We start from the raw sequence: 72,089 nt of genomic DNA, 5'->3' as shown, positions 1-72,089 counted from the left end.
TAAAACTGTTCTCCCCCTTCTTCCCCACCACCCTCCCCAAGACAGCACACAATCTGAAATAGACTATAAATATACATTCTTATTAAACATATTTTCAGATTAGTGATGTTGTAAGTAAAAATCAGAACCAATAGGAGGAACAACCAGAAAGAGGAAACAAAACTCAACAGAAGAGAAAAAAATAGCAAATAGTATGCTTCGATCTGCATTCAAATTCCATAGTTCTTTCTTTGAATGTGGATAGCATTTTCCATCAAGAGGCCTTTGGAGATGTCTTCGATCCTTGTATTGCTGGGAAGGGTTAAGTTTATCAATATTAGTCATCGCACAATGTGGCTGTTATTGTATACAAAGTACTCTTGGTTCTGTTCACTTCACTCAGCATCAGACCATATAAGTCTTTCCAGGTTTTTCTGAAGTCAACCTGTTCATCATTTCTTATAGCACAAAAAGTATTCCATTACATTCATATGCCACAACTTATTCAGCCATTCCCCAATTGAGAGGCATCCTCTCAATTTCCAATTCTTTGCCAGCACAAAAAGAGCTGCGATGAATATTTTTGTACATGTGGATCCTTTTCCCATTTGTATGAGCTCTTTGGGATATAGCCCTAGAAGTGCTATTGCTGGGTTAAAGGGTATGCACATTTTTTATAGCCCTTCAGATATAGCTCCAAATTTCTGTCCAAAATGGTTGGATCATTTCACAACTCCACCAACAATGCATTATTTGTTTCAATTTTCCCACATCTTCTCCAACATTTATCATTTTCCTGTTTTGTCATGTTGGCCAATCTGATAGGTGTGATGTGGTACCTCAGAGTTATTTTGATTTGCATTTCTCTAACAAATAATGATTTAGAGCATGTTTTCATATGACTATAGATGGCTTTAATTTCTTCATCTGAGAACTGTCTGTTCATATCCTTTGACCATTTATCAATTGGGGAATGGCTTGTAGTTCTTATAAATTTGTCTCAATTCTCTATATATTTTAGAAATGAGGCCCTTATCAGAGAGACTGGTTGTAAAAATTCTTTCCCAATTTTCTACCTTCCTTCTAATCTTAGTTACATTGGCTTTGTTAGTGCAAAAACTTTTCAATTTAATGTAATTAAAGTTATCCATTTTGCTTTTTGTAATGTTCTCCATATCCTGTTTGGTCATGAGTTCTTCTGTTCTCCATAGATCTGATAGGTAAACTATTTCCTGTTCTCCCAGTTTGCTTATAGTATCAGCCTTTATATCTAAATCATGAACCCATTTTGACTTTATTTTGGTATATGGTGTGAGAATTTGGTCTATGCCTAGTTTCTGCCATACTCTTTTTCCAGTTTTCCCAGAAGTTTTTTTTTTCAAAGAGTGGGCTCTTATCCCAGAAGCTGGGGTCTTTGGGTTTGTCAAATAATAGATTACTATAGCCATTGACCACTTGTCTTGTATATTTAACCTATTGCACTGATCCACCACTCTATTTCTTAGCCAGTACCAAGCAGTTTTGATGATTGTGGCTTTATAATACAATTTAAGGAGATCTAGTTTTTTCAAAACTAACTCAGTGGATAAGGCAACAATTAGCTATGAGTGAGTCCATCTCTAATGGTAGAACTTTATATACTGTTCCACCTACCTCAAGTCATGTCAGCCAGCATTTATTAAGCACCTACTATGTGCTAGGTACTGTGCTGAACACTGTGGATACAAAGAAGGAAAAATAGTCTCAAGAACCTCATAATCTAATGGAGAAAACAACATGGAGACCATTTTGTACAAATAAGATATATACAGGGAAAAAATTTTTGGTAATCTCAGAGAGAAGATACAAAGATTAAAGAAGGTTGTGAAAAGCTTCTTGCAGAAAGTCGGAATTTATTTGAGACTTGAAAAAAGCCAGGAAATGCAGGAGGTAGAGAGAAAGTGGATAGCTTTCCTGATATGCAGGACAGCTAATGCAAATGCCCATAGTCAAGAGATGGAGGGTAGTGTCTGAGAATGAGCAAGGAGGTCAGTTTCACTGGATCATGAAATACATGGAAGGGAGTAAGATATAAGAAGACTGGAGATGTAGGAAGGGGCCAAATTAAGAAGAGCCTTAAAAGCAAAGAGAGAAATTTCTATTTTGTCCTGAGGATGACAGTGATCCATGGAGTTTATAGAATGGGGGAAGAAGTTATTTGGTCACACCTGTGCTCTAGGAAGATCACTTTCGAATGGAGGATGAGCTGGAGTGGGGAGAGACACGGCAAGGAGACCAAGTAGCAGGCTTCTGCAATAATCTAGCTGTGAAATAATGACAGCATGGACTAGAATGGTGGTAGTGGCAGTAGAGAGAAGAAGAATGAAAAGAGTTGTGATGAAGGGAGAAATGTTAGAATTGGACAATGAATTTGATAAGGGTGGAGGTGGAGTGAGAGACAGTGAGGAGTCAAGGAGGACATCTAATTTGCAAGCCTATTTGACAGTGAGGATGATGGTCCCCTTGATAGTAATAGGGAAATTGGGAAAAGAAGAGAGTTGAAGGGGTGGAGTGGGGAGTGAAGATAATGAGTTTAGTTTTGAATATTTTGAATTTAAGATATTTATGGGACAACAATCTGAGAATAGGGGAGAATTAGGGAGTTGGGGATGAGAGACTGGAGGTCAGGTGGGAGGTTAGGGCTGCATCAGTACATCTGAGAGTCATCTACCTAGAGATGATAATTAAATCCGTGGGATCTGATGAGATCACCAAGTGAAACAGTTTAGAAGGAAAAGAGAAGAGAAAAGGGCCCAGGCCAGAGCCACACAGAACCCCCAGAGTTAGTGGGTGTGACATGGATGAAGATTCAGCAAAAGAAACAGGGAAGGAGTGGCCAGACAGGATGAAGGATGAAGTAGAACCAGGAGAGAGTACAGTCATGAAAACTTAGAGAAAGAAGAGAATCAAGGAGAAGGGAGTGACCAATAGTGTCAAGGGCCACAGAATAGATTTGTTTACTTATTTATTTAAACTAATTTATTTTAAATTATTAACAATCACTTCCATAAGCTTTTGAGTTTTAAATTTTTCTCCTCCTTCCTCCCTCCCTCCCTCCCCAAGATGGCACGCAATCTGATATAGGCTATACATATACATTCCTATTAAACATATTTTCACATTAGTGATGCTGTAAGTAAGAATTTGAACCAATAAGAGGAACCGCCAGAAAGAGGAAACAAAACACAACAGAAGGGAAAAAAATGGCAAATAGTATGCTTCGATCTGCATTCAAACTCCATAGTTCTTTCTCTAAGTAGATAGCATTTTCCATCACGAGGTCTTTGGAGATGTCTTAGATCCTTGGATTGCTGAGAAGGATTAAGTTTACCAATATTAGTCACCACACAACATGGCTGTTATTGTGTACAATGTTTTCTTGTTTCTCTGCTCACTTCACTCCACATCAGACCACACAAGTCTTTCCAGGTTTTTCTGAAGTCAGCTTGTTCATCATTTCTTATAGCACAATAGTATTCCTTTACATTCATATACCACAACTTGCTCAGTCATATCAATTTCTAATTCTTTGCCACAACAAAAAGAAGTGATATGAATATTTTTGTACATGTGGGTCCTTTTCCCATTTGCATGATCTCCACAGACAAGAATTTGGAGGAGAGGCAGGGCCATGTAAATCTCACTACACCTGGAAGCCAGCCTACTCTTCCTAGGGCCAAATTGATTATAACATCCATTGAGGAATGAATTCTAAGTGAGGAGATTAAGGTAGAGCTTCTAAACCCGGCACCTCAAATTAAAGGCAGTATGATTCATAACTAAAAAACAGAGAGGATAGTTTCCCATTCCAAATGTTGAAGACTGGGGACTTGATTGAGAACTCAGCAGTTTGGACCCCAACATGGACCATGAGAAACTCAGATCTCATTTCTGCTGCAGAATTTGTATTTCTTACCTGGCTTTATAGAGTAGGAACAGAACCACTGTTAGGGATCTTTGCTTTGACCTTTTCATCCTCCTACTAGAAATGATAGAAGGGGCAGGCTATGAACCTCAGAGATGGACATATCCATCCTCCTGGAGAAGAATGATGTGCTTAGGAGTTTAATGTCATTGATCTTTGTACACACACACACACACACACACACACACACACACACACACACTCATTTCCTTTCAGTCACACAGGTAAATCAGGTCATACAAATTAACACAGATTCTGACCAAAACATTGGGAAACCAAGACTCAGGTGTCACACAACACGTAAGCATAAAAAGGACATAAACCCAGGGAAGAAGGGTTGGGGACCCTGCAGTATCCCTAGCCCTAGATAAGGGCGAGGCTGGTCACTGATAATTCTGGGCCATCCTTCTTTCCCCCTAAGAGACATGGCAACTGATCATCCCTCAATAAACTCGTCCTGAGACCTCTTTGTCCAGATCCAGGTGGGAATACACCAGGCAAAGTCATCCACACTGCTTCATTTGACCAATAGCATGATTAATAGTCTAGGATTTGGGCTACAATCTGTGATACAAGAATAGAACTAAAAATAGAATATATGACAATTGGTCTGCTTTAAATAATGAAATTTATAAAAACATTCCACATTTTCAAAGCCCCCCTTCCTTCAATTTACCAGCATTCTACCACATCCTTTGTTCATTCTGCTCTCACAGCTGAACTGGGGAAAAGCAAAATGGGTGGATACTTATTTCCAGGACAAATCCAAGTCCAGTGAGGGGAAGTGATGTGCCAAACTCAAAGTTAGGGTCAGGGCCATGGCCAGGATTAGAACTCAGAGTTCCAAGGCATGTCATGATTTCCACCATGGAACTTTGGCTAGTGAAAACCAGGTTTACAGGAGAAAAGCATGTTGGCAACAATTGATCAGCTGCTCTGAGCCTCCTTCATTAGTGAGGCTGATTTCTGGGTTTGACAGTTTGGCACATTCAAGTATCTTTCTTCCACTCCCACATGCCACACACCTTAGCTCCTCTTCACCAGCTTGCATCTCATTATTTCCACATCTCTTTTTTTAATGCATCATGGACATTTTTTGTTTTACATGGTAGTCACTTCTGCAAATATTAACCCCTCCAAATTTAACCATTCCCTGTAACAGAAAAAAAAAATTAGAAAAACTGCCTGTCCAGTGATTGCATTTGACAATATATACAACATTCTGCCCTGGTAATCCCCTGCCTCTCTGCCCTAGTGGAGAGAGGTATATTTAATTACCTGCTTTTGGGGGATCATTGTTGGTCACTCAGTTGCCCAGATTTCCATTTCTTCATAGTGATCTTTTTGTTTACATTGTTGTAGTCATTCCAACTGTCCAACAATCAACAAAATCTACCCCTAAACGTCAGTATCTATCTCCGTCCCCAGCTGGTGTCCCTTGTTCATTTCCCTATGAGTATGGGCCTATACACAGTCATGCATGCTTTCTGTGGGTGGGATAGGCCAACAGTACTTTGAGAAATTTCTCATCCTTTGTTGGCTTATGTCTGGGGCATGTCTTGAGAAAGAGAGGCAGCCTGTTCCCTCCATTTGGAGTCAGGAAATCTGTTTTTAAATCTCATACTTATTAGTTGAATGAAGTTAGGGAAGTCATTTAATATCTCTGAGTCTCAGTTTCCTCACCTTAAAAAAAAAGATGGGGATGGATCTATAGTGATCACTTGCATAAAGGGCTTTGCACACCTTAAAGAGATCATGCTTCAGGGGATCCTCATGGAGGTGAGATGTTGGGGAGAAACGTTTGGGAACTTCTCTCATCCATGAATGGGCAGCTCTACTAACACATCACCAACTTATTCAAAATATTAACAGTGAGTACATCCAAAGATAGGCCCCAGAATGAACCCCTACATGATTCCCTTCCCAAGCTTGTAACCCTCATTTCTGTCCCCTAATATGAATAGTCCATTCTCCAAATCTAAGCAAAAGGTTTAAACCTATTTCTGAGGGTGAGGATAGCTAAGACTTTTATTTCTTGGTCAATGCATAACATTAGCTTTCAAGACATCCCCAAGGTCAGTCAGTCAGTCCACAAGTATTTATTAAGCAGGTCTTATGTGTCAGGCACTGGGCTAAGCACTGGAAATGCAATGAAAGGTAAAAACAATCAACAAAACTAGAGTACCTGCTCTTAAGGAGCATATATTCTAATGCAGGAAATAACATATACATGTCTAGATAAATACAAGATACAGAGAAAGGTTACATAAAAGTAATCCGGAAAGGATAGGGAACTGAGAAGACCAGGAAAGGGCTCTTGCAGAGGTGGGATTTGAACTGAGTCCCGAAGGAAAACAGGGAAGATGGCAGAGGATTCCAGGCATGGAGGAAGGCCAGTGCACAGGCAAAGAGATGGGAGATGGAGTAACATGGGTGAGGAGCTGCAAGTAGATCAGGTACCTTACAATTCTAAAATTATTCTTTGTATCTATTCCCTTTCTGTAGTTTAACCTGGAGGACCTGTCCCTCATCCCCTAGCATGTCCAACCTGCATTATTCTGGCAACAGCTGTAAGCCTCTGTCCCCATACCTGGGCTCACTGCGGTGCAGGACAGTGGTTGGATTTAGTGAAAGTGAAGGTCTGGGTTGATCCGGGTGGCCCTGGGTACCTCAGGTTCATATCGAAGCCAAGATCTCATTCCCTTTATTTTTGTTGTAAATATTGTTGACAAACTTCCTCTCCTTTGAGTGGCAGGAAGAAATGAACTTGTAGGAATAGTTCTTTAAAAGGATTCATTAAAGGAAATCATTAAAAAATATTTACATCAATCTAAATTATTAAATCAGAGCCTCAAACCTGCTGTGTATCTTTACTGAAGGAACTGCTGGGAGGGGAGGACTTTGCACAGAGGGTAAAGTGCCCACTCCTGGTATCCAGAGAGGGAAATTTCTTTAGAAAAACCTGTCCTTTCCCAAACAAGTCAAATCTGCAATCTCAGTTACTCAGCTCCTTCACACCCACAAATGCACACATATATAAGACACAGGCACAAACGAATGTGAAGAAAGACACCTATGTGCCCCCACATGGTTTTATGTTAACAAAAAGAGGGTATCCAACAATCCTAGTTTAGTTCATCTCTCACAAAGCCTTCATAGATATGAGAGAAGGATAGAGGAACAAGAACACAGAGGATGGTGTTTAGAAATTCCTAAAACTGCAGGTAGAACCTGGGGAATGAAAGATATTTTGATATAAGACAGATTACCCAGACCCTCACTGCCCTAAAGGCCAGGTATGTTACATTTGACCTGTCCCCCAGATTCTCCAGTAAGACGGTTAGGGCTATCTAGGCTGTCTGCACATGCCTCCAACAATTTGGAATTTGGCATTGCCCCCAAGTATATAACGGTCCCCTGAGCGACAGTTCCATTTAGCCACTGAGTTAAATTAGCATTTACAAACAAATATTTACATCAAAATGTATAATCACAAATATTCAAGCATCTTGCCCAAACAGGAGGAACATAATATTCACACACACATCCTTCCACTCTGTACCACTTCAGACACTAAGGAAGAGAAGGAGATTAGATACATAACTTAGCTCCATTCCTATAGTGCCCCATCCCAAGAGCCAAGTCCCATACACACTGTGATCTCCAGTCCCTGGCACTATGGCATTTCCAGAATTCTCTTCTGAACTGGATGGCTGCAACATCCTACTTGGAATCTTGCCTCTAAGCTCATCACAGTTCAAACTCCCAAGTCTAGTGGGGATCACCTTAAACACCTAAAACTAAGAAAGATAAATGGAGCAGAACAGAAACAAACACCTCTCACCCCCATCCCATTTTTCTAAGACAGAATAAAAGGGGGATGTGAGGGGAGATGAAAGTCCTTCCCCTCTCAGAGTTCAGTTCATGGCACCCATGCTGTAGGTTAACTATGATCTTCACCCTCTGGACACAGTAGGAAAGAGCACGCAGGAAACAGCATGCAGGAAAAAGAGAGGGTGTTTCAGTCTGGCCAATTTGTAAGTCAGAGCCTTTGCCAAATGCACAGCCAATCAAAGGAGGCTATTCCCACCTACACTGTAGATAACAAAGAGTGCCTCCATATTGGATGATCTGTACATTCCCAGACACCCCTCAATATACATCTCCCCTCTGTTTGAAACTTGCCATTCCTGGTAAATAGACTAGAGTGCATTTTTTTAAAACATAATCCTCTTTCCAAATTCAGTACAGTTCTCTGTGGTCTCTTGGCCAATATAAGCAATGTCCTTTCACTTGCTTTTCATAACATGCATTTTCTATTGTTTTGACTAGCTAATGACAATAAGCCAGCACAAATAAGAGAAACAGGTTATATTACACTTAGAGTGTGACTTATCTCACCGGTAGTTGATGGGAATGTACGTCATTCACAATTCAGCTAGTAGTATTTGCATAGCACATGAGAGAAAGGAAAAAGGTGGCTGGTCATTATACAGTTATCCCTTCCACATCATGAATTTCCTCATTACAATTTCATTATACTGTGGGTCAGCATAAGAAATTAAATGGGAATTTTTGGGAGTTTTGCGAAAGCTGCAGATGACACACAAAGGCAAGCAGACAACACAGACCCTCTGAACAAATATTTAACCCAAATTTAACAATAAGGTACTGTAAATACCCCCAAAAGGAAAAGAAAATATTCAGACTTCTCTGATATGAGGGGAGGGTCAACTCATTTCTAAAATATATAGAGAACTAAGTCAAATTTATGCGAATATAAGTCATTCCCCAATTGATAAATGGTAAAAGGACATAAACAGGCAGTTTTCAGATGAAAAAATTAGGGCCATTTATAATTATATTAAAAAATGCTCTCATTATTTGTTAGAGAAATGTACATTAAAACAAGTATAAGGTACCATATCATACCTATTAGATTGGCCAACATGACAAAACAGGAAAATGAAAAATGTTGGAGAAGATGTGGGAAAATTGGAACATTAATGCATTGTTGGTGGAGTTGTGAACTGATCCAACCGTTTTGGACAGCAATTTGGAACTATGCCCAAAGGGCTATAAAAATGTGCATACCCTTTGACCTAGCAATAGCACTTCTGGGAATGCATCCCAAAGAGATCATAAAAATGGGAAAAAGACCCACATGTACAAAAAATATTTATAGCAGCTCTTTCTGTGGTGGCAAAGAACTGGAAATTGAGTGGGTGCATATCAATTGGGGAATACTTGAACAAGCTGTGGTATATGAATGTAATGGAATACTATTAGGCTATAAGAAATAATGAACAGGCTGACTTCATAAAAACCTGGAAAGACTTGTATGGTCTGAGGCTGAGTGAAGTGAGTAGAAGCAGGAGAACGTTGTACATAGTAATAATCACATTGTGTGATGACTAACATTGATAAACTTAACCTTCTCAGCAATACAAGGATCTGAGACATCTCCAAAGGCCTTGTGATGGAAAATGCTATCTACATAGAGAAAGAACTGTGAAGTTTGAATGCAGATTGAAGCATACTATTTGCTCTGTATTTCTCTTTTGTTTTGTTTCTTCTTTCTTGTGGTTCCTCCTGTTGGTTCTAATTCTTCTTTGCATTACAACTAATGTGAAAATATGTTTATTAGGAATGTATATGTAGAACCTATATCATATTGAACACTGTCTTGGGGAGGGAGGCAGGAAAGGAAGGGGAGAAAAATTTAAAACTCAAAAGCTTAGTGAAGTGATTGTTGAAAACTAAAACTAAATTAATAAAAAAAAATTCACTAAAAAAAAGAAGAGAGGACCAAAAAATTTTACACTGATATTCTAGATCACAGGAGCCACTGTGCTAGTAATCTCACTGTGGAAGGGACAACTGGGGTTCAGTTGGTTAAACAAAGGAAAAAGCAGTATGCTTGTTCAAGAGAATGTATATCATTAGGCATAGGAGACAGAGAAAAGATGTATCTAGTTTTAACTTTACTGAAAAGTAATTTGCTCTTTCTCTCTCCCTCTGTCTTTCTCTTACTGTCTCTGTCTCTTGCTCTGTGTGTGTGTGTCAGTTTGTCTCTCAGTATCTGTCTGTTTCTCTCCCAGCTCCTGCCCTTCACTTGGGCTCCAGGCTCTCTTGCCTCCCACCCCTCCGCCAAAAGCAAACCAACCAGAAACAAACAACCCTCTATGTGTAAGCAGAAAAACGGAGGCACAGAGACGAGCAGCACCTCCTCTGGAACAGCGATTTGGCTTGAGTCGTTAGGGGGAGAAGATCCCTTTCCCCTGCTCCTCCTGTCTGTCCCGCGTGTTTTCTCTTCGTTGCTGCCTCCACCTGGCTGGCCTCAGACGCTCTTACTCTTGCTTCTCTGTTCCAGGCCCCCAAGTGTCCTTGAACCGTGTACCGGCCCCCTCCTTCCACAGGTTAGAGGCCCCTTTCCTATCTATCTCCCTCCCTTGCCCGTGTCGGTGGACAAACTCATATCACTTACAAATTGCTTTAAGTATATTTCTGCGGTCCAGTTAGTAAAGTAGAACTATCTGTACATTTTTTCTCCTTTATCTTTCTTGCTTCTTTTTTTTTCAAAATATAGCTGATATGGAAATATGTTTTCCATGACTTGGTATGTATAATAGATACATTTCTTGACTGGGGTGGGGAGACTGTAAGAAGGGAGAAAATTCGGGAATGAAAGTAAAAATATTTTTTTTTTAGACAATTGGGATTAAGAGACTTGCCCAGGGTCGCACAGCTAGTAAGTGTCAAGTGTTTGGTCTGAGGCCAGATTTGAACTCATATCCTCCTGACTTTATGGCTGGTGCTATATACATTGCGACACCTAGCTGCCCCTAAAAATAATTTTAAAAAGAAATACTTAACAAAACCATCTGGTCCTGGATTTTTTTTTCTTCTGGACTTAATTTATACCTCATTCAATTTCTTATTGTGGGATGGCATGGCATAATTTCTCTTATTTCTTTTTCTATTAATCTATTATGCTTTTTTTAAATACTCATCTATTTCTTTTAAGTTGTTAGTTTTTTTGTAACATGAATGTTTCAACCAGTCATATATTTCGACAAAATAGTTTATGGTACTTTCTTTTATTTCTTCATCTATTCTGATCAATTCTTTTTTAAATTATTTTATTGGTTTAGATTTGTTTTATTGGTTTAGGATTTTAAAAACTCAAACAATCAATGATTCTGTCCATATTGTTAGTATTTTTGTTAAATTAATTTTTGCCTTTCAATTAAGAAAAAAAATCCTCCCATTTACCCTTTACCCAGGTACAAAAGTGAAAATGAAATTAAAGGAAATTTCTGAGGATTTGGAAATGGGTCATTTCATTGTAATATAATGCCTTAAGTAAGCTTACTTTATGAGAGGAAGGAAGGAAGGGAGAAAGGAAAGATGAAAGAAAAGCAAAATCACTGTAGCAAACATGTTTAATGAAGTAAAATTTTTGTATTGACCATGTCGGAAATGAAAACATATAAATATATTACATATATATGTCTATATGTATATATCTCAATCTGTACTCTAAGTCTTTCACCTCTTTATCAATAAGTGAGTAACATATTTCATCATTAGTCTTCTTCATTAGTGGTTGATCATTGCATTGATCAGAATTCTGAAGTCTTTTAAAGTTGTTTGCCTTTATAACATTGTTGTCAAAGTAGAAATCATTCTCCTAGTTCTGATCACTTCACTGCGTATCAGTTCATATAAGTCTTTCCAAGTTTTTCTGAAACCATCTCTTTCATTATTTCTTATAGTGTAATAGTACTACATCACTTTTATTGTTCAGTCATTCCCCAATTGATAAGAATCCACTCGACTTCAAATTTTTTGCCATTGCCAAAAGAACTGCTAGAAAATTGTTTGTACATTTTTTGATAGTTTGGTTTGCTTAAGACTAATCCAACTCAATCTACTCTACCCCTAATTTCTCTCTTCTCCCCTTTCTTTCCTATTTCTCTTCTGGGTGAAATGAAGTTCTATACCTAACTGTGTTTGTATTCTTGCCTCCTTCAGATAACAGTAAGATTCAAGTGTCAGTTGCTTCCCTCACTCCTTCATCTTTGTTTTCCTTTCCCTCCCCCACCTGTCTCTTTTCATTCCTTTTTTAAGATCCTCGAGATTTAACAGAACTGCCTCATTCTTTCTAAATTAGACTTCCTTTATGACCCCCGATGATAATAGGGTTCTGAGAAGATGAAATGTATCATCTCCTGCTAACTGTCTGACAAACCTTGCTCAATCTCTTTAGCTGTCTTTGTACATGTCATGTACTAACTGTGAGTATGCCCTAAGGTTTTGTCCCGTACCACCTCGTCTCCTTCCTGTATTCCCAGATCCACACATACAGCCCTAACATTTCTCCTGAGCTCCCATCTTGTATCACCAACTCCCTCAACTCACCATGTCCAAAACAGAACTGATTATCTTTTCCCCAAATCCTCCACTCTTCACCACTTCTCAATTACCATCATGGGTGCCACCATACTCCCACCCAGGCTCACAGCTTCACTGACATTCTGAAGTCCTCCTTCACACTTACCCCACATTTCTAATCTATTATCAAGTCTTATCATTTCTACCTTCACTTTCCTGACTGTAATTCCCAAGAATGAGCTCCTTGGACAACTATACCATAGTTCAAATGACACATATTTAAACTGTATTATTTTTCCACAGAGCATTTTGGGAACTCCCCTCCTCTCAGAAAGGGTCATAGGATCATAGGATCTTGGAGCTAGAACAAGAAGGGACCTCAAAAGCCATCCTTCTCAACACACTCATTTTATAAATGAAAAAAAAACTTAGCCTACATTAGGTAAAGTGATTTAGACAAAGTCACACAGATTATGAATATGAGAATGAGAATTTGGACTCAAGTTCTCTGACTCAAGAGCAAAAGCTCTTCAGAACCAGAACATTGTACACAGTAACAGCAACATTGTGTGATGACCAGTTATGATAGACTTAGGTCTACTCAGCAACACCATGATCTAAGACAATTCCAGAAGACTCATAATGGAAAATGCTAACCATATCCAGAGAAAGAACTATGGAATCTGAAGGCTGACTGAAACACACTATTTTCACTGGGAGTGGGGGGAGGATTTGTGTTTGTTTCCCATTTGTTCTGTTTCTTCTTTCACAACGTGCCTAATATGGAAATATGTTTACATTACTGCACATGTATAACCTATATCACATAGCTTACCATTTTGAGGAGGGTGGAAAGGAGGAAAGGAGGGAGAAAAATTTGGAACTCAAAATTTGTCAAAAAATGAATGTTGAAAATTGTCTTTATATGTAATTGGAAAACATAAATTACTATTAAACATTTTTTTAAAGGAGCCACTGTTCTGAACTCTGTGAGACAGAATAGGGAGAACTTGAAGGAAAGTTATCGTAACTGATGGACCTTTCATTTTCCTGAATTGTTGGTGGGGAGTCATTATGGTGTTGTAGAATGGTCACATAACCAGCAGTCAGGAGACCTAGGATCCAAACATGGCTCTTTCCCTTGACTAGCAAAGTCATCCTGAATATACGTGAGATCATCATAAGCAAAAGATGCACTTCTCTTCTCTGGGTCTGAAACATAAAAGGAAGGGGTTGGATCCCACTATCTTTAAGGTCTATTGAAGCTGTAAGGTCGCATGATTCTGTGAATATGCTTCTGAGCTTTTATAAAGCTCACCTGAGAAAACCAGGCTCATGATCTTGGAGCAACATCACCTTTCTGGCCAAAACTGTTGTCTCCTAGCTAAACCTCTTTACTTTACTTATCAATCTTGGCTCTGGAAGGCCTTTAACTATTTCCACAACTTAAATCCTTCCTCAGAGGAGACACTCCATAAGTCACAGCATTATAGGTTTAGATTTGGAAGGGGCCACAAAAATCAGGACAAATTCCTGGTTTTATCTGGAAGGAATCTGAGAATGAGAGACCAAGAAACTTGCCCAAGTCATATAGCTAATAATGGCAAAACCAGAATTCAAACTTCGGTACCCTGGCACAAAATGTGATAGACTTTCCCCTATATCACAGGTCCTGGGTATGTGTCCTTCCCCCTGCTCCCCAGTAACCTGCATATCCTCGAGGCCACCTCTGTATCCTCCTGAACTTTGTGATGCCCAGGATACCATCCTATCCTCTTAAAAGGTACAGAGAATACCACTTAATCTAGCTCAGACATATGGGACCATTTTCTCTTCTTAAATTCCCCAGGGAAAGAGATGCTGTGCCAACTCTTCTATAATTATATTCTGTATCACCATCCCTCATACATTTCTACACAGCTCCTTCCTTTGGGGAAAGTTGAATACAGGCCTCAGTGGATGAATTAATAAGTCTTACAGAACCAAGAGTGTCAGTTATTCCTAAGGCCAATCATTCACATCTATATAGAGAATCAAGATTTACAATGAAAAAATTGCAAAATATACAGAACCATGTGAAAAAATGCTCAAGTCACTAATAATATGGGAAATGGAAATCAAAACCACCCTGAGTTTTTACCTTACATCCTGAAAATTGGCAAAGATGACTAAAAATACCAACATTGAATATTGGAGGGATTGTGGACTAATAAGCACACTCATATATTATTGGTGGAGCCATGAAATCGCATGACCATTTTAGAAAGCAAATTGGAATTATTCAAAAAAAGTGATTAAGAAAAAAAATATTCACCAAAATATTCATAGCAGCACTTTTTGTGATAGCAAAGAAGTAGAAACAAAATAGATGCCCACCAATTAATTAAAAATTATGGCACATGAATACAATGGAGTATTACTCTGCTGTGAGAAATTATTTATGTGATGAACAGGGAGAAGCATATAAAGATCTCTGTGAAATGATACAATATGAGGTAAACAGAACCCCCAAAATTGCACTTATCTACAACAATGTAAATGAAACTGAATACCAAAAAAACCAAAAGGTAATGTAACAAAACCACAAAATAACAACCATGATTCTAATAAAAAGGTGTGATAAGTAACAGCCTCAATGCACCCTCTATGAAGGTAGGAGGTCCACAGATGTTATACATTATATATGCCTTCAGACTTTTTCAATATACCTATCAGTTGTGCTGCTTTTTTCCTCTTTAAAAAAAATATTGTTTGTCAAATAGGATGTCTCTCTGGGAACAGAAGGACACTGCAAATAACCATGGTGTTCAGTGTAGCAGAAAACATCAATAAAAATTATTTCAAAGAACTAAAATTCAAAAAGAAAAGAAAAAAAAGAAGCTTTACAAATTATGTTGCTGAGAACAACTCTGTAAGGTAGGCAATACAAATGTTATTGCCCAAATTCTGTAATTGAGGACAATGAGTGATCCCCAATTGGGTGATCCCCAATTTTAACCCTCTGTAGACACTTGGCAATACAGATTTGAGGATGGGAAGCAGGGAGAGTATATTGGAGAAGCCTGTCTTATGAGTGTTTGTGGAGCCCTGAGGGCCAACTTCCTCATAGAAAAAAAAATGTGTGCAAATATCAATGTTGATTTTCTAACGTTCAGTTTGTATTGGCCAGGACTGTGTGGGATGAGATCCAGGACAAGGTCTGCCTTTCACACAAATGAAAACAGTAATGGTACCAAGACCTAATCCTGTCACCTCACACTACTTTTGACTTCCCTTCTTCCCTCTTTACCCATCTCTTTCAATATTCTTTTACCATTCTTATCCCTAATGCTGAGAAGGAAAACAAGATTAAGAAAACTCCAGTTCCCTGAAATGTTGGAGATTTACCTTGTACCCCTTAGAAAAGAGATCTAGTTTTTTCAACACTGACCAGTGGATGAGGAAGCTATTAACTACTGGTGAAATCATCAGTAGTAGTAGAACTTCAGATAGTGTTCGTTCTGCCTCAAGTCAAGTCATGCCACCTAACATGTATTAAGCACCTAGTATGTGCCAGGCACTGTGCTAAACATTGGGGATACAAAGAAAGGGGGAAAAGGCAGTCCCTGATCTCAAGGATCTTAAATCTAATGGGGAAAACAACATAAGCACTACTATGTGCTAACAAGATGTATACAGGAAAAAAATTTGGTAGTCTCAGAGGAAAGACACAAAGAATAAAGAAGGTTGTGAAAAGCTTCTTGCAGAAGGTTGAAATTTATCTGAGATTTGAAGGAAGCCAGGAAATGCAAGAGGCAGAAATGAGGGTGGAGAGCTTTCCAGGCATGGAGGACAGCCAGTGCAAATGCCCAGAGTCGGGAGATGGAGGGTAGTGTGTAATAATTAGCAAGGAGGCCAGTGTCACTTGATCATGAAATACATAGAAGGGGGTAAGATATAAGAAGACTGGAAATGTAGGACAGGGCCAAATTCGGAAGAGCCTTAAAAGCCAAGAGAGAAATTTCTATTTGATCCTTGGATAACAAGGAGCCATGGAGTTTATGGAATGTTGCAAGTGGAGATTTGGTCACCCATGTGCTCTAGGAAGATCAATTTTGAATGGAGGATGGACTGGAGTGGGAACAGACAAGGCAGGGAGATCAACTAGCAAGCTCCTGCAATAGTGCAGCTGCGAAGTAATGAGAGCATGGACCAAGCTGGTGGCAGTGGGAGAAGAGAGAAGGAGAAGAATGAAAAGAGATGTGATGAAGGTAGAAATGATAGAATTGGACAATGAATTTGATAAGGGTGGGGGTGGAGTGAGAGAGAGTGAGGAGTCAAAGATGACAGCTAATTATGCCTGTTCGACTGGGAGGATAATATTTCCCTTGATAGTAATAAGAAAATTAGAAGAAGAAGAAAGTGGAGGGGGTAAAGTGGACAGTGAAGATAATGAGTTCAGTTTGGAATATTTTAAGTGTAAATATCTATGGGAAAAAAAAGTTGGAGAATGCCATTAGGCAGCTTTTGATAAGAGACTGGAACAATAGATCTGAGAGTCATCGTCATAGACGTGATAATTGAATACATGGGAGCTGATGAGATCACCAAGTAAAAGAGCATAGAGAAAAAAGGGAAGAGAACCCAGGCTAGAGCCTTGCAGGACCCCCCAGACTTAATGGGTGTGACAGAGATGAAGATCCAGCAAAACAGGCAGAGAAGGAGTGGCCAGAGAGGATGAAAGAGAACCAGTAGAGAGTAGATATCATGAAAACTTAAAGAAAGAAGAGAATTGAGGAGAAGAGGGTGGCTAATAGTGTCAAGGGCCACAGAGAAGTACTTGGAGGAGTGACAGGGCCTTGCAAATCTCACTGCTTGGAAGACAACCTACTCTGCCTAGGGCTAAATTAATTTTTACATCCATTGAGGAACAAATTCTAAATGAGGAGGTTAAGGTAGAGCTTCTAATCCCTGGCACCTCAGATTAAAAGCAGTAAGACTCATAACTAAAAGACAGAGAGGATAGCTTCTCATTCTAAATATTGAGGACTGGGAACTTGATTGAGAACTCAACAGTTTAGACCCCAGCACAGACAATGAGAAACTCAGATCTCATCTCTACTGCAGAATTTATAACCAAACCAACTATCTAATTCTTACCTGGCTTTACTGAGTGGAAACAGGATCAGTGTTCAGGGAGGGACCTTTGCTTTGACCTTTTCATTCTGCTCCTGGAAATGACAGAAGGGCCAGTCTATGAACCCCAGAAGTGGAAATATCCATCTGTCCTCCTGGAGACAAATGCTCTGCTTAGGGGTTTAATGTCATTGCTCTTTATACTCTCTCTCTCTCTCTCTCTCTCTCTCTCTCTCTCTCTCTCTCTCTCTCACACACACACACACACACACACACACACACGCACACACACTCATTTCCTTTCAGTCACACAGGTTACCCGGGCATCCAAATTAACACAAATTCTGATCAAACCAAGTGGAAACCAAGGCTCAGGTGTCACAAAGTACACATGCATGAAAAGGATATGAACCCAGGGAAGAGGGTTGGGACCCTGCAGTATCCCTAGCCCTAGCTGAAGGCTAGGCTGATCACTGACAGATGGAAATTCTGGGCCATCCTTCTTTCTCCTGAAGAGACATGGCAACTGATTATCTCTCAATAAACTCATCCTGAGACCTCTTTGTCCAGATCCAGGTGGGAATAAACTGGGCAAAGTCATCCACACTCCTTCATTTGACCCACAGCATGATTAACAATCTAGAGTTTGGGCTACAATCTATGATACAAGAACACAACCAAAAAATATTACATATGACAATTGTTCTCCTCTAAACAACCAAATTTATAATGGCAGGCCCCATTTTCACAGCCCCTTCCCCGCCATCAATTTTTCTGGATTCTACCCCATGCCTTGTTCATCCTGCTCTCTCAACTGCACTGGAGAAAAGTAAAATGGGAGGATTGTTATTTCCAGCACAAATCCAGTCCAGTGAGGGACAGTGATGTGTCAAAACTCAAAGTCATGGCCAGAACTGGTATTAGAACTCAAGATTCCGAGGCATGTCATGATTTCCACCATGGAACTTTGGCTAATGAAAACCAGGCTGGCAGGAGAAAAACGTGTTGGAGAAAAACATGTTGGCAACAATCAATCAACTGATGCTGATTGACAGTTTGTTGCATTCAAGTATCTTACTACATTTTCTTCCACGTCCATTTCCCACACATCTTAGTTCTGTCTTCACCAGCTTGTCTCTCATTTCTCCCCCATTGTTATTTTTTTTAGTGCATGCCTTTTGGTCTACATCATAGTCACTTCTGCAAATATTAACCCTTCCCAATTTAAACATTCCTTGTAATGAAGAAGAACAATTAAGAAAAAACAACCAATCTAGCAACTGTATTTGACAATATATACAACATTCTACCCTGGTAATCCCCTGCCCTAGTGAAGAGAGCTATGTTTAATTATCTGCTTCCTTGGGATCATTATTGGTCACTCAGTTACCCAGATTTCCCTTTCCTTTTTGTGACCTTTTTGTTTACATTGTTGTAGTCATTCTGTATTCTTTCATCTCTGCTTATTTCACAGTACACCTTTTGATACGAATCTTCCCCTAGGTTTTCTTAATTCCTTATATTCTTTGTTATCACACTATGATATTCTGTTGTATTCATATGTCACAGTTTGGGGAGGTTATTTTATTTTTTCAATTAACAAGTAATTATTTCTTGCCACTCTATTCTCAATTTTTTAAAAAAGGAAAAATAATCTCTTTTTCTCATTGAAACTTATACAAATATATATACATGTCTATCTATCTGTCTGTCTATCTATCTGTCTGTCTGTTTGTCTATCTATCTATCTATCTATCTATCTATCTATCTATCTATCTATCGATCTATCTGTCGATCTATCTATCTGTATGTATTGATGTATGTATGTATGTATTCAGGCATAAGCGATACTGACACCAGTCAAGTCCAAAAACGTATGCCTCCTACAGCATTATATATCTATCCTGTCTCTATAATGATGTGGATGGAATGCTTTGTCAGAAGTCCTTTGGAATCATGATTGTTTATTGCATTGTTCAGAATTCATTTTTAATTCAACAGTATTCCTTTTTACAGTGTTGATATTAGTCCCTAAATTGTTTTCCTGGTTCTGCTTCCTTCACTTTACACCAGTGCATAGATGTCTTCCCAAGATTCTCTAAAATCTTCCTTTTCATCATTCTCACAGCAAAATAGTATTCCATTATTTATATATGCCAAAATTTATTTAGTCATTCTCCCTGCTGTTGGATACTTCTTTAATTTCGAGTTGTTTGCCACAAATTTTTGTGTAATAATTTCCTTTTTGATTTCTTTTGGGTACAAGCCTAATTACTCAATCAAAGTTTAGAGACTTTGGGAGCATTGTTCCAAATTATTTGTCAGAATGCCTGGACCAATTCATAGCTCCACACACACACAAAAAATGTAGTAATGTGCTTGTTTTCCTTCAGATCCTCCAGCAGTTATCATTTTCCTTTTTCACCATTCTTTACAATCTGATGGCTGTGAGGTGGAAAATCAGAGTCATTTAAATTTAAATGTCTCTAATTATTAATGCTTTTGGAACATTTTTTTTCCAACATGACTGTTGATACCTTGGGTTTCTTTCATTGAAAACTGACTTAATAACTTTGAAAATTTATCAGTTGGGGAAATGGTTCTCTTTTTTACAAATTTAAATCAATTCCTAATGTATCTTAAATGTCAGAGTTTTATCAGACACTGGCTATCAAGATGGTTTTCACCACTAAACTATTTCCATTAAAATCTTAGCAACCTTGGTTTCATTTCTGAATAAAAAAATTCAATTTCATGTGATCAAAATTGTTGATGTTATTTTTCATAATCTGCTTCATCCATTGTTTGGTCGTAAAATCTCATCCTATCTATAGATCTGAAAGGTAATTTCCATCTTCTTTCTCTAATTTGTTTATAATAAAATCTTTTATATCAAAATCATGTATTCATGTGGAGCTAATATTAGACACCAGTTTTTCAGCCATCATTCAAGTTATAGGCACCCACTTTGTTTCCAAGTTCTTTTGCCACCACAAAAACTTGATCTTAGAATTTATTAATATTGATTTATTAATTAATTAAAATATAATTACTTTTTTAAAAAAATTCTAAACTATTATCTGGAATGGTAGGGACAAAGCACAACTTCACCAATAATGTATTAATGTACTTTTCCCCACAGCCCCTGAAATATTGACTGTCCCCATTTTCAAATTTCATTTTGTTTCAAATTCTTCTTCTCTTTCCCTACTTTTTCAGAATGCAAGATGAACAAAACCCATTACAAATTATATACACATATATAATCATTCAAAATGAATTTCCATATTAGCTTTGTTCAAAAATATTTTTTAAAAGAAAGAAAGAAAGGAAAACATGCTTCAATCTGTACTCTGAGATGATCAGTTTTCTTACTGGAGAAGGACAGAGTTTCATCATGAGTCTTTGGAATTGCATTTTTTTACTGTGTTGGTTAGAGTTACTAAGTGTTTCAAAGTTGTTTCTCTTTAGCACATTATTGTTGCTGGATAAAATTGTTCTTCTGGTTTTGTCCACGTCACTTTACCTCACGTCATGAAACTCTTAACAATTTTTTTCTGAAACATCCCCTTTATCATTTCTTTTAGCACAATACAATTCTATTGCATTAATATACCATAACTGGTTCAGTCGTTCCTTAGTTTCCAATGCTTTGTCGCCACAAGAAAGGGATGATATATAAATATATCTTTGCAGATATTTATGCATATACATATACATACACATATACATATATGTGTGTGTGTATATATGTATATATATATGTATATATATATATATGTACATATATATGTATATATATGTATATATATATATATATATATACATATATACACATATATATATATATTTTACACTTGGGACCTTTTGGTTTTTTCCTTAATCTTTTGGGGAATAGTGGTAAGAGAGGGACAAAGGGACATAATGTAGTAGCATTTGGGGCAGAGTTCCAAATTGCTTTCCAGAATGGGCACACTAGTTTACAAGCTCCACTGGCAGTACATTATTATTTTTCCACATTACCTCTAGCTTTTGCCATTTTCCTTTTTCGTCATCTTAGATAATCTGATGGGTGTGAACTGCTACCTCAGAACTTTTCAACTTTGTATTTCCCTAATTTAGCACATTGTTTATATGGTTACTGATACCTTAGATTTCTTCCTCTGAAAATGGCCTATTGAAATCCTTTGACCATTAATCAATTGGGGAATGACTCCTATTCTTGTGAATTTTATTCAGTTCCCTATAGACTTTAGAAATCAGACTTTCATTAGAGAAACATGTTGCAAAGAATTTTTTTCCCAGTTTCCTGCTATTTTTTTTCATTTTAACTGCATTGGTTTTATTTGTGCGAAAACTTTTTAATTTTGCACAGTCAAAATTATCCATTTTATCTCCTATGAACATATTTCTTGTTTGGTAACAAACTCTTCCCCTATCCATGGATCTGATAGGCAATTCCATCCATGCTCTACTAATTTGCTAATAATAGCCTCCTTTATGTCTAAATCATGTACCTATTTTGAGCTTCTGTAGCATATAGTATAAGATGTTGATCTATGTTAATACACTTTCCAGTTTTCTCAATGATTTTTTTAAATAGTAAGTTTTTCATCAAGTAGCTGGGATTTGGAGGTTTATCAAACACTTGGTGACTGTACTTAATTGATTATGTATATTGGATACCTAATCTGTCCCACTGATCAACCTCATTCTTATCCAGTACTAAATTCTTTTGACAGTTACAACAAATAGTTTAAGATCTGGTACTATTAGGCCTCTCTACTTAATTTTTTTTCTTTCATTGTTTACCATGATGTTACTGACCTTTTGCTCCTCCTGATGAATTTTATTATTATTTTTTTCTAGTTTTATCATGTAATACTTAAGTAGTTTGATTAGTATGGCACTAAATAAATAAATTAATTTGGACAATGTTATTTTAATTTTATTGGCTTAACTTATTCGTGAGCAATTAATATTTCTTAAGCTATTTAAATCTGCCTTTATTTATGTGAAGAGTATTTTGTAATGCTAGCCATGTGGTTCCTGAATGTGTCTTGGCACATAGATTCCCAAGTATTTTAAAGTATTGGTAGTTATTTTAACTAGAATTTCTCTCTCTTGCTGTTGGCTTTTAAAAGTAATTTGCAAAAATGCTGATGATTTGTGTAGGGCTTTTTTAGGTACTGAAAATTTATTGAAATTGTTATTTGTCAGATTGGTTTTTTTTCTTTTTTCATTGACTTTCTAGGAGTCTGGAAGTAAGCCATCATATCATCTGCAAAAAAGTGACAGTTGTTTCCTCATTGTCTATGTCTAATCCTCTCATTTCTTTTTCTTGTATTCTTGTTATAGTTAGCAGTTCTAGTGCCATATTGAATCATAATGATGATACTGGACAACTTGCCTTATCCCTGATCTGATGGAAAGGCTTCCAGATTTTTTGTTGTTTAGTCATGTCTGACTTTTTAAAGACTTCTTTTGAGGGCACAGATACTACAGTGATTTGTCATTTCCTTCTCTAGCTCATTTTATAAAAGAAGAAACTGAAGCAAACAGGATTAAGTGACTTCCCCAGGATCATACAGCTAATAAGTGTCTGAGACCAGATTTGAACTCAGATTTTCCTGATTCCATGTCCAGTGATCTATGCGTTGGGCACCTACATGTGGACATACTCTTTGGCTAAGATGGTTTTATAAGGATGTCTGGTTGTAATGGTTATAGCTGGATTTTTTATAGGGCTGGGAGATATGTGGGGATGGAGTGCAATTGGTGTATGGGGTAAAAGAGAGGGAATTCCCAAAACATGAATCACCCACCAAAGCCTACCCAATATCACAAACCAAGGAATAGAGCTCGGGGGAGTATTTAGGTAACTTCCTAGCAAGATAGGGCTATGAAACATCTGAGCACCCTGCATTCAGACATGATCCTTACTTTCTTACAATACTTTAAAATTTCTTTTTTGTTTTCTGAAATAAAAGAAGCATTTCCCTAAAATAGTATAATAATAAAAGATGATTACACATGAAATGGCAAATCTATTATGTACAATTAGCTGTTATATATATATATATATATATATATATATATGAATAAAGTTAAAATATAGATTTTATTTCTATTTTTTTCCTTTCTCTCCACCCCCACACCTTTGGCATAGCTACCATTGCACATAATGTATATGTATGTGTGTGTGTGTGTGTGTATATATATGTGTGTATGTGTGTGTGTGTGTGTGTATATATATATACACACACACACATACATATCTCTCTCTAAAGTTATCCTATAAATACTATTATTTACCAGTACTTTCTGTAGAAGACTTTAGAATACTTTTCTTAGTCTAGCATGAATTGGAAATCATCTTAAGGAACTGGACAAATTGAACTACCAAAGCCCACTTTCTGGACAATGACCAGGATGTTTCTGGATGGCCAGGCAGTGGGTCCTACCACTATAATAATGCCAAATGAGTAAGAGGTCTCTATTATTCAGTGGCCTTGGGGATAGCTGCTCTGATAGCTCCGCCCCTGCTGAAGGATAGTTTTGGACAAAGGCATAATTGGTCATCTGGTGAAAATGATGACAATTGCCAGCACTTCTGGCTATGACCCCACTGCCAAAAACTTAGGTATCTACTCCTGACCAACCTTGTTGACTTAGCAAATGGCTTTAGGCATAAATAAGGGAAAGGACTAAGGAGCTTGCAGAGGAAGGAAGGTACACAGCTCTCTCAACTTCCATTGGCCTTTGATATCTTTATAAGTGCCCTGGCAGACAGGTGGTATCATCAACACTCCCACCTTCTCCTCAGGAAATCTCAGCAATATTTCTTCAGAAAAATGAAGTTCCCAGTTCTTCTCCTCATCACTACTCTTGCTGGAGTTCTCATGGGAGCTGGTAAGTACGACTGTCAGCAAAGATCTAGGACCCCTCAACAGGGCCTGAGTTCTATTTTTGCCCACTCCCACTTGCCGAATAGGACAATTAACTTTCCTAGGGTCCTATTAGCCTTCCCTAAGAGCAATCACAGATCCCTAGAAAGCAAGATCAAAATGTTGTTCAGTCATTTTTCAGTCATTTCATAACTCTTCATGATCCCATTTGGGGTTCTTTTGGCATAGGTACTGAAGTGGCTTGACATTTCCTTTTTCAGCTTATTTTAAAAATGAGGAAACCGAGACAAACATGGTTAAGTTACACAGCTAGTAAGTATCTGAGGCCAGATTTGAACTCTAGAAGGTGAATCTTCCTGACTCCAAAATTGGCACTTAGCTCTGACACTTAGTTGCCTAAAGAGCTAAATGAGATATTAATAAAAACCTGTTAGGTCAAGAGTCAGCAACTTCTAAAAGGAAAAGAATCATTTTAGGAAAAGCCTTAGAATATAACTTTTCCTTTAAGAGTTACATTACATTTCATAGTAAAATATGGATATTAAATTTTATGCACTTAATTTATTGAAATACAATTATAATTGATTATAATATATACTGATATATGTATATGTATGTGTATATACATATGTATATGTATATATATATATGTATATATATATGTATGTATGTATATTACTTGATGCCAGAAAGATTTCATACCAACCTTTTCTCTCCTAGGTTATGTATTTTATGAGTTTAAATATTGACACAGTACTATTATAAAAAGAACAATTATTCCTTATCTCCTGAAAGCCCTTGGAGTGACATTCCTATATCTACTCCCATAAGCCTATGAGCATGAGTTTAGCAGACAAGCTAGTTGGCCTTTTGAAAGAGATGCCTAAACAAGCCTTGAAAGAAAGAAAAATTTGGGAAGGAGTGCATCAAAAGGGTAGAGATGTGAAATGAGCCCAACAACCAGGGCAAAAGGGATCCATCTACTTCATAAGAGCTCTTTGCTTGTTGGGATGGGAGATAGAAGGCTAAGAAAGCTCTAGGCTTGTCTGAGCTCACCTGGCTCTAGTTGGCTGAGAGAGAGGCTAGGAAGACCAGGGCAAGTAACACCAATCAAGTCACTTAGAGACTGACAGAAAGAGAGAGAGGGAGAGAGAGAGAGAGAGAGAGAGAGAGAGGAGAGAGAGAGAGAGAGAGAGAGAGAGAGAGAGAGAGATTCAGACAGACAGACAGACAGACAGAGACGGAGAGACAGAGGGGGAGAGAGAGAGTTTCCTCAACAGGGAGTTCCCTGCATCAGGAGTAACAGATCCAGAGATAGGGGTCTCTACCCCTTAGAACAAACATGAATGAAAGAAATAATAAGCAAGAAACAAGATAATTCTGCTGCCAAACATTTACTCTCTTACAAGCTGATGGCTTCTAAGACAACGGGACTAAGCATATGATGCATATGTTCTAGTGTTCAGGTTCTGATCCATCTTCAATGTTAGCAGGAAAAATCCAGATTCTGTAATGAATAAGGACTGTTTGGAGATAATCTAATACTGCTATGAAAAGGTAGTAAACCCATTGGAAATTCCCTCTACCAGTGAAGGTTGTTAGCATCTTCTCTGAAACTTGGCTTAAAGAACTGCTCCAAAGCCCTCAAGGGCAGTGGTGGTGCAGGGGATAGAGTGCCAGGTCAGGAGTCAGGAAGGCCTGTTAACTATCTCAATCATCTCATTATTTCTTTGATTTCAGTTATTTATGTTCAAGTGTTTTTACCACATTAATACATAACCTTCAGGTCAGAAATGCATCTGATTTTTTCTTTATAATTCTTTTTCTTTTCTTCATGTTTGAAAGTACTTTTATTCTATACCAATAGAAATGCAATAGTAGATATTCCATGAATGTATCTTTACGTGCATGCACTGCCTGTGGCTTTTTGTGGGTACCCTACATAAAACATGAGGCATTTCAATAATATGATGGTTTGTCATATCATTCCTCAATCATCAGACATTTATTAGGAATTTACTATGGGCCAGGTACTGAGCCAGGTGCTGGAATGAACAAACAACAAAATGAAACAACTCCTATAGATTCAACAAGAGCTAGCAACAAGAGTGCAGTTTCATTGATGCCCACCAGGAGAAGCTACACTCAAGCCACCAAGCAAGTGACCTCACCACAGTCTACCTGGCATGTATGCACGGGAACTGCAGGATTCTGCCTGCCCAGGATGTTGGGTTCTGAATTTAGCTTAGGGGATGATGTGACATATTGATTGAAAATTGTTGCATGTGTGTGTGTGTGTGTGTGTGTGTGTGTGTGTGTGTGTTTAACCTATCGCTTCATCCTTATCTTCCAACAAGAATTTCTACCCATGTCCAGTACCCTAGCCTTGAATCTCAGAGTAAAATAGAGAAGATAAATGTTTGGGAGAGAAATTGATTTCCCTGGTTTTCCAGACCAGGGCACATTACATTAGGTGATAGTCTCCAGCACTCAGAACCTTCTCTTGCTGGCGGCCCTGCTTCTGCTCCAGGATGATCATTTCCATTGCCCAGTCATGCCAGATGCAAAGGACTCCTGAGTGGCAACTCGGGATTCACACTTCCCAGGTCTGTTGTGCTCACCTACAGAACATTAGAGACAATCAGTATGACTGAAGTGTCTCTCTGTGCTTTGCAGTCCAAGGAGTAGACTGGAAGTCTGTCAACACTAAGAGAAGGAAAGGGAAAATAGTAATTCTAGGCGCCAGCATCCAGATCTCTTTCCCCTTCTACAGGCAGTTTCTTGTTCCAGAAAATACACAATCTGAGACATCATTGCCTCACTGTTTTCTTCCATGGTTTTTTGGCCAGTATTTTCAAAACTTAGTTGTTAGGAAACTTTTTTGGGGGAGCATGAAATTTAGGGGGTAGGTAGGAGCATCTGGTAGTCTTCCACAAGTCCCTGAAAGTTCTCCACTCTCTTCAAATTATTACCCAAGTCCTAAAGTAAATAAGAATTTGGAATACAAAAGGGAAGAGGTTACAATCTGTCAAATCAATGTGTGAATTTAATAAATTAACGAATCAATTAATGTATGAATGCTATAGGGCCTTCAAGAGAAGGGAGAGAAACTCACTGCTCTCTCACCTAGGCTCCCCCATATAGACATACCTCCCTTGGCTTCATTATATTTTGCAGATATTTTGCTTTGTTTCTCATTTGTTGATTTGTTTGTTTGTTTTTACAAATGGAAGGTTTCTGACAACTCTGCATGGGGCTCCTCTTGTAGCACCATTTTTCTCCAACAATATGTGCTCACATCGTGTATCTGTGTCACATTTTGCTAATTCTCACAATATTTCAAAATTTTTATCAATATTTTTATTATTATATCTGTAGTGGTGATGTGTGATCAGTGATCTTTCATGACATTTTTGTAATTGCTTTGGGAAGCCATAAACTGCACCCACATAAATGTTGACTCTGTACGGACTTTTCTACCAACAGGCTCCTCTTGATCTCTTTCCCTCTCCTTGGGCCTCCCTATTTCCTGGGATACAACGATTAGGCCATTTAATAACTCTACAATAGCCTCTAAGTGCTCAAGTGAAAGGAAGAGTGAATTGATGTGGCAAACTTCATTGTTACAAATTGCCAGAGACACCCCAACTTTCATCAGTTACACTCTTATTAGTCACCAGCCACCGACATAGAGGCAAGACTCTCCACTAACATAAAAAGATTGTAAGTTCCTGAAGTTTCAGATAATGGTTAGCATTTTTAGCTGTGAAATATACATATTTTTTAATGGGGCAGCTAAGTGGTGCAGTGGATAGAGTGCCAGGCTTGGAATCAGAAAGATTCATCTTTCTGAGTTAAAATCTGACCTCAGACACTTACAAAGTATGTGAAACTAGGCAAGTCACTTAACTTTGTGTACCTCAGTTTTCTCATCCATAAAATGAGCTGGAGAAGGAAATGGTAAACCACTGTGGCATCTTTCCCAAGAAAAGTCCAAATGGGGTGACATAGAGGCAGATACAACTGAAAAATGTCTGAACAACAAAATTTTTAATCAAGGTATATACATTGATTTTTAGACTTAATACTACTGCATACTTAATAGATTACAGTATAGTATAAATATAACTTTCATATGCACTGAGGAACCAAAAACCACGTGACTCACTTTATTGAGATACTCACTTTTTTGTGGGGGTCTTGAACTCAGCTGCAACATAACTGAGGTTTGCCTGTACTCCCCTTTCTTACAAAGGACCTAAGTCCCTATAAGGACAGGCTGCTGCTCTGCCCAAGCAATTCTCTTTCCTCCTGGAGAAGCTCCCAATCCAGGCCCTAGGAAGAGGCTCTTTATTATCTTTTAAGACTGGTTACTGCTCAGATGCCTTTCACTTTTCAACTCAAGGGGGGAAAATTTGAATGCCTTAAAGTTTAAAAATTGACTCTTCAGCTGGACAGAATTCTAGTGCACCAGTCCCAGAGACATCGGCCCCAGCAGTGACAACGTCCTCAGCAGACACAGTGGCCCCACAGACAACTGCCTCACAGACCACAACTTCACCTTCCCAACAGTCAACAAAATCTCCCACTACAAGTGAGTATCTATTTCTGTCCCAAGCCAATATTCCTTGCTCATTTGCTCTGGGTATGGGTTTAGTCCTCTACAGACAGCCACACATGGCCTCTGGGTGGGGTAGGGTAGGGGAGCAGTACATTCAGTTACCTCTTTGGGGCTTACATCTGGGGCATGTATTGGGAGAAAGAGAAAACATGTTCACTCCACTTGGAGTCAGGAAATCTGTTCTCAAATTTCACCCTTAGTAGTTGAGTGTGGTTGGAAAAGTCATTTCATTTGCCTGAGCCTCAGTTTCCTCATTTAAATAAATAGATTCAGGGTGGGGGAATCTACAGTGATCATTTTCATGAAGGGTTTTGTATACCATGAAGAGATCATGCTTCAAGGGATCCTCATGGTGGTATGATGTTGGGGAGAAAGGTTTGAGAACTTCTACTAACACAGCACCAATTAATTTTCAGGTCCATCATTTTTTGGAAAAATTATAACAAAAGTTAAAAATTTTGTTCCGTGAGTATATCCAAAGATAGGCCCCAGAATGAACCCCTACATGATTCCCTTCCCTTGTAATCCTCATCTCTATCCCCTAATATGAATAGTCCATTCTCCAAACTTAAGCAAAACATTTAAACCTATTTCTGAGGGTGAGGATAGCTAAGCCTTTCCTTTCTTGGTCAATACATAATGTTAGCTTTCAGACATCCCCAAGGTCAGTCAGTCAGTCAACAAGCATTTATTAAGCAGGTCTTAGGTGTCAGGCACTGGACCAAGCACTGGAGATACAAAGAAAAGCAAAAACAATCAACAAAACCAGAGTCCCTGCCCTTAAGGAGCACATATTCGAATGGGAAAGACAAGAGATAAATATTTAGATAAATACAAGATGTAGAGAAAGACTGCATGAAAGTAATCTGTAAAGGATGAGGACCTGGGAAGACCAGGTAAGGCCTCTTGCAGAGGTGAGATTTGAACTGAGTCCAGAAGGAAGCAGGGAAGATGGCAGAGCATTCTAGATGTGGACGGTGGCTAGTGTGGAGGCCAAGAGATGGGAGATGGAGTGACATGTGTGAGGAACTGCCAGTAGACCAGGTCCCTTCCAGTTTTTTTGTATCTATTCCCTTTCTGTAGTTTAACCTGCAGAGCAGGAGGACGTGTTCCTCATCCCCTTGTATGTGCAACATGCATCATTCTGTCACCTGCTGTAAGCCTCTGTCCCCATCCCTGGGCTCAGTGTGGTACAGGAGGGTGGGTGGGCTCAGTGAAAGGGAAGGTCTGGGTTGTTCCAGATTCTCCTAGATACCTCATCTTCACATCAGGGCCTTGATATCATTCAATTTATCTTTCTTCCAGGTTCTTTGGAAATACATTCCCTTCTTTTCCTGGTTGAGAGGCATGAAGAAGTGAGCCAAAGGAATCATTACTTTAAAAGATTACTTAAAGGAAATCATTAAGAACATATTGCATGAATCTAAACTATTAAACTAGAGCATCAAACCTGGTGTGTGTCTCTATTGAAGTAACTGCTGGCAGGGGAGGACCTTGGACAGAGGGTGAACTAGGGATTCCTGGTACCCAGGCTCCCTGGTACCCAGGGAGGTATCCAACCATATCTGTAGAAATCCCTGTCCTTCCCCAACCTATTAAAATGCCATCTGCCACCTTAGTTCCCCGGCTCCTTCACACCCACAGAAATGCAGACAAATAATAGACAGACACAGAGGAAACAAATGTGAAGAAAGACACCTATGTGTGTCCACATGGTTGCATGTAAATAAAAAGAAGATATTCAACAGTCCTAGTTCAGTTCAATTCTTCCAAAGTCTTCACAGATACCCCCACATCGCAGATAGAAATTTTGCTCCTGGGGAAACCAACCAAGAAAGGTTTGGCCAGGCTCTCACTGAGAAAGAAACAGAGACAGAGACAGACAGAAAGGCAGAGAGAGGGAGGGAGGGAGGGAGAGAGAGAGATAGAGAGAGAGAGACAGAGAGAGAGAGAGAGAGAGAGAGAGAGAGAGAGAGAGAGAGATTTTGAGAAAATCCTAAAATTATAAGTGGAGCCTGGGGAATTAAAGACATTTACATGTAACACAGACTACCCTTACCCTCACTGCCTAAAGGCCAGGTATGTTACATTTTATTTCTCCCCCACAGTTCTCCAGTACCTTTAAGAGGATTAGGGATATGTAGGCTCCCTATAAATGACCCCAAGCGTATGGAATTTGTTGTCCCCCCACCAAATGTATGGAGGTCCATTGTGCTCCAGTTCCTTTTAGCCACTAACAGTTAAACTAGCTTTTGAAAAGAAATGTTTACATCAAAAGGTATAATCACAAATATTTAGACATGTAGCTCCAACATGAGGAACATAATCTTCATTCACACACATACCTCCTTCCACTTTATACCACCTCAGACTCTAATGAAGGGAAGGGGATTAGGTACACAGCTTAGCTTCATTCTATACAGCCCATCCTAAGAGCCAAGCCTGGTGGGTTTTTTTGGCCTGTCAAAAGTCTCTTCTCACTCCAATCCACCTTCCACTCAGCTACAGAAGTGAGACTTCTAAAGCACAGATCAGATCATGTCACACAACCACACCCATTTAATACACTCCATTGACTCCCTATCACCTCCAGGATTAAATATAAAATCCTCTGTTTGACTTTTAAAGCCCTTCATGATCTGCTTCTCTCTACCTTCCCAGTCTCTTTATACTTTACTTCATGCCCCCTCTCACCTCCATACTCTTATTAAGTGCTGTTCCTCAATAAGACATTCCATCTCTTGACTCCAGACACTTTGAGTGACCATCCCCCATACAAAAAATACTCTCCCTTCTCATCTCTGCCTTCTGGTTTTCTTGGCTTCCTCCAAATCCTAGGGAAAACTCTACCTTTTTTAGGAAGACTTTCCCAACCCCTGTTGATTCCTATTTGTACTGAATATAGGTTATTTGTGTATACCTGTGTATGCTCTGTCTCCCCTCTTAGACTGTGAACTCCTTGAGATCAGGCACTGTCTTTACCTTCTTTTCATTCTCATCAATTAGCACAGTGCCTGGTATATGGCGAGTGTTTAATAAATGTTTATTGATTAACTGACCATAAAAATAGGAATGATTAGACTTGTACTACCCTACTGGTAGGGTCAGCATGGGAAAAGTGCTATAGAAATATGAGCTATTATTATGTCGCTTAACTAATCTTACCCGTTATTTCAATAATTTCTGTTCAAATCCTATCCCTTCAAATATATTGTAATCTTCTTGAAGAAGGGGACTCCTCTGAGTGGTGATACTTAACCCAGGGTTTTGCACATAATAGGTATTAAATGAATCAAATGTATGAATGAGTGACTTGGGGCCTGGAAGAACAAAGAAAACAGGTTGTCTACCACAGCTGTCTTTCCTGCAAGTGGGATAGTTTCATCCTTAAGAGAATTCAATCCAAACTGCTCCCTATTAACTATAGAAAAAGGCCCTCTAATACGTGGTCACACCCAGGACCCAGCCTAAACCCCTCTGCCCTGGATCATTACCCTGATTGCTCCATTCCCCTCAGCTCAATCACTCAGCCTGCCTTCACCCCCTATCAAAGATCAAGAGGATTCAAGACTCTCAGACTCTAACAGAAGTCGTTGTCTGAATTATCACTAGAAAATGAAATGATTTGGCCTTTGGCATTCACACTTAGTTCCAGCTCACCAGCCAATCAAAAGGCTTTCCTTTACCACCCAACAAGTAAACAACAGTTATAGAACACCTTACATGCTATGAAGTGAATGCTAGGTCCCCTGCCTTACACAGTATTACATAATTTCAAATTGCCTTACCAAACCTCCTTTACCAAATCCCCATGGAGGTCTCCTGAAGATTCTCCCAGGACTCAATGCTCATTCAGTGGCTACTTTGAGTGGCATTTTTTTTTCTCTAACTCATCTCTTCCTGCAGAGTTTTGTTAGTAAAATACAGGGAGGTTAATTGTTTTGTGAATTTGTTTATATATCTCACTCATTGTTTCAGATAGTAATAGTTGAATCTCCAGGGTTTTCTAGATATAAAAAATCAAGTCACATAACCCTGTTTACCTTAGTTTCCTTACCTGTTAAATGAGATGGAGAAGGACATGGCAAAATAGTCCAGTATATTTGCCAAGAGAACCCCAAATGGGTTCAGACCTGTCTTGAAAATGACTGAACAAGAGGTAAAACATATTAGAATTTGTCAGTAACTCTAATGTTGTTTCCTCATTGCCTATTCATATTATGAAAATTGCTTTTTTGTCTCTTACTGTTATAGCAATTTTTTCTGGCTATATTAAATATCAGCAGTGGCAGCAGACACCCTTTTTTTGACCCTAAACTTCTGAGAAAGGTCTCTGAAGTTTCTTCAGTACAGATTATGCTAGTATTTGGGGGGTTTGTTATAAAATTTTTAAAAAATTTACTCATTTATTTTTAGTTTTCACCATTTGCTTTCATAAGATTTTTAATTCTATATTTTCTCTGCCTCCCTCTTCTCTACTCTCCCCAAGACAGCATGCAATTTTATACAGGCTAAACTGTTACAACTATATTAAACACATATCCACATTCATCATGTTGTAAAGAAGAATCAGAACCAAAAGGAAACATCATGAGAAAGAAGAGAGAAAGAGAAAGAGAGAGAGAGAGAGAGAGAGAGAGAGAGAGAGAGAGAGAGAGAGAGAGAGAGAGAAAATAGTATACTTCAATCTGCATTCAAACTTCGTAGTTCTTTTTCTGGTTGAGGATAGCATTTTCCCTCCTGAATCTTTTGGAATTGTCTTAGATCATTGCATTGCTCAGAAGAGTTAAGTCTAACAAAGTCTTTCCTTGCATGATGTTGCTGTTACTGTATATAATGTCCTCCTCGTTCTGTGCACTTCACTCAGCATCAGTTCATATTAGTCTTCCTAGGTTTTTCTGAAGTCTACCTGCTCATTATTTCTTATGGAACAATAGTATTCCATTACATTTATATATCACAAACTTCTTCAGCCATTCCCCCATAGTTGGGCATTTTCTCAATTTCTGATTCTTGGCCAATACACAGAAAAATGGCATAAATATTTTTGTATATGTGAGTCCCTTTCCCATTTTTGTGATCTCTGAGATATAGACCTAGAAGTGGCATTGCTGGGTCAAAAGGTATACACAGCTTAATAGATCTTTGGTTATAGTTCCAACGTGCTCTCCAGAATGGATGAATCAGTTCACAACTCTATCAAGAATCAGTGTTCCAATTTCCCCATATCTTCTCCAATATTTCTCATTTTCTTGTTTTGTCATGTTAGCCAATCTGATAAGTGTAATGTGGCACCTCATAGTTGTTTTAATTTGCATTTGTCTAATCAAGAGTGATTTAGAGCATTTTTTTAATGTGACTATAAATAGTTTTAATTTCTTCCTCTGAAAACTACCTTTTCCTATCCTTTGACCATTCATCAACTGGCGAATGACTTGCATTCTCATAAATTTGATTCAGTTCTCTAAAAATTTGAGAAATGAGGCCTTTATCAGAGACATTGGCTGTAAAACAAATTTTTTCCCAGCTTTCTGCTTCCCTTCAAATCTTGGTTGCATTAGCTTGGTTTGTGCAAAAACTTTTTAGTTTAATGTAATCAAAATTATCCATTTTGCATTTCATAAGGTTCTCTATCTCTTGTTTAGTCATAAATTCTTCCCTTCTCCATAGTTCTGAAGGGTAAACAATTCCTTGTTCTTCTAATTTACTTATAATATCACTCTTTATGTCTAAACTGTGTACCTGTTTTGACTTTATCTTGATATATGGTATAAGATGTTGGTTTATGCCGAGTTTTTATCATACTGTTCTTCACTTTTACCAACAGCTTTTGTGAAATAATGAGTTCTTATCCCAGAAGCTAGGGTTTTTGAGTTTCTGAAACTGTAGATTATTACTATAGTCATTGACTACTGTGTCTTGTGAACCTAAACTATTCCAGTGATCCACTACTCTATTTCTTATCTAGTGCAAATAGTTTTGACAATTATTGCTTTATGAAACAGTTTTATTTCTGGTACAGCTAAACCACCTTCCCTTGCGTTTCTTTTCATTAATTCACTGGATATTCTGGACATTTTTTTCTTCCAGATGAATTTTGTTGCTATTTTTTCTGGCTCTATAAATTAATGTTTTGGTAGTTTGATTGGTATGACACTGAATAAATAAATTCATTTAGGTAGAATTGTCATTTTTATTACATTAGCTCCACCTACCCATGAGCAGCTGACATTTTTCCAATTTTTTATTATGACATTATTTGTGTGAAAAGTGTTGTGTAATTGTGTTCATATAGTTCCTGGCCTTGTCTTGGCAGACAGAATCTTAAATATTTTATATTGTCTACAATTTCCTTAAATGGAATTTCTCTTTCTATCTCTTACTGTTGGGCTTTGTTAATAATATACAAAAATGCTGATTATATTTGTGGGCTCATTTTATATCCTGCAATTTTTCTAAGGTATTGAATTATTTCAAGTAGTTTTTTAGTTGATTCTCTAGGATTCTCTAGGTATACCATGATATCATGTGCAAAGAATGATACCTTTGTTTCTTCACTGACTGTTCTAATATCTTCAATTTCTTTTTCTTCTCTTATTGCTAAAGCTAACATTTCTAGTACAATATTGAATAACAGTGGTGACAACAGGTATCCTTGTTTTTAAACCAGGTGTACATTCCTGGTATAAATCTCACGTGGTCACAGTGTATTATCCTCATGATAAGTTGCTGTAACCTCTTTGTTAACATTTTATTCTTTTATCTCTGTATGTGTGTGTGTGTGTGTGTGTGTGTGTGTGTGTGTATGTGTGTGTGTTTTGCATTTAAATTCACTAAGGAAATTGGTCTATGCTTTTCTTGTTTTTTGGCTCTTCCCATTTTAGATATCAGCACCATGTTTTTTTTTCATAAAAAGAGTTTGGCATGACTCCTTCTTTGCCTGTTTTTCCAAATAGTTTATATAGTATTGGAATTAATTGTTCTTTAAACATTTGGTACAATTCAATTGTAAATCCATCTGGCCCTGGAGACTTTTTCCTGGGGAGCTCATTGATGGCCTGTTCAATTTTCTTTTTTGAAATGGAGTATGTAAATATTTTATTTCCTCTTCTCTTAATCTGAGCAATTTATATTTTTGTAAATATTCATCCATTTCACTAAGAATGTCAGATTTATTGGCATATAGTTGGGAAAAATAGTTCCTAATTATTGTTTTAGTTTTCTCTTCATTGGTAGTGAGTGCACCTTTTTCATTTTTAGTACTGGAAATTTGGCTTTCTTCCTTTCTTTTAATCAAATTAACCAAAGATTTATCAATTTTTTTCATAAAACCAGCTCTTAATTTTACTTATTAGTTCAATAGTTTTCTTAATTTCAATGCCATTAATGTCTCCTGTGATTTTCAGAATTTCTAATTTGATGTGTCATTGGGATTTTTAATTTGTTCTTTTTCTAACTTTTTTAATTGCATGCCCAATTCATTAATCTCCTCTTTCTCTATTTTATTCGTGTAAGAATTTAGTTTCCTTAAGAACTACTTTGGCTGCATCTCATAAGTTTAGTTTGTTGTCTCATTATTGTCCTTCTCTTAGATGGAGCTATTGATTACTTCTACGATTTTTTTTTTGACCCACTCATTCTTTAGGATTAAATTACTTAGATGCCAATTAATTTTAGTTGCTCTTTATTTCTTTCTTCCTTCCTTCCTTTCTTTCTTCCTTCCTTCCTTTCTTTCTTCCTTCCTTCCTTCCTTTCTTTCTTTCTTTCTTTCTTTCTTTCTTTCTTTCTTTCTTTCTTTCTTTCTTTCTTTCTTTCTTTCTTTCTTCTTTCTTTCTTCCTTCCTTCCTTCCTTCCTTCCTTTCTTCCTTCCTTTCTCTTTCTTTCTTTCTTTCTTTCTTTCTTTCTTTCTTTCTTTCTTTCTTTCTTTCTTTCTTTCTTTCTTTCTTTCTTTCTTTCTTTCTTTCTTTCTATTTTTTTTTGATGAGACAATGGGGTTAAGTGACTTGCCCAGGATCACACAGCTAAGGAGTGTTGTGTCTGAGCTTGGATTTGAACTCAGGTCCTCCTGACTCCAAGGCCAGATTTCTATCCACTGTGCCACCTAGGTACCCATAGTCTATCTTTCCATTGCCATTTATTACATATAGTTTGTATTGCATCATGATCTGAAAAAGATGCATTTAATATTTTTGCCTTTCTGTATTTGATTGTGAGGTTTTTATGCCCTACTACATGGCCATTTTTTTTTGTAGCTGCTATCTACTGCTGAGATATATTCCTATCTGTCATGATTCAATTTTCTTGAGAGGCCTATCCTATCTAACTTTTCTAAAATTCTATTGACCTCCTGAACTTATTTCTTGCTTATTTTGTGGTTAGATATATCTAGTTCTGAGAGGGTGAAGTAGAGGTCCCCCACTTCATATAGTTTTGCTTTCTATTTCTTCCTGTAACTCACTTAAATTCTCCTCTAAGAATTTGGGTGCTATACTACTTGGTGCATATATGTTTAGTATTGATATTATTTTATTGTCTATGATATCTTTCAGCATGATGTAGTTTCCTTTATTATCTCTTAATTAGATCTTTTTCTGCTTTTGATTTGTGTGATAATTAGCTATAATAGGCTTAGCTCTTTTCAGCAATACAATGATCCAAGAAAATTCCAAGACTCATGATGGAAAATGCTAATCATATCCAGAGAAAGAACTATGGAGTTGGAATGAAGATTGAAGCAAACTTTTTCACTTTAAGTTTTGGGGGTTGGGTTTTTTGGATTTATTATGTTTCTTCCTTCACAACATTACTAATCTGGAAATATGTTTACATGATTGGACATAAATAAACTATGTCAGATTGCTTTTTATCTTGGGGAGTTGGGAAATGAGGGAGGGAGAGAGAAAAAATTGAAATTCAGAATCATTCAGAAATGAATGTTGAAAATTATCTTTGTATGTAATTGGAAAAAAATGAAATAATATTATTTTTCTAAAGAGCTAATGCTCTTATCACTGTGGGACAGAACAGGGAGAAACTGAAGGAAAGGCGAATTAACATGTCTGATGAGCTTTCACTCATGTCAGTCCTTGGCAGGAAGCCATTTCAATGTTGTGGAATGATCACATAACCAGGAGTCAAGAGACCTTGGTTACACATGTGGCCCTTTCCCTTGACTAGCTATGTGATCCTGAACATTTGTGACATCATGATGAGGAAAAGAGGTTCTTCCCTTCTCTGGGACAGGCATGGAAAAGGAAGGGGTCTTATCCTACCATCCTAAAGATTGCTTGAAACTCTAAGGTCCTGTGATTCTATGAGTAATTTCCAGAGCCTGTTTAAAGCTCACCCAAGAAAATCGGCTCATGACCTTGTACTAACACCACCTTTTTGACCAAAACTATTGTTCCCTAGCTAACCCTGCTTGCTTTACTTATCCCTCTTGTCTCTGGAAGGCTTTTTCAACTGTTTCCAAAACTTAAATCCATCTTCAGAGGAGACAGTCCATGAGTCATAGCATCATAGGTTTATATTTGGAAGAGGCCACAGAATCGGCACATCTTCCTGATCATATCAAGAAAGAATCTGAGGATGAGAGAGCAAATAACTTCCCTAGTCATACAGCTAATAATGGCAAAACCAGAATTCAAACCAAGGTTTCCTGGCATAAAAAAATTCCTTACATTGCAAGTCCTGAGTATTTTGCCCTCTCCCCGACTCTCAATAGCCTGCATGTCCTCAAGGCCATCTCCGTATTCTCCTGAAGTTTCTGGGAGAGAAAGTAGAGCTATGCCTGGGATACCATCCATCCTCCTGTATATACAGAGGACACCCCTTAATCCAACTCAGACACACGGAGGAATCTTCTCTCCATAAAATCTCCATGGAGAGAGATGCTGTCTCTACACTTCACCCTCCCTTGTACATTCCTAAACATCTTTTTCTTTTTTGGAAAGTTGAGCACAATTCTCAGTAAATGAGTTGAGCCTTATCGAACTAAGAGTATCACTTATTATTCAAGGCAATAGCTCACATCTATATTGAGAATTAAGTTTTGCAATGAAAAGAATGGCAAAATATTCACAACCACATGGAAAATACTTCGAATCACTAAGAATAAGGGAAATGAAAATCAAAACAACCCTGATATTTCACCTCATAAGGTGAAAGTGGGAAAGATGACTAAAAATACCAGTATTTAATGTTAGAGGTATTGTGGGCTGATAGGTATACACATGTGTCATTGATTTAGCTGAGGAATCAGAAGACCATTTTTGAAAGTAATTTGGAATTATTCAGATAAAGGGACTGATGAAAAAATCAACATACACCAAAATATTGATAGCAGCACTTTTTGTGAAAGCAAAAAATTACAAACAAATTAGATGCCAATTAATCAATTAAACAAATCATGTACATGAATACAATGGAGTATTACTGAGCTGTAAGAAATGATAAGTGTGATGAGCAGGCAGAAGTATAAAAAAATCTGTATGAACTGATGCAACATGAAGTAAACAAAGGCAAAAATATGCATAATAACTACAACAATGTACATGAAAAGAAAAACTGAATATTAAAAAAATTAAAAGTCAATGTAACAAAATTACAAATATTAACCATGACTCTAATGAAAAGATATGATAAATAACATCCCCAACCCACCTTCACAAAGGTAGGAGGACCACAGGTGCTATACATTGCACATGATTTCAGACTTTTTCATTACACCCATCATTTGTGCTAATTTTTTCCTCTTCAAAAATATTATTTGTTATATAGGATAGCTGTCTAGTAAGGAAAGGAGAAAGATAATGAAGATAAACATGGTGATGCATATAGCAGAAGAAATCAATAAAAAATTATTTAAAAAAATAAAATTTAAAGAGAAAAAAGGAAAAAAAAATTAACACAGTATACTCCCCACAACAACACACTAAGGTAGGTAATATAAATGTTATTGTCCACATTCCATAGATAAGACAACTAAGCCCCTGGTAACCTCCCATTCTAACCCTGTGAAGACACCTTGCAATTCATATTTGAGAATGGGAAACAGGAAGAATATTGTGAAGAGGCTTATCATGTGGCTGTGCAGTCCATGGAGCACTGAAGGCCAACATCCTCATAGGAAAAAAAATGTGTGCAAACAACCAGTGTTGTTGATTTTCTCACATTTAGGTTGTGCTGGCCAGATCTATGTGGGATGAGATCCAGGACAACATCAATCTTTCACAGAGTTAAAAGCAGTAATGCTACCATGACCAAGCCTTATCACCTCACACTATTTTTTACTTCTTTTCCTCTTCATCTATCTCTTTTAATATTCTTTTAACATTTACATTGCAAGTGCTGAGAAGGAAAACAAGATCAAGAAAACTCCATCTCCCTGAAGTGTTGAAGACTTACTTTGTGCCCCTTCCAAAGGAGATCTAGTTTTTGAAAAACTCACTCCATAGATGAAACAACAGTTGAGTATTTATGAATTCCTCACTAATGATAGAACTTTTGATATTGTTCCACCTGCCTCCAGACAAATCATGTCACGTGGAACTTATTAAACACCTACTATGTGCCAGTCACTGTGCTAAAAAATGAGGATACAAAAAAAGGGAAAAAAAACAGTCCCTGACTTCAAGGAGTTCACAGTTAGATGGAGAAGACAACATGGACAACACTATGTACAAAAAGGATAAATTCAGGAAAAAATTTTAGTAGTCTCAGAGGGAAGACACAAAGACTAAAGAAGTTTGTAAAAAAACAAACAAACTTCCTACAGAAGTTTGGAATTTATATGAGACTTGAAGGAAGTCAAGAAATTCTGGAGGGAGGAGGAAGAGCTTTCCGGTCATGGAGGACAGCCAGCACAAATGCCCAGAGTCAGGAGATGGAGTGTAGTGACTGAGAGTTAGGAAGGAGGTCAGTGTCACTGGATCATGGAATACATGAAAAGGAGGAAGATACGAGAAAGCTGTAAAGATGGGAAGGGGGCAAATTAAGAAAAGATTTAAAAGCAAAGCAGAGGAATTTTTTTTGATCCTGAGAATAACAGGGAGCCAGTGGCATTTAAGGAATTTTTTCACACTTATGTTCTAGGAAGATCAGTTTTGAATGGAGGATGGATTGGAGTAGGGAGAGACAAGGCCGGGAGACCAACTAGCAAGCTCCTGCAATAGTCCAGCTGCAAAGTAATGAGAATATGGACCAGGGTTGTGGCAGTGGCAGAAGAGAGAAATATAAAAAGAGATATTATTAACGTAGAAATGAGAGAATTTGACAGGGATTTTAAATTGGGTGGGATGGTGTGAGTGTAGTAAGAGTCAAAGACAATACCTAATTTGCAAACATGTAAGACTGAGTTGATGATGGTCCCCTCAATAGTAGTAGAGAAATTAGGAAAAGAAGAGAGTTGAGGGTATGGAATAGGTAGTGAAGATAAGGTTCAGTTTGGGATACCTTGAATTTAAGGTTTCTGTTGGACAACCAGTTTGAGAATGTCATTAGGGAGTTGATGATGAGAAACTGGAGGTCAGGAGAGAGGTTAGGGCTGAATCAATAGATGTGAGAGTTATCTGCATAGAGATGATAATTGAATCCATGGGAGCTGATGAGATCACCAAGTGCAATAGTATTGAGGGAAAGGAGAAGAGAAGAGAGGAGGGCTCAGTCTAGAGCTTCACAGGACCACCAGAGTTAGTGGGTGTGACATGGATGAAGATTCAGTAAAAGAGACAGCAAAGGAGACACCAGACAGGATGAAGGAGAACCAGAAGAGAGCAGACATCATGAAAACTTAGAGAAAGAAGAGAATTGAGAACAGAGTGGCCACTAGTGTCAAGGGCCACAGAGAAGAACTTGGAGGAGTGACAGGGCCATGCAAATCTCACTGCTTGGAAGACAGCCTACTCTGCCTAGGGCTAAACTGGTTGTGAAATCCGTTGAGGAACAAATTCTGAGAGGAGGTTAAGGTAGAGCTTCCATTCCCTAGCACTTCAGATTAAAGGCAGCACGACTCATAACTATAAGACAGCGAAGATAGTGTCTCATTCCAAATGTTGAGGACTGGGGACTTGATTTAGAACTCAGCAGTTTAAACCCCAACACAGGCCATGAGAAACTCAGACCTCACCTTTGCTGCAGAATTTATAACCAAACCAGCTAGCTAGTAATTACCTGGCTTTACCGAGTGGAAACGGGACCAGTATTCAGGGAGCGACCTTTGCTTTGACCTTTTCATCCTTTTATTGGAAATGACAGAAGGGCCAGGTTATGGACCACAGAGATGGAAATATCCATCTGTCCTCCTGGAGATAAATGCTCTGCTTAGGGGTTTAACATCATTGCTCTTCATACTCTCTCTCTCTCTCTCTCTCTCTCTCTCTCTCTCTCTCTCTCTCTCTCTCACACACACACACATACACACACACACACACACATGCACAGACACACCCATACACACATAACCATATACACATACACACTCGTTTCCTTTCATTCACACAAGTTACCAGGATATCAAAATTAACACAAATTCTGACCAAACCAAGTGGAAATCAAGGCTCAGGTGTCACAAAGCAAGTATGCATAAAAAGGATATGAACCCAGGGAAGAGGGTTGGGACCCTGCAGTGTCCCTAGCCCTAGCTGAGGGCTAGGCTGATCACTGACAGATGGAAATCCTGGGTCATCCTTCTTTCCCCTTAAGAGACATGGCAACTGATCATCCCTCAATAAACTCATCCTGACACCTCCTTCTCTAGATCCAGGTAGGAATAAACCAGGCAAAGTCATCCACACTGCTTCATTTGACCAATAGCGTGATTAACAATCTAGAGTTTGGGCTACAATCTATGATGTAAGAATAGAACCAAAATATATAACATGACAATTGGTCTGCTCTAAATAACCAAATTTATAAAGGCAGGCCCCATTTTCACAGCCCCTTCCCCGCCATCCATTTTTTAGCATTCTACCCCATCCCTTGTTCATCCTGCTCTCACAACTGCACTGGGGAAAAGCAAAATGGGAGGATTGTTATTTCCAGGACGAATCCAAATCCAGTGAGTGGAAGTGATGTGCCAAAACTCAAAGTCACAGTCAGGGCCAGGATTGGAACTCAGAGTTGAAAGGCATGTCATGATTTCCACCATGGAACTTTGGTCAATGAAAACCAGGCTGGCAGGAGAAAAACATGTTGTCAACAATCGATCAACTGATGCTGATTTCCAGGGTTGACAGTTTGTTGCATTCAACGATCTTCCCACATTTTCTTCCATGTCCATTTCCCACACATCTTAGTTCCCTCTTCACCTGCTTGTCTCTCATTACTCCCCCACTGTTATTTATTTTAATGAATCATGGGTGCCTTTTGGTTTACATCATAGTCACTTCTGCAAATATTAACTCTTCCAAATTTAACCATTTCTTGTAATGAAGAAAAACAATTAAGAAAAAGCACCCAATTCAGTACCTGTACTTGACAGTATCTACAGCATTCTACCCTTGTAATCCTCTGTCACTTTGCCCTTGTGCAGGGAGGTATGTTTAATTATCTCCTTCCTGGGATCTTTGTTGGTCACTCAATTACCTAGATTTCCCTTTCCTCTAAGTGACCTTTACATTTATGTTGTTGTAGTCATTCTACATACTCTTCTTTCACCTCTGTTTATTTCACAGTACACCATTTGATACAAATCTTCCCTCAGGTTTTCTGAATTCCTTATTCCTTTGTTATCACACAATGATATTCTGTTGTATTCATATGTCACTGTTTGGGAGAGGGTATTTTATTTTTTCAATTAAGAAGTAATAACTTCATCTTCTTGCCACTCCACCCTCAATTTTTTAAAAAAAAGAAAAAACCTGTTTTTCTCATAGAAACTTATGCAAATATATATACACATCTATCTATCTATCTATCTATCTATCTATCTATCTATCTATCTATCTGTCTATCTCTATCTATCTTTCTATCTATCTATCTATCTATCTATCTATCTATCTATTTATCTATCTATCTGTATGTATAGATATAGGGATGGATGCATTCAGGCATAAGCAATACTGGCACCAATCAAGTCCAAAAACATATACGTCCTTCAGCATCATACATTTTTCCTGTCTGTATAAGGAGGTGGATAGAATGCTTTGTCAGAAGTCCTTTGGAATCATGGTTGTTTATTGCATTGTTCAGAATTCTTCAGTTTGTCAAAAGTACATGGCTGTCTTCCCAAGATTCTCTAAAATCTTTCCTTTCATCATTGATCACAGCAAAATAGTTTTACACTATTTATATATGCCACAATTTATTCAGTCATTCCTCTACTGTTGGATACCTCTTTAATTTTGAATTGTTTGCCACAAATTGTTATGTAATAACTTCCTCTTTGATTTCTTCTGGGTACAAGCCTAATTATTCCATCAAAGTTCAGAGACTGGGAGCATTATTCCAAATCATTTACCAGAATGGCTGGACCAATTCATAGCTCCACAAAAAAATTTAGTAATTTGCTTGTTTTCCCTCAGATCCGCCAGCAGTTATCATTTTAGTTTTTCATCATCCTTTACAATCTGATGGCTGTGAGGTGGAAAATCAGAGTCATTTAAATTTAAATGTCTCTAATTATTACTGCTTTTGGAACATTTTTTTTCCCTACATGGCTGTTGATAGGTTGGGTTTCTTTCATTGAAAACTGACTTAATAACTTTGAAAATTTTTCAGTTGGGGAAATGGTTCTCATTCTCAGAAATTTGAATCAATTCCTAACATATCTTGAAAATAAGACTTTTATTAGACATTGGATAGCAAGATGTTTTTAACCACTAAACTGTTTCCATTACAATTTAGTAACCTCAGTTTTATTTCTGAAAAGAGAACTCAATTTCATGTGATCAAAATTGTTCATGTTATCCTTTATGATCTGCCTTATTCATTGCTTTTTTTGTAAAATCACATCGTTTCTATAGATCTGAAATGTAACTTCCATCTTCTTTCTCTAATTTGTTTATGATGTAATCTTTTATATCTAAATCATGTATTTATTTGTAGCTAATCTCAGATGCCAGTTTTTCAGCCATTATTCAAGTTATAGGCACCCACTTTTTTTCCAAGTTCTTTTGCCACCCCAAAACAATCCTAGAATTTATTAATATTGATTTATTAATTAATTAAAACAATTATTTTTATTTTCTGATTCTAAACTGTTATCTGGAATGGCAGGGAAAATACACAACTCCACCAATAATGTATTAACGTACTTTTTACCCATAGCCCCTCAAATATTGACTGTCCCCATTTTTAAATTTAATTTTGTTTGAAATTCTTCTTCTTTCCCTACTCTTTCAGAAGGGAAGATGAACAAAACCCATTACCAATTATATATACATATATAATCATGCAAAATGAATTTCCATTTTGCCTTTCTTCAAAAATATTTTTTAAAAGAAAGAGAAGAAAATATACTTCAATCTGCACTCTGAGATGATCAGTTCTCTTACTTGAGGAGGACAGAGTTTCATCATGAGCCTTTGGAATTGTGTTTTTTCACTGTATTGATCAGAGTTACTAAATGTTTCAAAGCTGTTTCTCTTTAGTATATTATTGTTATTGGATAAATTGTTCTGTTTTTTTCTACTTCACTTTACCTCACATCATAAAACTCTTAACAATTTTTTTCTGAAACATCACATTCATCACTTATTTTAGCACAATAGAATGCCACCGCATTAATGTACCGTAAGTGGTTCAGTCACTCCACAACTGGTAGGCATCTCCTTAGTTTCCAATGCTTTGTCACAACAAGAAAGGGATGACATATAAATATATCTTTGCAGATATTTATATATATGTATTTTACACTTAGGTCATTTTGTTTTTTCCTTAATCTTTTGGGAATAGTGGTATCAGAGGTACAAAGGGCCATAATGTAGTAGCATTTGGGGCAGACTTCCAAATTGTTTTTCAAAATGGGTGCACTAGTTTAGAAGCTCCACTGGCTTCTAAACATTATTGTTTATCCACATTCCCTTTAGCTTTAGCCATTTTCCTTTTGTGTCATCTTAGGCAATCTGATGGGTGTGATCTGCTGCCTCAGAACTTTTTGAATTTGTATTTCCCTAATTTATCATATTGTTCGTATGGTTACTGATAGCTTAGATTTCTTCCTCTGAAAATAGTCTATCAGTATCCTTTGACCATTAATCAATTGGGGAATGGCTCCTATTCTTGTAAATTTTATTCAGTTCTCTACAGATTTTAGAAATGAGATTTTTATTAGAGAAACATGTTGCAAAGAATTTTTTCCCAGTTTCCTGCTATTCTTTTCATTTTAACTGCATTGGTTTTATTTTTGCGAAACCTTTTTAATTTTATGCAATCAAAATTATCCATTTTATCTCCTATGAACCTATTTCTTGTTTGGTCACAAACTGTTCCCCTATCCATGGATCTGACAGGTAATTTCTTCTGTGCTCTACTAATTTGCTTATAATAGCCTCCTTTATGTCTAAATCATGTACCTATCTTGAGTTTCTCTAGTATGTAGTGTGAGATGTTGATGTATGTTAATCTACTTTCCAGTTTTCCCAATGGTTTTTGTAAAATAGTGAGTTTTTCATCAAGTACCAGGGATTTGGAGGTTTATCAAACAGTAGGTGACTGCTCAATTGATACTGTATATTGGATACCTAATCTGTCCCACTGATCAACCTCATTCTTATCCAGTACCAAATTCTTTTGACAGTTACAACAGGCAGTTTAACATCTGGTACTATTAGGTCTCCTTACTTAATTTTTTTCTTTCATTATTTCCCATGTTTTTGCTGATCTTTTGCTCCTCCTGATGAATTTTATTATTTTTTTTCCAGTTTTATCTTGTAATATTTAGGTAGTTTGATTAGTATGACATTGAATAAATAAATAAATTTTGAAATGTTGTTTTTATTATATTGGCTTAAGTTATTCATGAACAATTAATATTTCTATAGTTATTTAAATCTGCCTTTATTTATGTGAAGAGTGTTTCATAATTCTAGCCATGTAGTTGCTCAATGTGTCTTGGCACATAGATTCCCAAGCATTTTAAAGAGTCTCTAGTTATTTTAAGTGGAAACTCTGTCTCTTACTGTTAAATTTTAAAGGCAATATGCAGAAATGTTAATGATGTATGTAAGTTTTTTTATGCAATGAAAATTTATTGAAATTGTTATTTGTTCAAATCTTTTTCATTGACTTTCTAGGAGCTTCAAAGGAAGCCATCATATCATCTGCAAAATGTGACAGTTGTTTCCTCATTGTCTATGTCTAATCCTCTCATTTCTTTTTCTTGTATTCTTGTTACAGTTAGCATTTCTAGTACCATATTGAATTGTAATGATGATAATGGACAACTTACCTTACCCCTGATCTGATGGAAAGGCTTCCAGATTTTTTGACGTTTAGTCATGTACGACTTTCTTAGGACCGCATTTGAGGGCACAGATACTATAGTGATTTGTCATTTCCTTCTCTAGCTCATTTTATAGAAGAAGAAACTGAAGCAAACAGGGTTAAGTGACTTCCCCAGGATCACACAGCTAATAAGTGTCTGAGACCAGATTTGAACTCAGACATTCCTGATTCCAGGTCCAGTGATCTATCCATTGGGCACCTACATGTGGATATACTCTTTGGCTAAGATGGTTTTATAAGGATGTCTGGCTGCAATGGCTATAGCTGGATTTTTTTTTTATAGGGCTGGGAGATATGTGGGGATGGAGTGCAATTGGTGTATGGGGTTAAAAGAGAGGGAATTCCCAAAACATGAATCACCCACCAAAGCCTACCCAATATCAGAAGCCAAGGAATAGAGCTCCGGGGAGCATTTAGTTCACTTCCTAGCAGGGTATTAAACAGCTGAGCACCCTGCATTCAGACATGATCCTTACTTTCTTACAAGACTTTTAAAAATTTTATTTTCAATTTGTGAAAAAAATATAAGGATATCCCTAAAACACTATAATAAAAAAGATGGTTATACATGAAATGGCACATCTACAATGTGCAACTTGCTGTTCTTTTTTATACAAAATAAAATTAAAATATAATTTTTATTTCTTTTTTTCCTTTCTCTCCACCCTCACACCCTAGACATAGGTACCATTAGACACAATTTATATATGTATGTGTGTGTATATATATACATATATATGTAAAATTATCCTATAAATATTATTATTTACCAGTTCTTTCTATAGAAGTATTTAGAATATTTTTCTTAGTCAGGCATGAATTGGAAATCATCTTAAGGAGTTGGAGAAATTGAACTCCGAAGGCCCACTTTCTGGACAATAACCAAGATGTTTCTGGATGGCCCTGCAGTGGGTCCTATCACTATAATAATGTCAAGTCAGTAAGAGGTCTGTATCATTCAGTGGCCTTGGTGCTAGCTGCTCAGATAGCCCCCTCCTCACCCAAGGATAGTTTTGGACAGTCATAATTGGACGCGTGGTGAAAATGATGACAGTTGCCAGCACTTCTGGCTATGGTCCCTCTGCCAAAAACTTAGGTGTCTACTCTTGACCAATCTTGTTGACTTAGCAAATGGCTTTAGGCAGGAAGAAGGGGAAGGGATTAAGGAGCTTGCAGAGGAAAGAGGGTACATAGCTTTCTCAACTGTCATTGGCCTTTGGCATCTTTATAAGTGCCCTGGCAGACAAGTAGTTCCATCAACACTCCCACCTTCTTCTCAAGAAATCTCAGCAACATTTCCTCAGAAAAATGAAGTTCCCAGTTCTTTTCCTCATGACTACTCTGGCTGGAGTTCTCACAGGAGCTGGTAAGTATGGCCCTATTTTCCAGTCCCACCCCTTAGCAAAAATCTATGACCCCTCAACAGGGCCTGAGTTCTATTTTTGCCCACTCCCACTTGCCAAATAGGACAATTAACTTTCCTAGGGTCCTATTAGCCTTCCCTAAGAGCAATCACAGATCCCTAGAAAGCAAGATCAAAATGTTGTTCAGTCATTTTTCAGTCATTTCATGACTCTTCATGATCCCATTTGGGGTTCTTTTGGCATAGGTACTGAAGTGGCTTGACATTTCCTTTTTCAGCTTATTTTAAAAATGAGGAAACCGAGACAAACATGGTTAAGTTACACAGCTAGTAAGTATCTGAGGCCAGATTTGAACTCTAGAAGGTGAATCTTCCTGACTCCAAAATTGGCACTTAGCTCTGACACTTAGTTGCCTAAAGAGCTAAATGAGATATTAATAAAAACCTGTTAGGTCAAGAGTCAGCAACTTCTAAAAGGAAAAGAATCATTTTAGGAAAAGCCTTAGAATATAACTTTTCCTTTAAGAGTTACATTACATTTCATAGTAAAATATGGATATTAAATTTTATGCACTTAATTTATTGAAATACAATTATAATTGATTATAATATATACTGATATATGTATATGTATGTGTATATACATATGTATATGTATATATATATATGTATATATATATGTATGTATGTATATTACTTGATGCCAGAAAGATTTCATACCAACCTTTTCTCTCCTAGGTTATGTATTTTATGAGTTTAAATATTGACACAGTACTATTATAAAAAGAACAATTATTCCTTATCTCCTGAAAGCCCTTGGAGTGACATTCCTATATCTACTCCCATAAGCCTATGAGCATGAGTTTAGCAGACAAGCTAGTTGGCCTTTTGAAAGAGATGCCTAAACAAGCCTTGAAAGAAAGAAAAATTTGGGAAGGAGTGCATCAAAAGGGTAGAGATGTGAAATGAGCCCAACAACCAGGGCAAAAGGGATCCATCTACTTCATAAGAGCTCTTTGCTTGTTGGGATGGGAGATAGAAGGCTAAGAAAGCTCTAGGCTTGTCTGAGCTCACCTGGCTCTAGTTGGCTGAGAGAGAGGCTAGGAAGACCAGGGCAAGTAACACCAATCAAGTCACTTAGAGACTGACAGAAAGAGAGAGAGGGAGAGAGAGAGAGAGAGAGAGAGAGAGAGAGAGAGAGAGGAGAAGAGAGAGAGAGAGAGAGAGAGAGATTCAGACAGACAGACAGACAGACAGAGACGGAGAGACAGAGGGGGAGAGAGAGAGTTTCCTCAACAGGGAGTTCCCTGCATCAGGAGTAACAGATCCAGAGATAGGGGTCTCTACCCCTTAGAACAAACATGAATGAAAGAAATAATAAGCAAGAAACAAGATAATTCTGCTGCCAAACATTTACTCTCTTACAAGCTGATGGCTTCTAAGACAACGGGACTAAGCATATGATGCATATGTTCTAGTGTTCAGGTTCTGATCCATCTTCAATGTTAGCAGGAAAAATCCAGATTCTGTAATGAATAAGGACTGTTTGGAGATAATCTAATACTGCTATGAAAAGGTAGTAAACCCATTGGAAATTCCCTCTACCAGTGAAGGTTGTTAGCATCTTCTCTGAAACTTGGCTTAAAGAACTGCTCCAAAGCCCTCAAGGGCAGTGGTGGTGCAGGGGATAGAGTGCCAGGTCAGGAGTCAGGAAGGCCTGTTAACTATCTCAATCATCTCATTATTTCTTTGATTTCAGTTATTTATGTTCAAGTGTTTTTACCACATTAGTACATAACCTTCAGGTCAGAAATGCATCTGATTTTTTCTTTATAATTCTTTTTCTTTTCTTCATGTTTGAAAGTACTTTTATTCTATACCAATAGAAATGCAATAGTAGATATTCCATGAATGTATCTTTACGTGCATGCACTGCCTGTGGCTTTTTGTGGGTACCCTACATAAAACATGAGGCATTTCAATAATATGATGGTTTGTCATATCATTCCTCAATCATCAGACATTTATTAGGAATTTACTATGGGCCAGGTACTGAGCCAGGTGCTGGAATGAACAAACAACAAAATGAAACAACTCCTATAGATTCAACAAGAGCTAGCAACAAGAGTGCAGTTTCATTGATGCCCACCAGGAGAAGCTACACTCAAGCCACCAAGCAAGTGACCTCACCACAGTCTACCTGGCATGTATGCACGGGAACTGCAGGATTCTGCCTGCCCAGGATGTTGGGTTCTGAATTTAGCTTAGGGGATGATGTGACATATTGATTGAAAATTGTTGCATGTGTGTGTGTGTGTGTGTGTGTGTGTGTGTGTGTGTGTGTGTGTTTAACCTATCGCTTCATCCTTATCTTCCAACAAGAATTTCTACCCATGTCCAGTACCCTAGCCTTGAATCTCAGAGTAAAAATAGAGAAGATAAATGTTTGGGAGAGAAATTGATTTCCCTGGTTTTCCAGACCAGGGCACATTACATTAGGTGATAGTCTCCAGCACTCAGAACCTTCTCTTGCTGGCGGCCCTGCTTCTGCTCCCAGGATGATCATTTCCATTGCCCAGTCATGCCAGATGCAAAGGACTCCTGAGTGGCAACTCGGGATTCACACTTCCCAGGTCTGTTGTGCTCACCTACAGAACATTAGAGACAATCAGTATGACTGAAGTGTCTCTCTGTGCTTTGCAGTCCAAGGAGTAGACTGGAAGTCTGTCAACACTAAGAGAAGGAAAGGGAGAAATAGTAATTCTAGGCGCCAGCATCCAGATCTCTTTCCCCTTCTACAGGCAGTTTCTTGTTCCAGAAAATACACAATCTGAGACATCATTGCCTCACTGTTTTCTTCCATGGTTTTTTGGCCAGTATTTTCAAAACTTAGTTGTTAGGAAACTTTTTTGGGGGGAGCATGAAATTTAGGGGGTAGGTAGGAGCATCTGGTAGTCTTCCACAAGTCCCTGAAAGTTCTCCACTCTCTTCAAATTATTACCCAAGTCCTAAAGTAAATAAGAATTTGGAATACAAAAGGGAAGAGGTTACAATCTGTCAAATCAATGTGTGAATTTAATAAATTAATGAATCAATTAATGTATGAATGCTATAGGGCCTTCAAGAGAAGGGAGAGAAACTCACTGCTCTCTCACCTAGGCTCTCCCCCATATAGACATACCTCCCTTGGCTTCATTATATTTTGCAGATATTTTGCTTTGTTTCTCATTTGTTGATTTGTTTGTTTGTTTTTACAAATGGAAGGTTTCTGACAACTCTGCATGGGGCTCCTCTTGTAGCACCATTTTTCTCCAACAATATGTGCTCACATCGTGTATCTGTGTCACATTTTGCTAATTCTCACAATATTTCAAAATTTTTATCAATATTTTTATTATTATATCTGTAGTGGTGATGTGTGATCAGTGATCTTTCATGACATTTTTGTAATTGCTTTGGGAAGCCATAAACTGCACCCACATAAATGTTGACTCTGTACGGACTTTTCTACCAACAGGCTCCTCTTGATCTCTTTCCCTCTCCTTGGGCCTCCCTATTTCCTGGGATACAACGATTAGGCCATTTAATAACTCTACAATAGCCTCTAAGTGCTCAAGTGAAAGGAAGAGTGAATTGATGTGGCAAACTTCATTGTTACAAATTGCCAGAGACACCCCAACTTTCATCAGTTACACTCTTATTAGTCACCAGCCACCGACATAGAGGCAAGACTCTCCACTAACATAAAAAGATTGTAAGTTCCTGAAGTTTCAGATAATGGTTAGCATTTTTAGCTGTGAAATATACATATTTTTTAATGGGGCAGCTAAGTGGTGCAGTGGATAGAGTGCCAGGCTTGGAATCAGAAAGATTCATCTTTCTGAGTTAAAATCTGACCTCAGACACTTACAAAGTATGTGAAACTAGGCAAGTCACTTAACTTTGTGTACCTCAGTTTTCTCAGCTATAAAATGGTCTAGAGAAGGAAATGGCAAACCACTGTAGCATCTTTGTCAAGAAAAGTCCAAATGGGGTCACAAAGAGGCAGATACAACAAAAAATGTCTGAACAACAAAATTTTTAATCAAGGTATATACTTTGGTTTTTAGACTTAATACTATTGCATACTTAATAGATTACATTATAATGTAAATATAACTTTTATATGCACTGAGAAACCAAAAACCATGTAACTCACTTTATTGAGATACTCTCTTCATTGTGATGGTCGTGAATGCAGCTGCAATATCACCAAAGTTTGCTTATACTTCCCTTTCCTACAAAGGACATAAGTCCCTAGAAGGACAGGTTGCTGCTCTGCCCAAGCAATTCTCTTTCCTCCTGGAGAAGGCCCCCAAACCCAAGCCCTAGGAAGAGGCTCTTTATTATCCTTTAAGAATGGTTACTGCCCAGATGCCTTTCACTATTCAGCTCAAGGTGGGGAAAATTTGAATACCTCAAAGTTTAATAATTGGCTCTGCAGCTGGACAGGATTCTACTGCCCCAGTTCCAGAGATATAGTCCTCAGCAGATTCAACGACCTCAGCAGAGACAACAGGCTCAGCAGCGACGCGGGCCTCAGCAGAGACAGGAGGCTCAGCAGCGACGACGGCCTCAGCAGAGACAGCAGGCTCAGCAGCGACGCGGGCCTCAGCAGAGACGGAGTCTCACAGATCACAACTTCACCTTCCCAACAGTCAAGAAAATATACCACTAAAAGTGAGTATCTATTTCTGTCTCAAGCCAATATCCCTTGCTCATTTGCTCTGGGTATGGGCCTAGCCCTATACAGACAGTTACACATGGTCTCTGGGTGGGCTGGGGTAGGGGAGCAGTACATTCAGTTACTTCTTTAGAGCTTATGTCTGGGGCATGTCTTGGGAGAAAGAGAAAACATGTTCACTCCACTCAGAGTCAGGAAATCTGTTTTCAAATTCCACACTTATTAGTTGAGTGTAGTTAGAAAAGTCATTTAATTTGCTGGAGCCTCAGTTTCCTCACCTAAATAAATAGATTTGGGGCAGGGGGAATCTACAGTGATCATTTTCATAAAGGGCTTTGTATGCCGTGAAGAGATCATGCTTCAGGGGATCCTCATGAAGGTGGGATGTTGGGGAGAAAGATTTGAGAACTTCTACTAACACAGCACTAACCAATTTTCAGTTTCAGAACTTTTCAAAAAAATTTTCACGGCATTTCAAAATTAATTGGGTGAGTATATCCAAAGATAAGCCCCAGAACGAACCCCTACATGATTCCCTTCCCAGGCTTGTAACCCTCATCTCTATCCGCTAATATGAATAGTCCATTCTCCAAACTTAAGCAAAACATTTAAACCTATTTCTGAGGGTGAGGATAGCTAAGCCTTTCCTTTCTTGGTCAATACATAATGTTAGCTTTCAGACATCCCCAAGGTCAGTCAGTCAGTCAACAAGCATTTATTAAGCAGGTCTTAGGTGTCAGGCACTGGACCAAGCACTGGAGATACAAAGAAAAGCAAAAACAATCAACAAAACCAGAGTCCCTGCCCTTAAGGAGCACATATTCGAATGGGAAAGACAAGAGATAAATATTTAGATAAATACAAGATGTAGAGAAAGACTGCATGAAAGTAATCTGTAAAGGATGAGGACCTGGGAAGACCAGGTAAGGCCTCTTGCAGAGGTGAGATTTGAACTGAGTCCAGAAGGAAGCAGGGAAGATGGCAGAGCATTCTAGATGTGGACGGTGGCTAGTGTGGAGGCCAAGAGATGGGAGATGGAGTGACATGTGTGAGGAACTGCCAGTAGACCAGGTCCCTTCCAGATTTTTTGTATCTATTCCCTTTCTGTAGTTTAACCTGCAGAGCAGGAAGACGTGTTCCTCATCCACTTGTATGTGCAACATGCATCATTCTGTCACCTGCTGTAAGCCTCTGTCCCCATCCCTGGGCTCAGTGTGGTACAGGAGGGTGGGTGGGCTCAGTGAAAGGGAAGGTCTGGGTTGACTGGGGTGGCCCCAGCTACCTCAGGTTCACATTGGAGCCATTATCTCATTCCATTTATCTTTCTTCCAGACCAATTCTGTCCCTTTATATTATTGAGAGGCATGAAGATGTGAACCTAAAGGAATCATTAAGAAAAAGGATTACTTAAAGGAAATCATTAAGAACATATTGCATGAATCTAAACTATTAAACTAGAGCATCAAACCTGGTGTGTGTCTCTATTGAAGTAACTGCTGGCAGGGGAGGACCTTGGACAGAGGGTGAACTAGGGATTCCTGGTACCCAGGCTCCCTGGTACCCAGGGAGGTATCCAACCATATCTGTAGAAATCCCTGTCCTTCCCCAACCTATTAAAATGCCATCTGCCACCTTAGTTCCCCGGCTCCTTCACACCCACACAAATGCAGACAAGTAATAGACAGACACAGAGGAAACAAATGTGAAGAAAGACACCAATGTGTGTCCAAAAAGAAGATATCCAACAGTCCTAATTTAGTTCAATTCTTCCAAAGTATTCACAGATATCCCCCACATCACAGATAGAAAGTTTGGTCCTGGGGAAACCAACCAAGAAAGTTTTGGCCGGGCTCTCACTAAGAAAGAACCAGAGACAGAGACAGACAGAAAGAAAGACAGAGAGAGAGAGAGAGAGAGAGAGAGAGAGAGAGAGAGAGAGAGAGAGAGAGAGAGAGAGAGAGAGAGGAACAGAGAGAGAGAGAGAGATTTTGAGAAAATCCTAAAATTATAAGTGGAGCCTGGGGAATTAAAGACATTTACATGTAACACAGACTACCCTTACCCTCACTGCCTAAAGGCCAGGTATGTTACATTTTATTTCTCCCCCACAGTTCTCCAGTACCTTTAAGAGGATTAGGGATATGTAGGCTCCCTATAAATGACCCCAAGCATATGGAATTTGTTGTCCCCCCACCAAATATATGGAGGTCCTTGTGCCCAAGTTCTTTTTAGCCACTAACAGTTAAATTAGCTTTTGAAAAGAAATGTTTACATCAAAAGGTATAATCACAAATATTTAGACATGTAGCTCCAACATGAGGAACATAATCTTCATTCACACATACCTCCTTCCACTTTATACCACCTCAGACTCTAATGAAGGGAAGGGGATTAGGTACACAGCTTAGCTTCATTCTATACAGCCCATCCTAAGAGCCAAGCCTGGTGGGTTTTTTTGGCCTGTCAAAAGTCTCTTCTCACTCCAATCCACCTTCCACTCAGCTACAGAAGTGAGACTTCTAAAGCACAGATCAGATCATGTCACACAACCACACCCATTTAATACACTCCATTGACTCCCTATCACCTCCAGGATTAAATATAAAATCCTCTGTTTGACTTTTAAAGCCCTTCATGATCTGCTTCTCTCTACCTTCCCAGTCTCTTTATACTTTACTTCATGCCCCCTCTCACCTCCATACTCTTATTAAGTGCTGTTCCTCAATAAGACATTCCATCTCTTGACTCCAGACACTTTGAGTGACCATCCCCCATACCAAAAATACTCTCCCTTCTCATCTCTGCCTTCTGGTTTCCTTGGCTTCCTCCAAATCCTAGGGAAAACTCTACCTTTTATAGGAAGACTTTCCCAACCCCTGTTGATTCCTATTTGTACTGAATATAGGTTATTTGTGTATACCTGTGTATGCTCTGTCTCCCTTCTTAGACTGTGAGCTCCTTGAGATCAGGGACTGTCTTTTACCTTCTTTTTGTTCTCATCAATTAGCACAGTGCCTGGTATATAGTGAGTGTTTGATAAATATTTATTGATTAACTGACTGTAAAAACAGGAGTGATTAGACTTGTACTACCTTATTGGTAGGGTCAGCATGGGGAAAGTGCTATAGAAATGTGAGCTATTACTATTATTATGTCACTTAACACATCTCACTTGTTGTTTCAATAAATTCTGTTCAAATCCTATCCCTTCAAATATATTGTAATCTTCTTGAAGATGGGGAGCCCTCTGAGTGGTGATACGTAACTCAGGGTTTGCACACAATAGGTATTAAATGAATCAAATGTATGAATGAGTGATGTGGGGTCTAGAAGAACAAAGAAGACAGGTTGTCTACCACAGCCATCTTTCCTGCAAATGGGATAGTTTCATTCTTAAGAGGATTCAATCCAAACTGTTCCCTGTTAACTATAGAAAAGGCCCTCTGACACATGACCACACCCTGGACCCAGGCACAAACTCCTCTGCCCTGGATCATTTCCCAGATTGCTCCATTCCCTTCAGCTCAATCACTCAGCCTGCCTTCACCCCCTATCAAAGATCAAGAGGATTCAAGACTCTCAGACTCTAACAGAAGTCATTGTCTCAATTATGACCAGAAAATAAAACATTGATTTGGCCTTTGGCATTCACATTTAGTTCCTAGCTCAGCAGCCAATTAAAAGACTTTCCTTTAGCAGCCAACAACTAACCAACAGTCATAGAATACCTCACATGCTGTGAAGTGATTGCTAGGTCCCCTCTATTGCACATCATTACATAATTTCAAAGGCTGCCTAATAAATCCCCATGGAGGTCCCCTGAAGATTCTCCCAGGACTCAGCCCTCATTCAGTTACTACTTTGAGTGGCATTTCTTTTCTCTAACTCATCTCTTCTTGCAGAGTTTTGTTAGTAAAATAGAGGGAGGTTAATTGTTTTGTAAATTTGTTTACATATCCCACTCATTGTTTCAAATAGTAATGGTTGAATCTCCAAGGTTTTCTAGATATAAAAAATCAAGTCACTTAACCCTGTTTACCTTAGCTTCCTCACTTGTTAAATAAGATGGAGAAGGACATGGCAAAATAAATGGGGTCACAAAGAATCAAACCTGGCTTGAAAATGACTGAATAAGAGGTAAAACACAATAGAATTTGTCAATAACTCTAATGTTGTTTCTTCATTGCCTATTCATAGTATCAATTTTTTTTTGTTTCTTAGTATTTATAGCAATTTTTCTAGCTATGTTAAATATTGGTGGTGAAAGCAGACATGCCTTTTGTGACTCTAAACTTCTGAGAAAGGTCTTTCAAGTTTCTTCAGTACAGATTATGCTAGAATTTGGGATTTTATTATAAAATTTTTGAAAGTTTATTCATTTTTAGTTTTCACCACTCACTTTCATAAGATGTTGAATTCTATATTTTCTCTCCCTCCCTCTTCTCCACTCTCCCCAAGACAGCATGCAATCTGATACAGGCTATACATGTACAACCATATTAAACATATATCCACATTCATCATGTTTTAAAGTAGAATCAGAACCAAAAGGAAACTTCATAAGAAATAAAAAAAGAAAGAGAGAAAGAGAGAGAGAGAGAGAGAGAGAGAGAGAGAGAGAAGAGAGAGAGAGAGAGAGAGAGAGGAGAGAGAGAGAGAGAATAGTATACTTCAATCTGCATTCAGACTTCATAGTTATTTTTCTGGTTGAGGATAACATTTTTCATTATGAATCTTTTGGAATTGTCTTAGATCATTGCATTGCTCAGAAGAGTTAAATCTAACAAAGTCTTTCCTTGCACAATGTTTCTGTTACTATGTACAATGTTCTCTTGGTTCTGCTCACATAAGTCAGCATCAGTTCATATAAATCTTTCCAGGTTTTTCTGAAGTCTACCTGCTCATTATTTCTTATGGAACAATAGTATTCCTTTACACTTACATATCACAAACTTCTTCAGCTATTCCCCCATAGATGGGCATTTTCTCAATTTCTAATTTTTGGCCAACACAAAAAAAATGCTATAAATATTTTTGTCCATGTGAGTCCCTTTCCCATTTTTATGATCTCTGAGATATAGAGCTAGAAGTGGTGTTGCTGGGTGAAAGGGTATGCACAGTTTAATAGCTCTTTGGGCGTAGTTCCAAAGTGCTCTCCAGAATGGATGAATCAGTTCACAGCTCTACAAATAATCAATTAGTGTTCCAATTTCCCCATATGTTCTCCAACATTTTTCATTTTCTTGTTTGTCATGTTAGCCAATCAGATAAGTGTGATGTGGTACCTCATAGTTGTTTTAATTTGCATTTCTCTAATCAAGAGTGATTTAGAGCATCTTTTTATATGACTATAGATAGCTTTAATTTCTTCCTCTGAAAACTGCCTGTTCCTATCCTTTGACCATTTATCAACTGGGGAATGACTTGCATTCTTATAAATTTGATTCAGTTCTCTATATATTTGAGAAATGAGGCCTTTATCAGAGACATTGGCTGTAAAAAAATTTTCCCAGCTTTCTGCTTCCCTTCTAATCTTGGTTGCATTGGCTTGGTTTGTGCAAAAACTTTTTAGTTTAATGTAATGAAAATTATCCATTTTCCATTTCATGAGGTTCTCTGTCTCTTGTTTGGTCATAAATTCTTCCGTTCTCCATAGTGCTGAAGGGTAAACAATTCCTTGTTCTTCTAATTTACTTATAATATCACTCTTTATGTCTAAATTTTGTACCTGTTTTGACTTTATCTTGGTATATGGTGTAAGATGTTGGTCTATGCCAAGTTTTTGTCATACCATTTTCCAACTTTTCCTGCGGTTTTTGTCAAATAGTGAGTTCTTATCCCAAAAGCTAGGGTTTTTGAGTTTCTGAAACTGTAGATTATTACTATAGTCATTTACTACTCTGTCTTGTATACCTAACCTATTCTGCTGATCCACCACTCTGTTTCTTAGCTAGTGCAAATAGTTTTGACAATTACTGCTTTATGAAACAGTTTCAAGTTCTGGTACAGCTAAACCACCTTTCTTTGCATTTCATTTTATTAATTCACTTGATATTCTGGATGTTTTTTTCTTCCGGATGACTTTTGTGGCTATTTTTTCTGGCTCTATAAATTAGTGTTTTGGTAGTTTGATTGGTATGACACCAAATAAGTAAATTCATTTAGGTAGAATTGTCATTTTTATTATATTACCTCAGCCTACACATGAGCAGCTGATATTTTTCCAATAATTTTAACATGACATTATTTGTGTGAAAAGAGTTGTGTAATTGTGTTCATATACTTCCTAGCCTTGTCTTGGCAGGTAGACTGTCAAATACTTTATATTGTCTACAATTACCTTAAATGGAATTTCTCTTTCTATCTCTTACTGTTGGTCTTTGTTAATAATATATAAAAATGCTGATTATATTTGTGGATTCATTTTATATCCCACAATTTTTCTAAAGGTATGAATTATTTCAAGTAGTTTTTCAGTTGGTTCTCTAGGATTCTCTAGGTATACCATCATATCATCCGCAAAGAATGATAGCTTTATTTCTTCACTGCCTGTTCTAATTCCCTCAATTTCTTTTTCTTCTCTTATTGCTAAAGTTAACGTTTCTAGTATAATATTGAATGACAGTAGTGATAATGGACATCCTTGTTTTACCCCTAATATAATTGGAAATACTTCTAGCTTATTCCCATTACATATAATGGTTGCTGGTGGTATTAGATAGATGTTACTTATAATTTTCAGGAAAACACCATGTATTCCTATGCTCTTAAGTGTTTTTAATAGGAACATATGTTGTATTTTGTCAAAAGCTTTTTCTGCATCTCTTGGGATAATCTTATGATTTCTGTTAGTTTTGTTGTTCATATGGTCAGTTATGCTGAGGGTTTTCCTAATATTGAATCAGCCTTATATTCCTGGTATAAATCCCACCTGATCATAGTTTATTATCCTCATGATAAGTTTCTGTAACCTCTTTATTAATATTTTATTCTTTTCTTTTCTTTTTGCATTTAAATTCACTAAGGAACTTGGTCTATACTTTTCTTTCTCTGTTTTAGCTCTTCCCAGTTTAGATATCACCACCATAGTTTTTTTCATAAAAAGAGTTTCGTATGATTCCTTCTTTGACTATTTTTCCAAATATTTTATATAGTGTTAGAATTAATTGTTCTTTAAGTGCTTGGTAGAATTTCCTTGTAAATCCATCAGGCCCTAGAGACTTTTTCTTGGGGAATTCATTGATGGCTTGCTTAATTTTCTTTTCTAAAATGGGGTTATGTAAATATTTATTTCCTCTTCTCTCAATCTGAGCAATTTATATTTTTGTAAATATTCATCCATTTCACTAAGATTGTCAGATTTATTGGCATATAGTTGAGCAAAATAGTTCTTAATTATTATTTTAGTTTCCTCTTCTTTGGTGGTGAGTTCACCCTTTTCATTTTTAATACTGGAAATCTGGCTTTCCTCTTTTTTTTTAATCAAATTAACCAAAGATTTATCTTTTTTTTTTTCATAAAACCAGCTCTTGGTTTTGTTTGTTAGTTCAATAGTTTTCTTAATTTCAATGCCATTCATGTCTCCTGTGATTTGCAGAATTTCTAATTTGTTATGTCGTTGGGATTTTTAATATGTTCTTTTTCTAACTTTTTTAATTGCATACCCAATTCATTAATCTCCAATTTCTCTATTTTATTCATGTAAACATTTAGTTCCCCTAAGAACTGCTTTGGCTGCATCCCATAAGTTTAATTTGTCATCTCATTATTATGCTGTTCTTAGATGAAGTTATTGATTATTTCTGTGATTTGTATTTTGACCCTCTCATTCTTTAGGATTAGATTACTTATATTACAATTAATTTTTCATCTATCTTACTTTCTTTCATTGTTTTTTTTCTTGATGAGGCAATGCGGTTAAGTGACTTGCCCAGGGTCTCCCAGCTAGTGAGTGTTATGTGTCTGAGACTGGATTTGAACTCAGGTCCTCCTGACTTCAAGGCCAGAGCTCTATCCACTGCACCACCTACCTGCTCCTGGTCTATCTTTCCAGGGCCCTTTATTACATGTAGTTTTTATTGCATCATGATTTGAAATGGATGCATTTAATATTTTTGCATTTCTGCCCTTGATTGTGTGGTTTTTATGCCCCAGTACATGGTCATTATTTTTTTGTAGCTGCTATGTACTGCTGAGACATATTCCTGTCTGCCATGATTCAATTTTCTTGAGAGGTCTACCATGTCTAACTTTTCTAAAATTCTATTAACCTCCTTAACTTCTTTCTTGTTTATTTTGTGGTTAGATATATTTAGTTCTGAGAGGGTGAGGTAAAGGTCCCCCACTTCATATAATTTTGCTGTCTATTTCCTTTTTTTAAAATTTATTATTTTTAATACAAATTTATTTATGTTTAAAAATTATTTAAAAAAATAAAATTTATAGAGAAAAAAAGGAAAAAAACAACACAGTATACTCCCCCAACTACACCATAAGGTAGATAATATAAATATTATTGTACAAATTTCATAGATGAGGAAACTGAGCTTCTGGTAACCTCCCATTCTAATGCTGTGAAGATACCTTGCAATTCAGAGTTGAGAATGGGAAACAGGAAGAATATTGTGGAACGCACTGTCGTGTGTCTGTCCAGTCCATGGAGCACTGAAGGCCAACATCCTCATAGAAAAAAGGAAGTGTGTGCAAACAGTTGGCCAGAACTATGTGGGATGAGATCCAGTACATGAATCTTTCACAGAGATGAAAGCAGTAATGCTACCATGACCAAGCCTTGTCACCTCATACTGTTTTTTACTTCTTTTCCTCTTCATCTATCTCTTTTAATATTCTTTTAACATTTCCATTGCAAGTGCTGAGAAGGAAAACAAGATCAAGAAAACTCCATCTCCCTGAAGTGTTGAAGACTTACCTTGTACCCCTTCCAAAGGAGATCTAGTTTTTGAAAAACTGACTCCATAGATGAAACAACAGTTAAGTATATGTGAATTACTAATGATAGAACTTTCGATATTGTTCCACCTGCCTCCAGACAAATCAGGTCACCTGGAACTTATTAAACACCTACTATGTGCCAGTCACTGTGCTAAAAAATGAGGATACAAAAAAAGGGGGAAAAAAATTCCCTGACTTCAAGGAGTTCACAGTTAGATGGAGAAGACAACATGGACAACACTATGCACAAAAAAGATAAATTCAGAAAAATTTTTTAGCAGTCTCAGAGGGAAGACACAAGATAAATGAAGGTTGTAAAAAAAAACTTCCTGTAGAAGACTAGAATTTATATGAAACTTAAAGGAAGTCAGGAAATTCAGGAGAGAGAGATGAGGAGGCAGAGCTTTCCAGGCGTGGAGGACAGCCAGTGCAAATTCCCAGAGTCAGAAGATGGAGTGTAGTGTCTGAGAGTTAGAAAGGAGGTCGCTGTCACTGGATCATGGAATACATGAAAGGGAGGAAGATATAAGAAAACTGTGAAGACAAGAAGGGGGCAAATTAAGAAGAGACTTAAAAGCAAAGCAGAGAAATTTTTATTTGATTCTGAGAAAAATAGGGAGCCAGTGGAGTTTGAGGAATTTGGTCACACTTATGTTCTAGGAAGATCAGTTTTGAATGGAGGATGGATTGGAGTAGGGAGAGACAAGGCTGGGAGACCAACCAGCAAGCTCTTGCAATAGTCCAGCTGCAAAGTAATGACAGTATGGACCAGGGTTGTGGCAGCGGCAGAAGAGAGAAATATAAAAAGAGATATTATAAAGGTAGAAATGATAGAATTTGACAAGGATTTTAAATTGGGTGGGATGGTGTGAGTGTAGTAAGAGTCAAAGACAATACCTAATTTGCAAACATGTAAGACTGAGTTGATGATGGTCCCCTTAATAGTAATAGAGAAATTAGGAAAAGAAGAGAGTTGAGGGTACAGAGTAGGTAGTGAAGACAATGAGTTCAGTTTGGGATACTTTGAGTTTAAGACTTCTGTGGGAGAATCAGTTTGAGAATGCCATTAGGGAGTTCATGATGAGAGACTGGAGATCAGGAGAGAGGTTAGGGCTGCATCAATAGATGTGAGAGTTATCTGCATAGAGATGATAATTGAATCCATGGGAGCTGATGAGATCACCAAGTGAAATAGTTTAGAGGGAAAAGGGAAGAGAAGAGGGCCCAGGCCAGAGCCACACAGAACCCCCATAGTTAGTGGGGGTGACATGGAGGAAGATTCAGCAAAAGAAACAGGGAAGGAGTTGCCAAACAGGATGAACGATCAAGTAGAACCAGGAGAGAGTAGTCATGAAATCTTAGAGAAAGAAGAGAGTCAAGGAGAAGTGAGTGACCAGTTGTGTCAAGGGCCACAGGGAAGATTTGTTTATTAATTTGTTTAAATTAATTTGTTTTGGATTATCAACAATCACTTCCATAAGCTTTTGAGTTTTAAATTTTTCTCCCCCTTCCTGCTTACCTCCCTCCCCAAGGTGTCATGCAATCTGATAGGCTATACATATTAATTCATGTTAAACATATTTTCACATTAAGTGATGTTGTAAGTAAGAATTTGAACCAATAAGAGGAACCACCAGAAAGAGGAAACAAAACACAACAGAAGAAAAAAAAGCAAATAGTATGCTTCAATCTGCATTCAAACTCATTGTTCTTTCTGTATGTAGGTAGCATTTTCCATCACGAGGTCCTTGGAGCTGTCTTAGGTATTTGTATTGCTGAGAAGGATTAAGTTTGTCAATTAGTCATCGCACAACATGGCTGTGTACAATGCTCTCCTGGTTCTGCTCACTTCACTCAACATCAGACCATATAAGTCTTTCCAGGTTTTTCTGAAGTCAGCTTGTTCATCATTTCTTATAGCACAATAGTATTGCATTACATTCATATACCACAATTTGCTCAGCCATATCAATTTCCAATTTTTTGCCACAACAAAAAGAACTGATATGAATATTTTTGTACATGTAGGTCCTTTTCCTATTTGCATGTTCTCCGCAGAGAAGAATTTGAAGGAGAGGCAGGGCCACATAAATCTCACTACTTGGAAGCCAGCCTACTCTGCCTAGGGCTAAATTGGTTATAACATTGTTGAGAAATGAATTCTAAGTGAGGAGATTAAGGTAGAGCTTCTAATCCTCAGCACCTCAATTAAAGGCAGTAAGAGTCATAACTAAAAATCAGAAAGGATAGCTTTTCGTTCCAAATGTTGAAAACTAGGGATTTGATTGAGAACTCAGCAATTTAGACCCCAACGTAGACCATGAGAAATTCAGGTCTCATCTCTACTGTACAATTTATAACCAAGCCATGAACCTAGTACTTACCTGGCTTTACATAGTAGGAACAGTACCAGTGCTAGGGATCTTTGCTTTGACCTTTTCACCCTCCTACTGGAAATGACAGAAGGGGCAGGCTATGAACCCCAGAGATGGACATATCCATCCTCCTGGAGAAAAATTGTCTGCTTATGGGTTTAATGGCATTGATATTCATACACACACAGTCACACACACACACACACACACACACACACACACACACACTCATTTCCTTTCAGTCATGCAGGTAAACCAGGTCTTCCAAATTAACACAGATTCTAACCAAAACATTGGGAAACCAAGACTCAGGTGTCACACAGCAGGTAAGCATGAAAAGGACAGGAACCCAGGGAAGAAGGTTTGGGGACCCTGCAGTATCCCTAGCCCTAGCTGAGGGCTAGGCTTGTCACTGATAATCCTGGGCCATCCTTCTTTCCCCCTAAGTGACATGGCAACTGATCATCCCTCAATAAACTCATCCTGAGACCTCTTTGTCCAGATCCAGGTGGGAATACACCAGGCAAAGTCATCCACATTCCTTTATTTGACCAACAGCATGATCAACAATCTAGGGTTTGGGCTGCAATCTGTGATACAAGAAAGAACTAAAAATAGAATATATGACAATTGGTCTGCTCTAAATAATGAAAATTTAAAAACATTCCACATTTTAATGGCCCCCCTCCCTTCAATTTATCAGCATTCTACTGCATCTATTGTTCATTCTTCTCTCACAACTGAGCTGGGGAAAAGCAAAGTGGGTGGATAGTTATTTCGAGGACAAATCCAAGTCCAGTGAGGGGAAGTGATGTGCCAAAATTCAAAGTCATGGCCAGGGCCATGACCAGGATTAGAACTCGGAGTTCCAAGGCATGTCATGATTTCCACCATGGACCTTTAGCTAGCGAAAACGAGGCTGACAGGATAAAAGCATGTTGGCGACAATTGATCAGCTGCTCTTGGCCCCATTCATTACTGAGGCTGATTTCTGAGCTTGACAATTTGTTACATTCATGTATCTTCCCATATCTTTCTTCCACTCCCACATCCCACACACCTTAGCTCCTCTTCACCAGCTTACCTCTCATTATTCTCACATCTTGTTTTTTTTTAAATGCTTCATGGATATTTTTTTGTTTTACATGGTAGTAACTTCTGCAAATATTAACCCCTCCAAATTACTGCCTGTCCAGTAATTGCATTTGACAACATATACAACATTCTGCCCTGGTAATCACCAGCCTCTCTGCCCTGGTGCAGAGTGGTATGTATAATTATCCTCTTTTTGGGATCATTGTTGGTCACTCAGTTACTCAGATTTCCATTTCTTCTTAGTGATTTTTTGTTTACATTGTTGTAGTCATTCTGCACACTGTTCTTTCATCTCTGCTTTTTTCACAGGGCATCACTTGGCACAAATCTCCCTCCAGTCTTTCTGAATTTCTTATATTCCTTTTTTACCACACAATGATATTCTGTTGTATTCATATGTCACAGTTTTTAGAGGGTATTTTATTTTTTTAATTATCAAGTGTTTATTTTCTCTCCTCGCCACCCCACCTGCAGTTTTTTTAAAAAAGGGGAAAAAAATCTCATTGAAACCTATGCAAACATATGTATGTATCTGTGTATGTAAGTATGTAGTCAGGCAAAACCAATGCTGGCACTGGCCAAGTCCAAAATGTATGCTTCATTCAGCATTAAATATCTATTCTATCTCTATAAGGAGGTGGATACAGTGCTTTATCTCACTACATTTTGCATTCATTCATAAAAATATTACCAGGCTTTTCTGAAACATCCACTTCATCACTTCTTATACCACAATAAAATTCTATCACATTGATATACCATAACTGGTTCAGTCACTCTCCAATTGATAAACATCCCCTCAGTTTCCAATGCTTTATCACACAAGGGCTGACATATAAATATATCTTTCAGATATTTATATGTATTTTACATATGAGTCTTTTTGCTCTTTCCTTAACCTTTTGGGGAACAGTGGTATCACAGGGACAAAGGGACATAAAATAATACCATTTGGGGCAGAGTTTCAAATTACTTTCCAGAATAGGTACACTAGTTCAGAAGTTCCACCAATCGTACATTCATTCACCTGTTTTCCCACATTTCCTCTGGCCTTTGCCATTTTCCTTTTTTGTCATCTTAGGCAATCTAATGGGTGTGAACTGCTACTTCAGGATTGTTTCAATTTGCATTTCTCTAATTTACAACATCGTTCATATGGTTACTGATAACTTGGATTTCTTCCTCTGAAAATGGCCTATGAATATCCTTTGTCCATTAATCGATCGGGGAATGGCTCCTATTCTTGTAAATTTTACTTTGTTTTCAATATATTTTAGAAGTGAGACTTTTATTAGAAAAATTAGTTGCAAAATTTCCCCCACCCCCAATTTCCTGGTATTTTTTTTTCATTTTATCTGCATTTGTTTTCTTTGTGCAAAAACATTTTAATTCTATACAGTCAACAGTATTCATTTTACCTCTTGTGTATCTGTATACCTCCTATGTACCTATCTCTGTCTATTTCATCATGAACTGTTCCCTTATCCATGGCTGACAAGTAATTCCTTCCATGCTCCATTAATTTGCTTATGGTAGTCTCCTTTTTGTCTAAGTCATGTACCCATTTTGAATTTATCTAATATATAGTGTGAGATGTTGATCTATGTTAGTCTACTTTCCAGTTTTCCCAACAGTTTTTGTTAAATAGTAAGTTCTTCTTCCACTAGCTGGGATTTGGAGGTTTGTCAAACCCTAGGTGACTGTGCTCAATTGATTATGTATATCGAATACCTAATCTGTTTCACTGATCAACCTCACTCTTACCCAGTACCGAATTGTTTTGACAATTATAACTATGTAGTATAGTTTGAAATCTGTTATCATTAGGCCCCCTCACTTATTTTTTTCAATGCTTCCCGTGATATTCTTGACCTTTTGCTCCTCCAGATGAATTTTGTTATTATTTTTTCCAGCTTTATCATGTAATTCTTAGGTAGTTTCATTGGCATGGCACTGAATAAGTAACCTAATTTGAAGACTGTTATTTTTATTATCTTGGCTTAGCCTATTTGTGATCAACTGATATTTTTCCACTTACTTAAATCTGTGTTTATTTATGTGAAGAGTGTTTCATAATTCTAGCCATATAAGTCTTGTGCATATCTTGGTATGGGAACTCCCAAGTATTTTAAACAGTCTGTAGTTCTTTTAAGTAGAATTTCTCTAGCTCTACTGATTGAATTTTAAAGGTAATATGCAAAAATGCTGATGACTTCTATGAGTTTATTTTATATGCTGCAAATTTACTGGAATTGTTAGTTGTTCATTTTGTTTTTTAGCTGTCTTTTGAGGATTCTCTAGGTACAGCATCACATGATCTGCAAAAAAAGACATTTCTGTTTCCTCATTGTCTGTGGTATTTCTTCCTTTCCTTTTTTCTTGTCTTATCACTATAGTTAGCATTTCTAGTAAAATACTAAATTGTAATGATGATAATGGACAACTTGTCTCACCCCTGACCTGATGGAAAGGCTTCCAGATTTCTTGTTGTTCAGTCATGTCTGAGTTTTTGTGACTCCATCTGGGGTTTTCTGGGCAATGATACTAGAGTGTCAGCTCTACTGCTAATATTTTCTATTTTTTTAACCAGAGTCAAATACTTTTTATAATTACCATTTTATAATATGATTTGAGGTCTGGTGATACTATCTATGCCTCACTTCATTCCTAATGATTTTTACTTGGCATTTTCTTCAATATTCTAGATCTTTTGGTCCTCCAAATGAATCTTTTGTTTTATCTAGTTCCATAAAGTATTCCCTTCATAATTTGACTGTTATATAGCATTAAGTCTATAGTATTTCCACTTTTATTACAATTGCATGGCCCAAACATGAACACAGAATATCTCTTCACTTGTCTTACTTTATACATGTAAAGAGTATTTTATGCTTTATTTGCATGAATTTTACATATATCTTGGCAGACTACCACGCAGATATTTATGTATTTTGTACTTTTTAAAATGGAATTTCTCTTCTTTGATTTTGTTGGTACTGCATAGGAATACTAATAATTTTTATAGGTTTATTTTGCACCTTGCTACTTTGCAGAAGAACTTTCCTCATTTGCAGCCCTCCCTGGCTGAAAATAATACTTTAAATATTAACTCCTTTGACAACTTCACCCAGACATTCATTTAATTGGCTAAGAAAGAAACTGCCACCACCTGCCAGGGAACACTTAGAGGGGCTTGACATGTGCCACCATATATCCCCTTTGTCTTCTACTGTCCTCTTCAATATCTGTTCTGCAGTCTCACTGCAGAGACTGACAAGAGGCTGTTGGTAAGGTGAAGATTGGGGTTTGCCAGTGAGCAGAGTGGGAAGGAGAGGTTTCTCGGTTAAAATGAGTTCTTAAGAATTTATAATATATAAAGATGACATTGGAGATTTCTCAAAGAAAGTCAGTGGTTATCTCATAATATCAATCAATCAATAATCAACATATATTCATCAGGGTTTGCTATAATCTGGGCACTGTGCTATGAACTTTAAATACCAATACAATGAAACAGTTCTAATAACAAAGAGCCCATATTCAATGGGAACTATAAGAAGTATATATTAATATGTGTGATATGTGTAGATTTATAGAATATGAGGATGATAAATGCAAATAAACACAAAGTACTTATCTGTAAGGTAGTTTGGGGTGTGGGGCACTAATAGTTTTAAGTATCAGGAAAGGCATCACCCACTACCTGCCACAAGGGTGGACCTTGAGCAAGGGCATGAACATTCCAATCAAAAGCTCCTCTTAAAATATCTCTTTCCAGCACTGATGCTCTGTCTCAACTCATCCTCAATGGTGAGCAAACTCCCACTCCACCAGGATCTCCCCATCCCAGTGATTTAGAATGCCTGGTTGCCATCATTTAAACCCCTTTCTCCATCCTCCAGTGACTGCTCCTTAATTTTTATCCTCTTCAAGGCAAATCCCTCAATCTCCTACTCTAAAGTCACCCATCTCTTCCACTGTGCTCTCTAGAATGCTTGTTCCATAGGTAATAAACTTGCTTTTATCTTACACTTGTTTCCTATTTCATTCCCTGCAACTTCTGGCCCTCACTAAGACTGGCTTTTTCTTAAGGATACTGCATCACTGGTCTCCTTTCCTTGTTATATTCATTCACAGCCTCTGATTCAATGATCATGATAGATTAGGTGAAATACTTCTTGCTCCCCATTGCCCCTTCTAGAATCTTCCTCCATCACTATCTCTCAGTAACCTCTCCTCCTCTGAGGTTCATTCAATCCAAATTTGTCACTCAATGAAGATTCTGAGATTTGTGCATTACCAACCCAGAAGACATTCTGCTTTCTGTTTCAATAAGTCCAGTAAATGGCTCAAGGTCTTTCTACCCCTATTCCTGTCCTCATACTAGGGGACTTCAACACACACACACACATATATATATATATATATATATATATATATACATATATGTATACTCCCTCAAGTACCCTAACTCAACAATTTCTCACTCTGCTCAATTCCCATGATGTATGCCTCCACTCCATCCCAGCTCTACTCAGAGATGGCCATTTCATCTATCTAACCTTATCACTAGCCTGAAATGCTAGCCCTCCTCACCTCTGACTCCTGACTTCTTTGAATTATTTTAAGACAATTCAGACCCCACCTTCAGGAGAACTTTCCCACCCCTCCTCCATCCCCCTGCCTTACCTCTGGTATCATTTTCCATTTGTACTGTACATATCTTGCATGTACAGAGTTTTTTCATGTTCAACCTTTAGAACATGAGCTGCTTGAGCAAGGCCTAAGTTTGTGTCTTTCAGTGCATTCCTAGCATTTAAGACAGTGCCCAGCATATAATGCCTAACAAATGTTTGTTGACACTTGGCTGACTGACTGGATCCAATAGATGAAAAGGTACCACCCCAGAACCATAGCACCTCTGAAGTGACCTGTGTGTTCTCAACATTTCTGACACTACTGGCCCCTACAGGTGTAATTCACCTTCCCATGACTTCTTCTCAAGTCCCCAGGTTACAATTAACATTCAATTCTATGCTTTGTGAACTACCAATAGCAAATGGTGAATGAGATCTCTGTCTATCCCACAATCCCCTGGGACATTCAACTTCCTATAGCTTCATTCTGAACCAGAATGTACATAGAGACTCCTCAGTTCCAAAGCTAGAAGGGACATTAGGACAAATCTGACCCAAACCCCTTGTTTCAAAGATGAGGAAACTGAAGTCCAGAGAAACAAACAAATAAAAAAAAAACATTATCTTCTACTGGCTAGTGATAGAGTCAGAACTATTACAACACTTCATACTGCTTCTCTTGCTTCTGCAAAGAACAAACAAAGCCTTAAGGTCCAGTCCAAAAAAATTATCTGGACTTCCACCCCAACAATTCAATATTCTAAGGAGAACATTACTCGGTAAAATTTGGTTAAAATGCTATAAAAATGTGGGTGATTGTGTGATGTGATATAATAATAATAGTTAGCAATTACATTGCACTTTAAGGATTGCAAAGCACTTTACCAATATGATCTCATTTGATCCTCACAACAACCATGGGAGGGAGATGTTATTGTAATACTCATTTTAAGCATTAGGAGACTGAGGCGGACAGAAGTTAAATGACTTACCCAGAGTCACACAGCTAGTAAAGTGTCTGAAGCCACATTTGAACTCAGACCTTCCTAATTCCTGGTCTAATGATCTATGGAGCACTTACATGAGCTGGTCTTCATAAGAATGTCTGACTCTAATGTCTATGGCTGGAATTTTTTGTGGGTCTGGGAGATATGTAGACACGGAGTACAGTTGGTCCATGGGTTAAGCGAGAAGGAATTCCCAAAATAGGAATCACCCCTTGCCCCCAAAATAGCCAATCTCTCTTGTGCCCCAGGAATAGAGTTCAAGAGAGCATTTAGGTCCTTTCCTAACAAAGTAGGGTTATGGAACAGCTGAGAACCCTGCATTCAGAAATGATACTTACTTCCTTGGAAGACATTTGTTAAATTTCATTTTTCGTTTATGGAATAAAACAAGCATTTGCATAATGTATTATAATAAAAAAGATGATTGCATATGAAACCGCAAATCTATTATATACAATTCGCTGTTCCTTTTAAATATGAAATGAAATTATAATGTAATTTTTTTCTTC

At 37.7% G+C, this 72,089-nt stretch overlaps 1 long non-coding RNA gene across 1 annotated transcript; it reads left to right on the top strand.

Annotated features, from left to right (window-relative positions):
- The first annotated feature begins 24,219 nt into the window (after positions 1-24,219).
- LOC144455690 (uncharacterized) lies at positions 24,220-30,420 on the top strand. Its single transcript, XR_013484397.1, has 4 exons — positions 24,220-24,367; positions 28,814-28,957; positions 29,401-29,449; positions 30,290-30,420. It is a non-coding gene; the product is annotated as an uncharacterized LOC144455690 (long non-coding RNA).
- Positions 30,421-72,089: the final 41,669 nt, after the last annotated feature.

Source organism: Phascolarctos cinereus, unplaced genomic scaffold, assembly GCF_003287225.1.
Source record: "Phascolarctos cinereus isolate Bilbo 61053 unplaced genomic scaffold, phaCin_HiC Scaffold_1;HRSCAF=81, whole genome shotgun sequence".
Lineage (NCBI taxonomy): Eukaryota > Metazoa > Chordata > Mammalia > Diprotodontia > Phascolarctidae > Phascolarctos > Phascolarctos cinereus.
The sequence above is the reverse complement of the archived record's forward strand: the minus strand, read 5'-3'. Positions and strand labels throughout refer to the sequence as shown.